Raw genomic sequence first — 72,089 nt, 5'->3', positions numbered from 1 at the left:
CGCCTCTGTTGGCCTGGCGGTGTCTTCGGCCAAAACGAAGGCCCTTCTTGTGCACCCTAAGGCAAGAACGCGCAGCCGCGTGGCGCGCCTCACCATCGATGGCTCCATGATTCCGTGGGAGACTACAGTGACCTACCTTGGGCTCCGTATCGACCACCGGCTGTCCTGGGCTCCCGCCATCAAAGAAGCCATGGGGATGGTGAAAAGAGTTCAGAAGGCGGTGAAGTGCATCTTCCTGAGCGGCCGCGGCTGCGCACCATCCTGGGCTCTTCGTCTTCATGCCGCAGCTGCAACTGCGAGGCTCCTGTACGCCTTGCCTCTGGTGGCACTTCCTGTCCGACAACTGGAGCGCCTCGAGCTGTTGCATAGGGGCTTCATTCGGAGTGTCCTTGGCCTGCCGCGGTCCTCGCAAGTGGCAGCCACCCTGGCAGAGGCGGGCGCCTGGCCCCTCTCTCTGCTCTTTCAGCAGCGTGGTCTCCTCCACATCGATCGGCTCGCCCACGCGCCTGATGGACGCCCTCTCCTTGCCCGGCTGGAAAGCCGACCAACATCTCGGATGGGCGCACTGCTACAGGTCTATCGAGAAGCTGTAGGACCTGTGCCTCCAGCCATGCCCCCTCCTCCGCCGACAGTGAGACCATTGACAGTCACTACCGATCTAGGTCGGCTCTCCAAGCGTCGCTCACCCACCTGCGCTCTCCAGCAGGCAGTCGCCTCCAAGCTAGAGGAAGAGCTGGCTGGTAGGCTTACTGTCTACACGGATGGCTCCGTACTCCCAGCTACAGGCTCCGCCACGGCCGCCTGCGTCATGCCAGCCCTTGGTAGAACGGCCTCCTGTCGTCTCCCCTTTGATGCCTGCTCTACCGCCGCAGAAACGGCCGGTCTCCACCTCGCCGTGGATCTCCTGGCAGCAGACCCCCCCATGTGTCCCGTGGCTGTCGCTTGCGACTCACGAGCCGCACTGCAGGCCGTCGCGAAACCGGAACGGGCGGGCTTCGGAACTCAACTGCTGGTCACCAAGCTGCATGCCCTCCTCGCCAGTGGCGTCGATGTCTCCCTGCATTGGGTCCCATCTCATGTGGGTATTCAGGGAAATGAGCAAGCAGACGCACTGGCGAAGGAGGCACATCACTCTACCGTCGCTGTCTGCCGTGCTGTGGTCGCCTCAGACTATTCGAGGCTAACCTTGAGGCGGCTGTTGCTACGCTGCCACCCCGACGAACGTGTGGCCAGGCTGGAACCTCCGACCCGGCTGCCTGACAGGGGCCTCTCCAGGAGGGAGCGGTCCCTTCTACTGCGTCTACGCATCGGCTGCTCCTGGCCTGCGGCACGACGTCACCGGCTCGGCAGAGCTTCGTCACCTGCGTGCAGTGCGTGTGGGGCAGACGAAACAATTGATCACCTGTTGTGTGTGTGCCCAGCGCTTCAAGCACAACGAGCTGCCTTGCTCGCCGCACTCCGTCGCCAGGGTATTCCCGCGGCTACACAGAGAGACCTCCTCTTCCCTGCAAAGCACCACACCCAGGTTTTCAAGGCGGTTATTCGCTTCCTTGAGGACACTGGACTGGCCAACCGGCTATAGTAGCCTCCCGCCGCGTCCTCGGTCATGGACAGCATTCCTCCTCTCCTTCTCCTCCCTCTTCTCATCTTTATCTCCCTTTCCCCCTTTCCCCTACAGGCGCTGAGCCGTGCTCCCAATTAGGGTTGCAGAAGTTGCGCCTTTTCCTTTCCTCAACCTCTCCTCTCCTCCTCCTCCTCCTCGAGGTGGCAGTTGCAAGCTTGCTCTCTCCCTCTTTTCTCTGTGTCCTTTTGCATCTATGCATGCAAATAAAAATAAATAAATACATTAATAAATACCACTCGCTGGTACAACCACTGTCCGTACGAACACCCTGTAGTCGTTGAGCCGTTGGTGTAAATATATACGGGACCGGCATACCTCTCGTGCAGTAGAGAGAGAGATAGTTGTTTCTGGGCAGGCGATGACAGCGCAGATTTATTCCCGATCCCTGGTACACTGAGGTGCACTGCAGGACAAATCAAACACCATGGTGGAATGGGTGGTTTGGACGCGGGGCTGAAGCCTGACGGAAGGTTGACGGAATAGCTCGAGATAGCTGTGGGGTATGATGCTTGCGGCCTTTATGGAGGTAGTGTTGCAAGGTGGCGGCAAAGACCTCAAGCAAGATGTCTGATGTGAGCTCTCAAGGCTTCCACCGCAACATGTGTTTGCATCGGTTTGTACCTGAACCGATTTGGAGTACACTGTACTCTACCATGGGAGAGTTGTAAGCTGTGTCTATAGTTCGAAAACCCACGGCATTACAAGGATTGCGTGTTTAAGGAAGATAGCGTACTGCCGCGTTTAGAAAAACCTAAACAGTTTCAGAGTACTATGCGCTCCAATATGGCAGAGCCAGGGGCGTAGCCAGGGGGGGGGGGGGGGGGTTCAACCCCCCCCCCCGAAATTTTTCCGTTTTGCTTGCGTATATATACACGCGCACATACAAACGCACGCACGAACATACATAAAGCATGGCTGAACCCCCCCCCCCCCCGAAAAAAATTTCTGGCTACGCCCCTGGGCAGAGCTGCAAGCTGTCCCTAATAAAATGCAAAATCAATCAGACAGCGAATATGTGTTTAGAGAAAAAAAAACTCATCGACTCGGAGTACTACGTACTCTACTGTGGGAAAGGAGTGACGTTTCCCAGTATTTTTGGTTACGTGTCATGAAAGTGTTAAAAATAGAAGTCGATTATTTTAAAAAGTACTGATACTCTACCATGGGAGTGCTGTAAGCTATCCCAGTATGCACTAGTGACAATTAATTTACACAGAGTGTGGTATTCACGAAACATAAATAGTAGGTAGTACTGTATGTACTGTGCGAGGGCGGTAAGCCCTCCTACAGAAGAAAACACTGGGTGTTTGAAAGAAAATGAAGCGATTTAAACCACTGTGCGCTCTTCTACTATGGGAGAGAACTCAATACTCAAAATAGAAAAAGTGAAATGAAAGATTAAACTGCGGCTGCCTTCGTTGAACGGCGATTTCTTGGGCATGCATGTGAATCTATCTTCCTCGTTAACCAGCCGATGTTTAAAACGCTGGCACGTGCAGCGTAAAAGAAAATAGCTAGTTTTTTTAGTTGTCATTGTCTACGCGTGTGCCCTTCTTCATTTAATCATCTTCGGTTAATGGTTATTCCTCGTACTCTCCGTGGTCTTTTGCCGCGCGTATACAAGCGACAGGGCTTACACACGCAACAACTTACCAGCTGAGTAACTTCCAATTACCGTACAGCTAGGACACGCTTTCGTACTCACAGACAAGCGCCCACGTGCTATAATAGTCTTTCTCATTTTGTACTCCCCACGCCGAACATGCTCCTTTGGAGGTCGCCGTGGTGCGTGTCTGTAATGAGTATTAGAAGCGCATCGACGGATGCGTTTGCAACCCGGAACCAGAAAGGGCTCTTAGTTGCAGTGATAAAATTACCGCTTAATGCTGAAGTTCAAAGTTTTGACCAAAGAAAGCCTCTTTGAACTGCATAGCAACTAAAGCAGGGAATGATATTACGAATAATTAAATAACAACATGGATATTCAGGCTCTATAATAAATTAATCAAAGGAAGCGTAATGTCAATGAATTCGGAGCATGTGGCGCAGGACCTGCAAACTGCATACTATACAAGAACCAGTACCCGAGTTCTTTGTTCTTTGTTTGTTTGTTGAATGCATTACCAAAGAGGCCAAACGCCGCATGCACGAACTCCAAGCACTCATGTTACCTTTCCGTAGTTTACCCAATAGCTTGTTTTGTGTCAAGTAAAAAACTAACGTGTTATTTTTTTTGCTTATTGACCATAAGTTGATTGAATGGAACATCGTCTGAATTTCATTAGGGCCCTATTAGAGGTTTTGAATAACTTTGAAACTTTGTTTATGCACTGATATTCTCAAGGTCTCTCCATTTTCACATTAAAGGGCACCACAGATTCCAATATACTGCCTTTTGAAGCGAAACGTAGAAATGTTAAGCGCCAAAAGGCAGAGTGCATTAATTTTTTGTTTAATTTGGTGCTCTCAAACGAAATAACCCCCTCTGCCCTTCCTTGCCTTTCATGCGCGAAGCGGGGTTCATAGCGTACCCACGTAACGCTCGATTTCTCAACTATGAACGAAGAGGCGGCGGTATAACCTGACCTATCGTATTTATTTACTTGCATACTCTTAGCACTGATCACCAATGACCAATTCTGCCTATTTTCGACTACATCTTGGCTACTGTCGGCTAGTTTTCGTTAAAATATGGCAAGACAATTGCCACTGCTGGCCAGCGTTCCCTTACTATGTAGTGGAAAATAATAGAAAGATTCGCCATGGGCTGGTGTAATGATGATATCTATTGGCCAACGATTGTTAATGTCGGCTAATGTGAACAATCCGCTATTACATCAGCAACATATTGTCTCAGTTCAGTGATTCCCCCGAATGTTCTCGATTATCCATAGACAACAACGACACCTTGTTTACTCGCAAATTGCTTGCTAGTTTGAAAACCCGCAAATGTTTGTTTTACATCCGCGCAATACTTAAAAGCAGAGCGCCGTTGCTGCCACGCCCAAGTGCAACCGATACTTGGCATTGTTCATTTTTGTGTTACTGATATTGTCAAGAAAGTTTTGTGATAATCATTGAAAAGAAACACGTCGCCATTCCTTCCACGATGACAGTTTGTTGCCCAACACGAAGACGTCTGTCGTAAGGAATCCTTGCAGCAATCACAAGCCTGCCACCGCACGGAGAACAGTCATTGCTTTAGACATTTACACACGCGGACTCTCTCTCCATCTCTCTTTCTCTCTCTCTCTCTCTCCCACGCACATGCACACACACACGCGTGCACACACACACACATATGTGCATGCTCACTTTTCATTTGTTTTACTGAAAACAACACGCATGGAGACGAAATTCTGCACAGAAACCTTACTCAATAAAAGTAACTTTATGAGTGTATGACAACTGGATATACGCATGAATGTTTTGTGCCGATGAACCACCGATTTGTGATTAACCCTGGATTGATGACCAACGTTGATAAATCCAGGGTTGATCGCGATGACATTGCTATATTAGCGGAGAGGGCGATATTGAGAAATAACAAAGAATAGTAGAACTACACATGGAGTAGCTTGTATTGCGTTCAATCGACGCTGATGCTTCTGCTGTCACATCGCCGCTGAGCTTTCACTCAATACCGCCCAGCAAGCTACTGAGCAAGCTCCGACATCGTGTATACGATACACGATGTCGGATACAGCGACTACAATAACTCTGCTCATTAAGGCACGTGTTGTTATCCACGAGGCACTGAAGCACGGAGCAAAGTCTGCGCAGAAAAGCTGCACCAGCACATCCCCATACCCGGTCTGTTATTCCTCTATCTCCAATAGTTGTGAGGGTTTTAGCCGAAATTTTGCTACTTATTTCATTTTCATATAACCGGAGACAGAATATGTTACGTTGCACTTAAATATGAGCGGGTTTTTCACTTCATAATTTGAAAGGAACATAGTGCGACATAGGTCCCCGTGACTCATGAAGAACGACCTGCTCGACGGTTCGATGACTCCGGTAATGACTTAATGAGCTGCTTTGTTCTTACACGCCCGTCTCTGAGTGCACGTGTCCCGTATTATCCCGCATGACGTCAATGAAGTCAAGCGATATAGAAGCGATTGCGTATATTTTAAAAAGTTGATGTTGCCAATTAACGCAATGAACCTTTATGTATCAGTAACGCTAGAGTAAGTTGATCCGCCATCTTCTGCAGGTTATCGACCGGGCATGGCTAAATCCTTCGACGTATTACTAAGCCTGATTCAGCGCGCTGTCATAAAATTAGGCAGCCGATAATTACACTGAGCGGCTTATCGGAGTGGAAAACCTCATTATCGCTAATGAACGAAAAGAACGAAAAAAAACGCCAGGCCTGCGCGGGAAACGCAGCACGGTCACAGCGAAAGCTGGAAGAGCGGCATTTCTAGAGCCCGTTGTAAGCTCTCGTGGGGCTACAAATACAAGTACGCTTGCTAAGTTCCACCTATGCCATAAATCATAATTTTTGTGAAGTTTGGAAGCACCGACTACGCCACAATTCGTAATTTTGTGGAGAAGCGAGGTACCCGCTACACATCTATAAGGCATTATGTGAACTTTAGTGATGCAGCGGATGATGGCAATGAAGATTTACAGCTGAGTCCTTTGTAATGGTTTGGAAGCTTTAAACGACCCACTAGTTACGTAATTCGCATTGTGTGACGCCCGGTCGTAATTTCACTCTCCTACCACGCTATATAACATATGTTAACGTGAGGAAGAGGAAGAGAGAGGGAAATAACTTTACTGAGGCTCTGAAGAAATGGATCATGGAGGATTTGTCGGTTCCCTTGGCAACTAATACAAATACACTTGCGAGGTACCCACTGCGCTATAAATCATCATAATTTTTGTGAATTTAGGGAAGCAGCCACTATGCCATTTTTCGTAATTCTGCGGAGAACCATGGTAAACGCTACACATCTGTAAGGCATTATGTGAACTGTCATGGTTCTGTGCCTGATGCCAATGAACAATGATGGCAAAGCCTTTTGTAATGGGTTAGAAGCATTAAGCGACCCATTCGTTGCGCGATTCGCATTCTATGATGCCGGGTTACAGAATTCGCGTTGTGTGACCTCTGGTTGCTATTTTGCTCTTCTTGCACGCTATATTACATATGTTATAGTGGTTCCTTCGCGACATGAAGCCTGTATAGGGTTTTTTGCAACAGAGTTTCAAGCTCCGGCTGGATTTTACTGGGACCCGGATAGAAGACCACCAAGACAGTATTTTCAAGAAAGTATGGCCCGGTTGATTAAGGTACAAAAAACAAAACAATGTGTTCCTTCATGGTTGGCTAGGGTAGAACCCCTGCTTACTATGAAGGAAATTTAAATCACAACGTTGGTCATCCAGTGGTTGATAGTAGATGTGTGCCTACATGTTTGTGGTGTCTTATAACATAATTCTGTTGTCCCCGTTTTTGGGATGTACAACCGGAAATAAAGAAAAAAAAGCATGAATCTGCGGTAGAATACTGGGCTCCCGCGCACAGGGCTCAGGTTCGATCCCTGTTCCATCCTGGATATTTTTTTCTTTTTTCAGTTTTTGTTTCTTTTTTTTTTTTTTGCGCGATAGCGCTTAGGGACACCGGCGTCGGCGGCGACGGACAACTATGGCACCAAAAAAATATGGCTGATCCCTCTACGACCTTTAAAGCGCGCCCTTCAATTCTCTGACGTACAGTGCTAGCGTAAGTGGCGTGAACACAAGTGTGAGAAGTGTGTCGTGTTGAGCTTGATCAGAGAGGTGTGACACAGTCATCAAGTGAACAACGCTACTACGGTACATTCGTTTCAGACTGCCTTGTATACTCCCGCATAAACTGAGGTGGAAAAGCTGACGGTCCTCCCCTGCCGAATATAGCCTCTACCGCGGCTGCGGTCATTCAAACAAAAGGCCCTACTGACGACTTTCAAAAAGTTCAACCCCCTAACTACGACTGCACCGGAAGTCGCAGCTCTTCGCGTCGCTTTGCACTCCGATAACAAAGAACCAGTACACAAATGGGCCACATTCACTGGCTCGAAGGTGGCGCTGCTGTGTCCACTGTAACCATTGCACTGTAAGTGTTGAACGATTCAAAGGTCGGTACATCTACGTCATGGAAAGTTCTGGTCTGACGTAACATACCGTATGCCTTTCCTGCGCTCCCGGCACGCACGATTTCGATATCGCCTGAATCAGGGCCTTGCAATTCGATGATGAATATCCCGAAATGGCTGGGCAAATTATTAATTTCTATAAAATGAATAAGCAATATTTTGTGGCGACCTACAACTTTACTGCACAAGCAACTGTCATCCAGCTGGAAATTAAGTGAAAATGACAAGCGTTTTCGTTAAATATTTTTTTCGTTGGCGGGCCGCGCTGCTCAGCTCAGGACTAGACAATCAACTCTGGGCGATCCAGCAGGCCAAGGAAGCTGCTGAGAGACACGGTCTCTCGGCGGACTCCTAGGCGGGAACCCAGCCCGGAAACCTGCAGGAACTTAATAAAGTTATTCACTCACTCACTCACTCAATGTAACTTTAGCGGCGGCAAAGTACTTCCGCCTCGACGTAAAGTTCGTCCGCTGAGGACGACAGCTGCGTGACGGCTATAGCGCTTCTACAAAAAAAATCTGCATTGCTTAAAAAAACATCCTATGGTGCTCAGAACTGTTCAAAAATGTCTTTCTAAGCATGGCTTGTTGTGTAACTACTTCTTTTGCATAATACCTCCGAACATCTTTCATCACTTCATGGGATTGGATGTGGTTGCGGAATAACTTGTTCATCATGCTTCACATTGTGTTTGCTTGTTTGTACAAGTTAGAACAGAGTTCTGCGCAATACAGCATTGTAACGTAACCGGGCACTTAGTTAACAAAACATAATTCCGTCCGACGACGTACCGCCAACCCTGCACCAGGTGTCGCTTTATCTTATGCAGCGCATAGTAGCAGTCAATCGTGCAATGTTTTCATTGTTTTCGAAAAGAGAGCTTCTGAAAAGACAATCAAGCATTTTCAAATTAGTCTATTAGGACGAGACTAAACCAGTTTCCCTCTGCTGCGTCGCAGGTCTGACCGCCGCCTTGGTCAGTTGCTTCGCAGCCGCTGGGGACTGAGGGCCGAGGGTTAATTGGTGTATTCATGTGGGAGGTAGTGGCCAAGTACACATAGTGGCCAAGTACACATAGTTAATGACATCATAGTTGAAATCAAGAAGAAGAAATGGATATGGGCCGGGCACGTAGCACGTCGGCAGGATAACCGGTGGTCATTAAGGGTAACTGACTGGATTCCAAGAGATGGCAAACGCGTGAGGGGGAGACAGAAAATTAGGTGGGTAGATGAGATTAAGAAGTTTGCAGGTATTACGTGGCAGCAGAAAGCACAGGACCGGGTTGATTGGCGGAACATGGGAGAGGCCTTTGCCCTGCAGTGGGCGTAGACAGGCTGATGATGATGATGATGATGAAACCAGTTTCGAAAAAACTTCAAATGCCCCAGCTTTTCCTCCTGGGTTTCAGAAACAAGATGTTCGTTCTGTGTAAGTGCTCTGCAGGCGTGGATGTGCAAACGCGCTCTCTTGTTCAATGTATAACACAACTATCTCCCCACTAGAGCAAAAACGAAAACAAAGTTACTCCAGGTGTTGCCCGAAATCCCGTATTCTGTTTTTGACTGGTCTTTAGAAACTCATTGAACCTGCACGGTTGCATTGCTCGCAATACGAGTAGCTTCAGCCCGCGCACGCTCGCATACAATCGGATAGATTAAGCAGTTTTGTCATTCGCATGTTTCCCTTCACTCTAGCACAAGTGCAGCTGCCGGAACTAACGCCGACTGTTAACCTGTTTCCGCGTAACTTCAATCAGTGATGCGTGGCTTCGGAACCTATGTCGTCATCTTGAATAAGTTGGGAACAATGCTCCGTACTTTCGCGAGCTTTTATTTTACAGCGTGCTTGCGCAAGGAACAGCGCGTGAAAGTTGGACAAGTAGAGAACGATAAATCTCGGCAACAGAACCCAAAGCTACGCGGCGCTGGCGTCAATCAAACCATTTCAGGACACGCTGCGAAGCGTTCGAGTTAAGCTTGCTGACGACTGTACAACGGAATAGCGCTTATGTAATGGCGACTGCACTGGCAAAAAAAAAACAAAAAAACATACGAATCATCAGTCATTCCGTTAAAATGTGCGGTCTTGTATTGCGCCATCTCAGAAAAGAATGTTTCACACTCACCATCATGGCTACCAGCGGCGCTGACTGACACTCCTATGTTTAAACGTACAGATATACCCCTTAAAGTGTACGGAAAGATGACCGTCTCCGTAGCTCAGTGGTAGAGCATCGTTACTCGAAGGTCGCAGGTTCGCTCTCTGCCAGCGGCAAGTTATCTTTTCGTCCACTTTACTTCCTTCAAATTTACATCATAATTACTACAAATAACATCCCCTATACTTTCCTTGGCTTTCTTGTCTGTTAGTTCTAATAATTGTTGTGTCTAGCATAGAAAAAACTAGCCCTTAAAATTCGCCTTCTTTCGCCCATCACAAAGGTTTCTTTAAGTATTATCGAAGCAAACAGTCCTTGTACCCATGAAAGACAGCAGCTACGAGCATTTGAACTCACCAGAGAGTATTCCATGGAAATTTTAAAATTGAATTCGGCTTTCACTTGTTGGCTATCCACTTTCTTCTTACTTTACACGAAATGATGTGAGCAGCTAACGCATGGCCAGTACATGGTGTTTGACATACGGACATCGGAGTGCCTACTGAAAGCGTCTGGCGCATTATGCGGTACGAAAATAAAATAGAGCGTGACGTCTGTAGTTGGGCCTGCATTGTCTTTTGGTCAGCGTGGTGCCTTAAGAACCACATGCCGCATGTGTGGCCACGCAAGCCACACATGCGATACGGGGAAAGAGTACAACAATGCAAGCTCGGTTGTGTGTGGGGTTCGCGTGGCCGTTTTATTACGACGCTTAAACCAACTACGCCAAGCATCAGTCTTAATTCTTCAGTGTTTTCCTCGAAGGGCGTTTGCACAGCGCTCTGACTTTTTCCCGGCCGACGTGATTCCCCTTTCAGTCACTATGTCTATCTCAGTGACACTGCTTAATGTCGCCGTCGATAACAGGCCTGCCTCAGTCTTTCTGAGCGACGAACCTACTCCAGCCACCGGGCAGGCCTGTCAAAAAATGGACCTTATACAGAGGGATTGACTTTAACCCTTTAACGCCTGAATTATGAAAGCGGCGAAGACAAAAAACTGTTTTTCATTTTTCAGCTTTAAATAGCAACCTTTACACAAATCCGCAGTTGTATTATCCAAAATGCAACTTTAATGCATATTTTTAGGTATGTTGCGAATTCGCGACAACCGGCACTTAATCCACTTGTGTAGCTCAATACAGGGATGTGTTCAAGGCAACGCAACTGAGGCATCGCTGCATTAGGGAAGCGGATCCGTTCAGGGCGACGTATCTTGGCGTCGTAATTGTCGTTAAATCGAAGTTTGACTTCATTGCCTCCCAACGATCACGTGACATCGTGTCGACCGCCGTGTAGATCCTAGACTCAGCCGCCTAGTATAGCCGACTTCTTGGGGAGTCGACAGAATGACATGAATGTGACAGCACCGAGAAATTGATCTAGCTCCTCACGAGACAGAGCCAGTCTTTTGTTAGGATTTTTCTGCGTAGTAAACAGATTGCTGTGATACATGAGGGGGTCATAAAAATTCCTTGAAATATTCCATAGGAACTCGGACAGTCTCACACTGAGAAAGAGTGGTTTTCCAGTGTGGTATTTCCCATTGGTCTTAACAGTCTGTTTTCTTCTTCTGTTGCACTGAATGCTTTGGAGATTGGTTGATCTACCTCATCTTCGTCTTCATCCTCACTGCTCGATGAAGACACTTGTGCTTGTGCATGGGGATCGGGATCGATATCGTTGTCTTCGCTGTCAATGAGACTGCTTTCGTCACTTTTATCTTGAGGTGGTAAGCGCGCGCAAAACCTTTTTTTTTTTTCATAAAATGAGCGGACGTCAATCATGAGCTTGTCATACCGGCAGTCCTCACTGACTGACTGCACTCAAATGCCGGATGTCGCGAATTCGCGACATACCACAGAAGCGACGATCGCGCAAGAAAAAATTGGCCGCGTATCTGCGTGCTTTGCTGCAAATGTCGTCTAAAGACGATAGAAGAGGCGCTGCGTGCGATATGGACGCCATCTGGCAATACGTCGGGAAACATGAGTGCTGTGTTGCGGGCTGGTAGTCCCGGCGCAGCAGCAGGCGAAGACCGGCGGTGACCAACGCGACCGGCGGGGACGCCAGCCAGCCCGAACACGCGGTTTGGCGCGAAGCGCTGAAGCAGAAGAAACGTCCGCACTCAACGAGTACTCTCCACACACTCTTTTATGTACACGTCGCCTGTGTAAAACAGGAATGCCAGAGCGGCGTCATGGCATTCGTACAGTGCAATACAGAACCGAAACCGAAACACAACAATGAGCTCGTGCAGAGGGCACGGGGGAAGGCAACTTTTCAGCGCAGCTTAACAAACTAGGGTCTTTAGAATTACGTATGAATGCATTTTCTATTAAAGAAACACACTGCCTAATACTTACCTAGTGATGTTGCGCCTCGGATATGCGTAATATTTACTTTCTGATCGACAACGTTCACAAGTATGAACAGCCGTACCAGTTCAAGCTGGGTGGGCGGTAAGCAAGTGGTTCAACATTGGCCGGGTGGCTGAATCGAGTGACGTGCCGACAAATAGAAAGACAAACAGACCAAAATTTCTCCGTTTAAGTATCCCAAGAAAGACTATCGTCTTTAAAAACGTACTTCAAAACAACGTAACATGTCGTGTGCAATCTGTTGGATGCGCGCACACCGAAAAATTTTTATATGAGATGGAACTTACGTCTTTCAGGCAGAAAACAACGAAGAAGTGAGAGCTGTTGCACGTGCTTCGCGCTCTCCGGGAACTGATACACAACACTGGGTTCCAGCTTGGAATAGCTCACATCACATGGCGCTAGATGTCTCGTGCTGAAAGCCACGTTCGCCGCAAAGACATGACAGCCGGCGTTGAAGGCAGCACGCGTTTCGTATGTTACGTGGTCGGCGTCTTTCGGTATGTCGCGAATTCGCGACAACCGGCAGCAGTAAAGCTTAGCAAGCGACGTCCCACTCTATAGTTTGCCTTCTGCAATTAAAGCGTGGATTTAGACAGCCTCTCATGGGCTACCTACCACGTAAACGGCTTGTGATTACCAGTCCTCGGTTAGATGGGAGTGAACAGCCTAAAAACAATGCTTTTGAGAAGATTACATATGTTCTGAAGTTATTCGCTTCTCGTTCCTGTGGAAAATTGAAACGTTTTTAGTGTTTCTTTGTTCCCGACGGTATAAATTACAACGAGAATGGCAAACACAGAATATATCGTTGTACCAAACAGAACTTTCTTGCTGAGCTTTTCTTCTTTGGGATAAAACATGGTTTTGTGTACTTTAAAAATGTCCGATAGACTGGGACATAAGGTCTCCAAGCTGTAGCGCATCGATGGCTCGCAGTATTTAAGGCGTCTGCGCCATACCCAGAGGAGAAAATGCTGCATGCTCCTCGGTTGGCGCATGAAAAGAGAGCAACCGTGTTTGCTGATAGGTTATTCATTTATATCCTCATCAATTTTTAGACTGCCTGCTGTATCGCACGATGCTACTGCATCAACGTTTCTCGTCACTATCGCGATATTAGCCAAATCAACAAAAACAGGGGAGAGAAAGAGAGCCAAAGGAAAGGCAGGGAGGTTAGCCAGATTGCACCCTGTCTGCTGCCCTACACTGGGGGAGGAAGAGAATAGAGAAAGGAATAAAGAAATAGAGGACAACTAATATGCTCGCATGCATAGCAGCGTTCATCGCGCATACCCAGAAGGTTTCAAACTGCGAACTGTCAATGAGTACGGTTCAACTTGGACTCTCTTAGATGAAATATACTGCAATCCATGATGTTAATGAAGGCTTGCAAGGGCTGGTTCCAAATTATCCAGGACTTGCAGCGCACTCCCGAGCTGATGGGGTTGAACTTAAAGTAACGTGTGGCCTCAGCTTCTCAAGGCTACAGTGAACTGTTGACCTGCTGTTGTAAGCCACGAGCCAAGCAACTGTGGCGAACGCAAAATACTGAAGTATGATGGAGTAAAAGATGTTTGTTTTTTAACCTCAATCTACACTAAAGAGAGGAGGGGTAGGGTGGGGAGTTTTGACTACCGCAGACGTAGCTAGAATTACAAAGGCGGTCGCCAGCTGCTTCGTCCAACCGCCAATATCAATAGGGTCTTTATGTTCTATATCGACTGCTTATCGGAACAGCTCCTCACGAATAAAAGAAGAGTAACATAAAATAGCATCCACGTGACAAATATACACGAGAAATTTCTACTTGAAGTATACGCCTGGGAGCAACTTGGTACTCATTGCCAGTCTCGCTGCTTCTTTTCTGAATTGCATCCCTATATCACGGCACAGAACGCGGTGTTTCTAAAGTACAGACCCTTAAACGTGCGCAGTGAACCATCTTGAGACGAAATAGCTTATGGTTTTTCGAACCTAGTTCGGGAAGTTCCCTAGCTGAACCAGGGTCGATTTTACATCTAAAGAAAAGCCTTGAATACAAAAGTTTGGGTTGCCGTGTGGTTAAATTGGGCAACAATGTCTATGCCATGGGCATATTTTGGCTCTCTGAGCTCTCAAAAGGTATGGTTGCGTTAATGACTGGATGGAGCTTTCTACATCGCGTTGTATGCAGGTGAGGTCGTGGTTGCAAGTTGAATCTAGAGTAGTAATTCTTTGGGGAAATGATAGCCTATTTTAATAGCGAAATGCGCAGAGTTAGCCGTCAATATAAAAACCTTGTACTATATTGCAGCAGCCCCATGTACTGCAATCCACACCTACATTTATGTACATTGCGTAGGCCAGACAGACCTCCAAGGTTTGCACCCTGATTTCAACAGATATACAATCCACTAATCAACCATAAACATATCTACAAGATCTCAACCTCGCAGCCATTGTCGCGGCAAGGTTCTTTTCAAAAAGTCATAAAAAGACGTCTATTTGTAACGAACACATCGTTCGCGCTACACGAAGGACCGGAGCATGCACGCGCTCGGAGATACGGCGTTGTTTGTTGTATGACCACGCCTTATCTTACCCTTCCTAATGTAAGGGTACACGAGGGGTTGTCACAGAGTCCATCTTGCCCACTTTCGGATCATCCCGGCAGTGGCCGGAACAACAAACATATGCCATTGCTCTAGTACGCCGGATCTCATTTATCGGCTCGCTGCGAGCGCCCGGAAACCAATCAATTACTTCGTTCTTTGGCTCCGTGCTATCGAGGTTCCTGCCCCTCGTGCGGAGGGCGTCCTACACTACATCACATTACCTGGGGCTGCCTAAAGCATCCCCCACACCTGAAACACACAGAAATGACACCAACGCACACGTTGGAGCAGTGGGAGGCGCGACTGTCCAGCTCTGACCTGGACGACCAGCAAGCGCTGATCGACCAAGGTAAAACGGGCGGCTAAGGACAGTGGGGCCCTCGACTATAGGACTCCTCCCTTTCAAATAACTTGTGTTCACACAGGGAAGTTTATTGCATACTAGTAACAACTGTTCAGGTGAGTAAAACTGCACCGGGTAACAAAAAATGACTTTAACAGCACGTACATACAGGAAAGCACAAGTACGATGTAACTATAATGCACTCAGACACTATCGCACACGACGGATCTCTGATAGAAAAGAAAAAAAAACAGACTAAGTTTGCACAGACACTCACATATACGTTGGGAAGAAGTGCTACATTGGTACTCAAAACATGCGGTGATCACGCGCGTTGCCGCCTTAGGCTGGCTCATATGATACTTGACTCTTTTTTTTTCCATGCCAGATGCTTTTAAAACGGCAGTATAGAAAATTCAATATTCCGCTTCTGCGCCACGAAAAATTGTGTATGCCACTTTCTGAGGAAGGCTTCTTCACCTTGCGTTTCTATCTGTTCGGTAAGGTACCGAACCATGATCAGTCCTATCTTCTGCGCGCTCGTAGATCCGGTGTTGTTTGTTGTATGACCGCATATTATTCCGACCCTTCCTAGTGTAAGGGTATATGAGATGCGTAGGTGTCGTCACAGGGTCCACCTCGCACATTTTTGGGTCATCCCGACGGCGGCCGGAACAACAAACACACGCCATTGCTTTAGGACGAGGGATCTCAACTAACGGCTTACTCGCATACACGCCCGGAAAACAATCAATTGCTTCCTTCTTTGGCTCCGGAAGCTTGATTACTTCCCTTGCTTTGTCCCGTGAGAGAGTCAATAAGTCCCTTGTTTTTTGTTTCCTTAGCCTGCCTTCTTTAGACCGGACATGTGAGATGCTGCCAATGGCTCGAACGCCGCGCCATATACTTTGTGCGCGGAAGGAAGCCCTTATCCTGTTTGTCTGGCTTCCGTTGACTTTGAGTACAAGTACATTACGTTTTAACAGGAAGCGTGAGCGTTCGTGTCTCTGTGTGACCAACTGCGTGTCTGTAAATCAGTGTTGCTGCATTTCTTACGTCACTAAAAGATAGAAGCAGAACAAGAACAAAACTTTACGTCAGGAGAAGCTGTAAAAAGAACAGGATTCAGGAGCTTGTTGAGAGGGGCCCCAAGTTCAGGGCTCTACTGGCTTCCGCCGCCCTCCCAACGTGACCCAGAATTGCTAACTGCACCTCGGGGTCTAGGCACGAACAACGGAGTAAAAATAAAAAGAACTGAAAATTGCCACAGCGGCGGTTCACTAGGGATGCTCGTTTTCGGTTCCTAAGCTCCCTGTCGTGGTGGCGATCATGTTTGGGGGGGGAGGGGGGGCTTAAAATGGATTGCACAGGACACGAATAGCTCAAATTTAACAGAAAAGCAAACCTACCTTGTCTCTCAATGAGCCCTAAGCTGGGAGGACGAGATCACATGCGCAAATGTCTCTACGTGAGGCACTTATGCAGGTTCAGATCCAGGGCCTACAACTTCACAGATTCATGCGGAGGACTGTCGTAGAATGTCTAATGAAGAATTCGCAGCACTGCGGCACAGGAGTGCGTCACGGATCGGAGAACTATGTCGCTATACGACCTATACAAGCCACGTCTCTGTTGACTCATCTCTCTGAAGGAATCACCGCCACGCAACTCTACGGTACGGATTAGCGGAACGTCCTGTTATTTCTCATTGAAGAAAGCTTAGCGCGTCGATGGCGGGGGCCATTGTCTGCGTTTTGTCGGTTTATTTGATGTGGCCTCTCATCTATACTATCAGGTCGATGTTTTCCCCGGACTTTGGCTCATTAGTCATCGTCACCGACGATCTGCTAATCTTGCGTAAATGAATTCTGTCCTGTTTTTTTCCTGCTATTTTCGCTTTCGCAAAGAGCCTTCATTATTCCTGGTTGCACAGAGCGGCGGCCACAATGCCCTCTCGAGGGCCAAACACAATCACTTACCTACGACCGACGCATAACCTGCCATACAGACGCGCTCGTAGCGTACTAGTAGAAGTTTCTTGTGATGGCAAAAGAGTCGTTATGAAAGCAGGCGTTACGTATAGGTAGATTAGGCACTTCTTTCTCTTCGCATACAATGTCTTACGCACCTACTACAGACATCGGATTGCGTTGACGAGCCCATATGTAGTTAACTATATTTAGCGATCGGTAATAATTGAATTCTTGCTGTCATATCACGAGACCGATTGCAGATCATTTTTCTCATTAACTATAGCTGATGATGCAGTGTCTTTAACACGAGATGTTCGCAAGGAAACTATGAGCATGCATGTAGCAGAAACAATGCTTGGGTTCTAAGCTCTTTTGGTTGGTTGGTTGGTTGGTTGGTTGGTCGGTCGGTCGGTCGGTCCTTAACAACCTGGCGCAACTCAATGCGGGGAATCGGCCATGAAACGGGCGGCACCTTATTTTAGAGATAAAATTGTTGTATTTTCTAATATGTTTAGAAAAGGATAGTTAGAGAAAAACTCAATCGAATAGTCTAGGCTAAAAAGGTGTGTGTGTGTGTGTGTGTGTGTGTGTGTGTGTGTGTGTGTGTGTGTGTGTGTGTGTGTGTGTGTGTGTGTGTGTGTGTGTGTGTGTGTGTGTGTGTGTGTGTGTGTGTGTGTGTGTGTGTGTGCGTGTGTGTGTGCGTGTGTGTGTGCGTGTGTGTGTGCGTGTGCGTGTGCGTGTGCGTGTGTGTGTGTGTGTGTGTGTGTGTGTGTGTGTGTCCAATATTAATGAAAAATAAAGTGAAAGGAAATAAACTTAACATTCAATTCGTTTTGTCTTTCGTAGGAATTCGCACACGGCTTCGAAATGCTCCTGTGGCTGTGGCCTAATTCGGTTGCACCAAGGAAAAGAACCACCGGAAGGGATAAATTTAAGCCCATCCTTCGGAGAGGTTCCTTTAGAAGTCTTTTCCTTAGACTTTTTAACAATCTGCACGTTATAAAGAAACGATGCAGAAATTCACTCTCGTTGCAGTAGAGGCATAAATGTGACTGTGACAGACCAGACTTGTGCAGGTAAAAGTTCATTTGGGGAACTCGGCATCGTAGTCTGGTGATAGAGATTTCTGTCCTTCTGGTGGAGCACCATTGATTTTTCCATGAAAAGTCAAGGTGAAGGAATTCGGATGTTGACAAAGGAGATTTACCAATGTCAACCGACGTGGCAAACTTTTCAAATCGCGCCGTTGAGACAAAGGCCAACGTCGGTAAAATAGAAATTACGGGACCATCACGTGATGCAACTGCAAGTGCGTCCGCACATTAATTGAGCGTTAAACCTTTGTGACCTGGTACCCACACCGAGCGAATAATACGTAAATGTCTTGGGATAAGAGACTAAAATACTTCTAAAGTACTTGACATGATAGGTGCCGTTAATGAAGAACATACAGACAGACAGTCTGTTAAAATGACTACTTCTGTTATAGATAAGGGTAATTTAAGTAAAGTTTGGATGATTGCAAGTAATTCTGATTGATAAGTAGGTGTAAAGTCAGGCAAACGAATTGAGAGAGACCTCCAAAGATAATGATGCAATTCCCACTCCTGCCTTTCTTCGCAAACTGAAGCATCAGTAGCTATTACGATGTTTGTATCTAAGTTTGACAAATGGTATTCCAAAATGGCATTTAAGTATACTCTACCTAAGCAGAACTGCGCATACCTCTTCTTTTTCAACCCCACAATTTTGTCTGAACTCTTGGTTGAACAGAGCAACAACAACAATAAAAACACACGAGGGAAGTGCGTAAACAACATGTGCAAAGCGTAAAACTTCCCTGTGGGTTCCTTGTGAGACGACTTATAATGCATTGTCATTTTTTCAGGACCATGCGCCTCTTTTCAAAATTGATATAGTCGTTAGTCTAGAATTCTTTCGTTATGTCGCTTCAAGATTAAGTAGTCAAGGAAAAATTAAGCGATATTTCATTAGTATCCTATGATATAGGCTTCACAAAGCTCTTATATTCGCAATTCTTTTTTATTTCTTGTGCTTTTGCGCTCATTGACATATAGGTTATTCTTATCACTCGTTTTCTCATATTGTGGTAAGCATCTTTGGTGTAAGTTACGCCTTTTTACGTGATAGTTCATGCCATGCCACCAGCACAAAATAGGTTTAGGTCCTTTGAGGATGTAACGTTCATTTTCTTACGTTTGTAAACTTGCGGCTGAAGAAACAAATCGAACAAGATCAGCATGGCCTTTGCCTAAATTTTACTGTCCAAACACAGTTAATTAGTAAAAGAAACGCGGTCTTGCTGCAACAGGCCGTGTGGAAAGCCGAGATAAGAAAGTAATCATAAGTGGCCATAAATTCTCTAATTATCTCTTATATTGCGGGCGCTGTTCAGAACTATTGGTTTTGGGGAGAGAGGCTTCTGTTGAGAAAGATTATCGTAAATAAAAGGCACAATGTCGAATCAGACAAAACTTTCAAGAATGATTCGGTTATGATCACCACGATAGATGATTTTCTTTTTTTTTTTTATGACAAACTGTATTCCTAAGAATCAAGAAGTTCTGCTAGCCTTATACATTTTTCTTTGTTGCGATAGGATGTGATAAACTTTCACATATTACGCTTGACACAAAGTGATGAAAAATTATTGAACACGGGTTGTCGCTGGAACCGACGTTTCGACAAGCAGCCTTGTCTTCTTCAAGGCTACAATTGAGTGGCAGCCTTGAAGAAAACAAGACTGCTTGCCGAAACGTTGGCTGCAGCTACAACCCGTGCTCATGATTTTTCCACCTCTACAAGCTTCCACCTTACTTCGAGCTCCTGCTTTATTTGGACTTGACAGAAAGTGCAACGCTGCAAGTTTGTGAAACGTCTCTTGTCAACATATGTAAGTGCCATCAATGCGATGTTTAGTACGCAGGAGTATGAATTGCAGCTGAAAGTGAAGTCCGCATTTATTAAGAGATTAACTCGGCATCACGTGCGGAGTCATTCTTTATGTTTGACCTGGAAAAGCGCAGCAATTGCTAAGCCATGCGGTCGAACTTTAATGCCAGGGCTATGAAGCCCTACAGCGATGTTCGGTCAGGTGATCCATACTGCACGTATGCACTTCAGTTCGGATAAGATACCTCTGTGGTGGACTTTATGACTGGACAGTTCAGTAAATCAGATCGAGAATGGTGCGGCGAAAGCTCTTGCTGTTGACTGGAACAAACAGTGGCTTTGCCGAAACAAACAAACCCTGAGGATAAAAACAATCCAGTGATCGAAACAACTGCCGCATTCACCAGATCAAAACAAACTACCCGCGCTTAAATCTAAAGGCCATGGAATTTAAATGATTTTTGCTCGTATTCGATATAATCAAATACATTTTTTTATTGTCGCATGCGCAATACCTACCTTAAAATACCGAGCAAGAGCCTTCTTCCCCTTTTCGGGAGATTTGAAATATGCGCCGATGACTGAGCAAGCGCCCCCACCTCTCCCTCCCCGCCATTTTTTTTTTCAACCCGTTCTGCGCTACAGAAACCTGCAGCAGTGGTTTCTAGGAACTCAAGTTCTAAGAGTCTTCAGACATGTGCATGATTTCTTAGTACGTTTAAAGTGTGGTGCCTCGGGGTTGCATCCTGAGTTGTCACAAATGGCGGGAACATTTGAAGAACGTCTTGCCCCCCTTGTCATAACACATGAAATTACACACAAGGGCACCCACCGGTTAAGTAAAAACAGTGAATGCATGCACATTCGATAAATCATTTCATTAGAAGCCAGCGGCGCAGCCAGAAATTTTTTCCGGGGGGTGGGGGGGGGAGCTTCTGCCATACTATATGTATGTTCGTGCGTGCGTTTGTATGTGTGCGTGTATATATACGCAAGCAAAATTGAAAAATTTCGTAGGGGGGGTAAATTGAACCCCCCACCCCCCTTTGTTAAGCCCCTGTTAGAAGCAGAGGTGTGCATTCTTAGAGGCGCTTCCGCCGGCATCTTGAATGTTGACCCCCCCCCCCCTTATCATGTCCGATTATCTTTTACCGTAAGGGGGCGCTTGCTTGGGATTTTACGGTAAAGTTGAATGACGAATACGCCAGTGACCATCGCAATATATTACGCTCTAGTGGACGTAATCCAATTTGCCCGTATTTTGACCAGCGTTCTCCAGTAAGAAGCGTGTTGTGAAATTCGTTTCAACAATAAGGGGTCCAAAAACTCCCGGGGGGCATGAACACAAAGATTAAGCCACACGGCTATGGTATAAACTCACGTTTTATAAAGCGAATTCGTTGTTAGTGGACATATTTGAAATGAATAAAATATGGCTAATTTACACGACTGAGGCCCTTTCGCACTATGCCAATGCCTCAGGATGGTGTAGCGTAGCAATAATAATAATAATAATAATAATAATAATAATAATAATAATAATAATAATAATAATAATAATAATAATAATAATAATAATAATAATAATAATAATAATAATAATTGCTGAAGTTTTATGTACCAAAATCACGATATGATTACGAGGCACGCTGCAGTGGAAGGCTCCGGCAATTTCGACCATCTGGTGTTCTTTAACGTGCACTGACATCGCACAGCACACGGGCCTCTAGCATTTCACCTCCATCGAAATGCGACCGCCGTCGCCGGGATCGAACCCGCAATCTTCGGGTCAGCAGCCGAGCACATTAACGTGGACAACGTAGCAATATGTACAAGGTATACAGGTGCATCATAACGCCGTTAGAACTGTCTGCACTCAGTGTAAAGGTATTGCCATATCTGCCCGAAACCTAGGGCGATCTGTTCATCCACTGCATCTATATATATAGCCAATCTGATGCTTCCAGTCACAGCGAAAGCTTTCGAAAAGCATGTACTATCACGAAATGAATTAAAAACATCTGGAGGAAAGAATTGGTCTTTCACAACATCCTAATAGGCTTTACCATTGAAGGGTCCTTGTCTTCCATGTAGCGTCCCAGAATAAGACGCAAATCACAAGTGCCAGAGACTCAGTACAGCTGACACTCTATGGCAGCCAAAAGCCACAGTGTTCGCGGCGTAAACACATGCCCTCTCTGAAGCATCAAGAAGGGCCCGCTTGACATATATGTCCAGTCTCCATCGCCGTGCATAGCTCTGCGTGTGAGCAACCTTGGGCCGCATACAACGACTAGCAGCAAGCTCGGGACGATATGCTTCGAGCGCAGATAATTATGATAGTCATAAGCTGACCAGACTCTTTCGTGAGCTTTGGACCCCAAGCGAAGCGAGTGCCCCTTGTATAAAGCGATAGCAGGCGAAACTGATGGCTGTATAGGTGGAATCCTAGAGAAGTGGTTGACGTCCGTAACGGCTATATTGGCGCCAGGATCATCTATAAAAACTTGCGTCACAAGCTTGTGTCGGGCTTTTTTCCATGCATTGTCCGGAAAGTGCGCATGTGGCGGACCTGTCATGTTTTCAAAAGGCGTTAGCTCAGCGAGCGTGCAGGGACGCATTGCTGTCATGTAAGCCTGAGCAACATTGTCGATCACAGAAAAAAATCTAGGGCACTTCGGTAGAACGAACGAGCTAAAAAAAACGGCAGCTTTTTCTTGAACTAAAAGCTGGTCCCAAATCAACGGATAGCCTTACGACTTAATATATTGTCCACTATTGTTGTGGAATGCTCGCTTTGTTTATCTTGTTCATGTTTCGCTTCCAGCTATTTCGCATGAGTGCTGCGTAGGCGTATGTATATGTACGCGGCGTTTACGCCCCACCCACTCACATGCATGATTTCAGTGCGGTTCAGGTGATCCTTTGGAAAGTGCATGTATAGAAACTTCCGGCCACCTTTGATACGCGTCTTCAGTGAAGTCCTGCCACTTTGTTAAGAAACCGCACGTGTGCTCAGGGTGAACGAAATTCCAAAACTACCCTTGTTTATTTTACGCAAGCGTGTCATTGGATGTTTCAGGTATGGCTTCCTGTAAAGCAGCGTAATTAGGTGCAAGATAAGTCGCTTTATTTCTCCAATATATTTAGCGTTCTAGGAAACTTAACACGTGCAGAAATGTTTGCACGGAGTTCATCCAGCGTAATATTCACTGCCGCTAAGGTTCCGTCACGTGTCTTAAATATTTATTCAAGTACAGATGATATCGCGTTTCTATGGAGTCCCACGCACCATCGTACTGTATACGTATCGCTTGGCTGCTTCAAGGCTGAGTGGGAAGCTTAATCTAATATTCAGCTTTTTTTTATAAGTTCCTTTTCTCCCTAAGTTTAGTTACAAGGTTTCTCACAGTTGCTTTTAACATCGCTTGTTCCTTGTAACTTCTCCCTCTTCATCAAGTTTATTTAATCTTCAAGCAATCTTTACCCTAGTTAAGGCCGCACATGATCTCTTCTTTTCATTCAAGGAACTGAGCCCTTCGCTTCAGTTATGCTAACTAGTTCAAATAACTTGCTGTTAAACTAACTAGTTCATCCAGGTCTGCATTTCGGCTGCATTTCGGTGGATGCGGAATGCTAGAGACATTTAGGTGCACGTTAAAGAACCCCAGGTGGTCGAAATTTCCGGAGGCCTCCACTACGACATCTCCCATAACCATATTGTAGTATTGGAACCTAAAACCTCACAAATTATTACATTATTTCGACAAGCCATATTGTGCCTTCTTAGGAGATGATCGCAGTCTGGGTTGCGAGCATCGGAACGCAATGGGAAATGGTGAAAGTGCGAATTTATGCACTTGTACTGTTAGCTTCCTCTTGTGAATAATTATATATCATAGATGGCTGTGGGGCGGAACTATATACAGTAAAAACTGACGGTATTGGACGCACAGATAAGCTGTGTGCGTGCAACGTCCTAAATGCACAAACCGTTCAAGGAAAATAATTTTATGTGAAGCCAAAATTACAACCCTCCTGTTACAAGAGAGATACGCATTATAATCCTACTAAACTCGGGACACTGAGGAACACCCTAGAAACTTGCATACTCTGAGGATTTCATATAACTGCAAAGAGATAGAGAGATAAATGTAATGCGGAAGGGCAGAGAGGTTAATAAGAATATATATATATATATATATATATCCTGTTTACTACACTGTACTGCGGAAAGGGGTATGGGAAGATGGAAAAGGTTGAACGGATATGTCACTCCTGTGTGTGTGTGTGTGTGTGTGTGTTTCTACTTACCTCCGTCGCTATCTATCTATATATATATATATATACAGGTTGTCCCACATAACTTGAGCCAGGACTTTGAAAATGAAAGGCACTTCAGAGGCAAATTGGACCAAACGTATACTACTCGCACTAGCCTATAGATACTCAGGGTATTTGTAATTTTCCACTAAACTAATTAGTTCATTATTTTTAATTAATTAACTTTTTAATTATTGGCTGAATACCCAAGATATGGACACTGAGCTGTAGAGCACTTTTAGAAACCACAGACTCAATTGTTTCCGGTACGACGTCTCACGGCGTTACTTTTTCCGCGTTGTAAAGAAAGCCCGCGAAATTTGTAAAGAGGCCACGTGACGGACCGCGAGCGCACTGCTATAGTGCTGCTCTCAAGCGTGCAACCGGTGAACGAGGTCGCCTGCGGCTGTCACGGGGAAGCGACAACTTATAAAACATTGCTCTTTGTTGAGTTGATGGCAATAATATAGGGCGTTTATTTCTCAAAAGACAGTGTTCTAGCCAATTTATTTTCGCATGGTAATAAATTCAGTTGAGGAATTCCGTAGTAGCTTTTCTAGCTTTCATTACAGCATGTATCCCTTACTGCCTATGCACACATAAAAGAGTAAGCGCTTCGCATAAGAAGGTACAAGCCCTTTCTAAATGCCTGTACAAAAATTTGAAGAAGGACTTAGAACGGCTAAGAGCTCTTAGCGAAAACAATAAGGAGAGAGAAAGTGAGCCAGATAAACTTCCGTGTTCGGTGTGTAAACTGGTTGATCTGTTCAGATGGGTATATATATATTTGAATTAATCTCAATGAAATCGCTCCGGTATGGGCCAACTGCAAAACGGAACCAGGGGCGAGACACGCGTGCTTATACGACATCGGATAGCATGCATTTATACGACGACAATCAGAAATAAACGCCGGCCGCATCAGTGAGCAGAGAAAACGGTAGCCGATCGTTTACCTTGCCGGCGCGACATACGGTAGTACACTTGGCTCTCTTTCGTTATGTATCCGAGCAAAAGCAAGTACTTCCGCTGAGCGATTATTGTAACACTTGCACGACCTTCGCGCCCTCCCCCACCCCTCCTTCGTATAATGTCCCTGACATGTCTAGCCATGTCTAGCCAAGTCTAGGCATATTTAGTACTATTAGCAAAAATTTAGCCTCTTGGGAAAAGCTTGGCAATACTAGCAAAACTTAGCTAGGTCGAACACTAGTGCCGCCGATGGTTCCAGCCTTGCGCCACTTGTGCAAGGTGCGCACTTTTTCTTCGAATTTTAGATGCGAAGCAGCTTTTGCTCGGGGCTCTGTCTGGCGGGGGAGAGTATTTCTGCAGAAAGTTGCATAAGTCACGTGGTACACGGCGCTGTGCGGCTGTGCTGCCCTCTGCCTGCGCGCGCGGAGTTGGCGGGGATGCAGGCCGTTGCCCAGGGGAGCGAGACCGGCGAGACGCGTAGACGCAGAGGCTCCGGCCATCGTATCGATAGTATGCGCTTCCCTTCTGCAGTGGTGTTATGTTATTTCGGCAGAGTAAAAAGCTGTGCTTGGTGTTCCCTGACTACTAACACATTCAGTGCGATGGAGTTAGGAGTGGCTAGGATAGGCGCACATCTTCATTAACTTTGTTTATTGCTGGCGTGCATGCTTGTTGTTGACATTCGACCGTCAGTTCGTGTTGCATATCGTGCTTTAATTATAATGCGGCCGGACTGCTCGCACTGAGCTTACAAGAGTGCCCCCTACCCTTAGGCCGCACACCTTGATTTAGCAGACTTGTACCTTCATTCATGGCTGCGATAAAAACACGGACAACAGAAGAGACGTGCACACTACGGGTGCCTATTCTGTTGTCCATGTTTTTTTGCGCAGCCATGAATGAAGTTACAAGTTTGCACCAACTGGCCCAAGTGAAAGCGTTACTGCATTCATTTAGCAACCCTAACGCACGCTTCATTTCGTTGTTACTGCAAGAATACATTCTGCGTGAACAAAGCAGTACAAAAGCGCGCACTGTCGGCGCAGACCATTACGACGTTCGGCGACGAGTATGGCGAGTACGAACAATGTTCTGTCTTCGGGAGAAGAAGCGGCGCGACGGGAAAGATGACGGGAATTTGCTAGAGCATGAGACCAACGACGACGGGCAGACCCCGAGTTTCGAGTGAGGGAGGCGGTGTCCCGGCAGCTGTACGACAAAGCTCATCGGGAAGAGAGACGTTCGGCCGCTCAGAAACGAAGGGAATCTGATCCTGGCTTGCGAGTGGCCAAGACACCGACCGTTTAGTGGCGTCATATTCATCGCTGTATCAGCAGCTAAAATAGTGCTTAGTAAAAAAGAAGCTAAGGAAAAGCCACCAGCTCCACTGTTTCATCAGTCTTCGCGACGCCAAGTCGGTGAAGCTGTGCTAAATTTTACTCTTGAATGTTGCATTTGTGCGCTGTGACGTGCAACTCATGCAGTCGATCCTGCAGCTCATGCAGTTACTGCGTCATCGCAATTCCCACTGAATACGAATACACTGTTGTAATAACAAAAGGAAACATGGCACTGCCGCAGAGACAAAGCTGCACCCGCACAACCCAAAGACGGTCGGAGTGCCGCTGCGCCCGCGTCTTCGTCGCCTAGGCAACCGCGACCGCCACCCGCGGAGCACCTCTGTGTACCACGTGACTTATGCAACGCGCTGCCGAACTACTCTCCCGTCCGGCGGCGGGGGTGGCGTCCGCGCTCCATTGCGCATGCGCTTACTCTCTCTCCCACTGTCCTCCTTTACGCAGGTGTTCAGTCGCCTTCTCCTCTCTCCTCCCCCGCGCTGCAGCCGCGGCGCAGCCTCTCCTCCCACGTGATGCAGCCGCGCCGCAGCCAAATACAGCCTGTAACCCACTCTCTCCTCTCCCTCCCCCATTTCATGTGCATATAAGCGTGTGCGCTCGGTCGGCTTCCGTCATTCTCGCTTCGCTCCCGTTCAGAAGAGTTGTAACGTCAACGTCGGCGCCACTCGTTCACCCGGCGCTAACGGAAAGCAACGCACAAACACACCGTAATAATAACACAAACACTAAATACAAACCTCACACACTCACGGAAACGCCGAGTGAACGTAACGGAAACTTGGTGTGCGCCCCCAATGCTGCTTCGCATCCCCTCAAGGTTTCCCTTGAGTGGGATATGGTGTAATTTTTTTTAGCGCGTGATCGTGTTCATTTTCCTGACCTCATTTCCGTGACGCAAATACGTCATTGAAGTCTTGGTGAACCACGGCATGAAACACTTACTTGTTAAAGCAAGAAAGAAAATCAGGTACAGGAACAATATGTCGCATGCTGGCGTGCTGGCATGCCGACGCACAGACGACGACAAAGTCTGCGGAGGTGCGAGCGGGGCGAGTGCTTGAGCGTCGGAATAAATCAGTCGGTGTTTGTTGTTGTTGATCAATTATTCTAGCACCATTCGTCTCTGCTGCACCCCTCTACAGTGGTGACCCAGATAGATATTTGAGGGAGTATATTTTGACTTGGTGGCGGCATTCTAGATCCTCAAACGACACCAGCCAGTTTTTCGATGAACCCGACGTGTTCGGTCCCCTCCTCAGGGGTCGACATTATCGGTTGGTGAAGCGGCGTCGTCTCTTCTCACCTGGGTTCCTCATTTCCGTGGCTTCGCGAAAGCCGTGCACAGTGTAGCACATTGGGCGGCGTAACCAACAAGCAGTTCGTGTTGCTGGTGGTGTTTTGAATAGACGTGTGCGCCGGACCCAAAATTACCGGCGGCGGCGCGTGAACGGCGCGGGGTTCATCGGACCGGCGGCGGCGCGGCGCGGTAGGGGGGGAGGGGAGGGCGAAGCAGTGGATGCGATTAGTACACAGCGTAATGTTACTTGAACGAGGGCTAGCAGCTAACTCTTTTTGCTCCGATCTCACTTAACTCTACAAAACGCTGGTGTATGGCAATACGGCCGCTCCCGGGAGAGAAGTGGTTTTCGGTTAGTTTGTCGTATCAGTGGTCCGAGCGCGAAGCAGTGAGATCACAGCGCTCACAGCGCGTAGAAGGTAACGAGCCGTTCGCTTGGGGATGTCTGCCGAAATAGCGTGCGTGCCAGCGCTCTCGACAGCGTCTTTATTGGCCGCGAGGAGTTACGGAGTCGCCCTCTATCGGACGCGCCTCGATTGCGTGCTAGGTAGGATACCGCCGGCGCGATCCCCATAGGTTTTGCTGTCGGCGCTCTACAAAAACAACTTGCGGAAGCCCTCCTGGGCATTTCTGTAAGTACTTTCGAAAGGAACATTGTCTTTACTGTCAAAATAATCATTTTCGACGAACTGAAAGCACAAAACAGTCTACAGTCGCTGTCTCTTTGCGGAAAACCGAGCACCCGCTTCACGCGGTCACCGCGTTGGAGACCCCTGAACCGGCTTCTTGCGTGAAAGTAGTCACTCGCTGAGTGCAAACTATGTGAAATATCTCGTTGAGTAGACTGCCTGTATAACCAAACGGAGCATAACAGAAAGAAGCCTCAAAGCAGCGATCGCACGGGTTCGCGACGACTGACGGTGCCTCTGCATGTATGAGCGTCTGCATGTATGTTGGTACTGATGATTTCGCTTTTGCTACGAGCGCGTTTTGGCACCGCGCTGTGAACTTTAGGCCGCAAAATATGAGAATTTGTGAGTACACAAACAACTACTGTTGCGCGGACACTATCAGAGCAGTTCAAAACCAATTTCGTTAGAAATGCGGCTTCGGTGCGCATGGCTACTTTGTGATGTGCCGTCCCGACGATTCAGTGTTTTTTTTTTTCGGTCTAAATTCGGGTACGTTTCAATGTCATTTGACAAGTTGTCTCGCACTGCGTATTGATCGGTCTTCTCAGCGAGCAAATGCCGCTGCTTCTGTTTCTTGATTCAGTGCATTCGTTTCGTTTGGTGCTCACACAACACGTGAGCAAATGCGACGACATTTTTTAATGCTCCTTAATTATTGTTCCCTTTGCATTCCAGTGAACTTGCCGCTCTCTGTCATCAACAAATTCATAGACCAAAGCTTCACGACTTCGAGATTGCTGGTGGAAGGAGAACCAGTCTACGAGACCGAGCATGTTGTAGCATGCAACGCCAAGGAAAAGAAAGGAAATACAGTGGCGTTTGCCGGACTTGTTCTGCAAACGTCGGCTGTGAACTAGGACCCACATGAACTTAAAATAGCGGTGAATAAAATATAAGTTATTGCAGCAACCAGCAGCCGCAAAACAGGATAGTAATTATTCGGCGAGTGCCCCAGCAATTTTGGCAGCAGTGTCGTGTCTAACGCCAACAGGGTGGCATCTTTCTCACGTAAATAAATGAGGCTCCCAGAAAATACATTATGTGACGTCACATAACGTGACGTCACATGATGACGTATTCAACGTCATGGTCGCTTTGCATTGCCTCCGTGATCGGTCACGGAAGCCGTGCAAAACCGCATTAGGTGCAGAACGCTTTTGGAGGGGGCGCGGGAGAATCAATACATCGACTGACAAGGAGAAGATGGCTTTCGCCTTCTAGTCATCTTTGGCGAATGCATAAGGGACCCTGTGCGTTTTTTAATTCAACGTATCTAAACAATGACTTGCGCATCTGCAGCCGATTTTGTGGACGCTGAGCACGGGGCCGACGATCACGAGGTCGCACGGGAGGGTTCTGAGATGGCATCGCACGTGGTAAAAGGTAGCGCTTTTACCATCCTGTGGCAGATAAGCATCATTTGCCGGCGGGAAGCGCGCGAGCCATTGTCTCAGTGCGCGCTGTCTGCTACTCACCGAACATCTCAGGCCCGACGCAGTAACGAAAGTCTTCGTCGCGGAAGTGCTTGTTGCACACAAGACTCGTAACCGATGGCTACTAGCCGGTTCTTAGCTTTACAACCCATGCTTCACGCAGTTTCTTGTCCCGCGGTTACCGGTGCAGGCTGACACTGGGCTCCGTTGCGTAAGCGCAGCACTGCGGCACCGAGCGGTAGAGCCCCATGTTCGTCGCCTTCGGAGGCAGCCACTCTACACAATGGTTTCAATTGAGTAGAAAATGGGAGAAAACTTCCGAATTTGAACAAACCGCACCGCATGTGGGACTTGAAACTCGTTTTCAAAGCACGCGGCAGTGCTCCACAAGCAGCCGACGCGGCCGCTGAGACCACGTGATCCTGCCAAGAACGTCACGCCGACGGTGGCGCCGGCGTTTCCAGTGGTGGGCCTCGAGGCCAATAGTCAAAGTTCACAGATGCTATTCGAGTTACGCAGTCCCTCTCCCAAGACATCCCTTCCTGCTCCTTCGCCCAGCAAATGACGGGTGGGGCGTTTCCTTCTGCTTGAGGAGCAATCGACGGCAGGCCTCGCACGCTGGTAGATGTTATTCCGTGTGACGGAGATGGCCAGCTGGTTTCATCTCTGCTTTAGCTATGTTCCTTGCCAACGCTCGCGAGCTTTTAATCGCGCGTAGAACATACAATGTGCGGAGTGATGTTTTCGATTTAGAGTTTATACGGAACATGACGGCGACGGTGAAAACATGTCCTGAGTGTCCATAAAATTGCTAACGCAATAAAAAATATACAGAAAACCATCGAAGCGGACTTGGCTGTTTCCTAGAAAGCTGCATCGTCTCCGCTGTAAAGAGTGCGCCCGTTGAAAGAATCATATAATCCGGCGCCTTTTCCATTGGTTTCGTTCTCGCCTTCAATACCCTTCTTCCAGGGGACATCTCCTCGCCATTTAATTCTTCATAAAGCACGCGTACAATGTCAGCACCAAGCGTTGAACCTATCATGATTTCGCGCTTGTCGACTACAGTCTGTTATCTCTGCATGCGCGGTCGCAAACGCACAAAATGGAGCGAAATCAGTTAATCGTGCACGATAGTCTTGCGAGAGGAACATGAGCGGGTGGGTGGCTGCATAGCAAAGCGGTATGGGAGACAATTCACAACTGTTACTTCTCGTATATGGACCATTCGAGAGTATGTACCTTGATGATGTCACGTTAATCACTGTTCTGGCACCATGAAGTGCACCAAAAGACAAGAAACGCCAAGAGAGAATAACGCGCTCGTTGTTATTGTTTTTTGTTGTATTTTCAGAGGCTGTTAGGGGCCCTTTATAAAAACAGGGCGTGCAAACACGGACACAGGAGAGTAGTCAAGACACCAGAAACGCCGCTAACAACTCAAAAATCACACAGCGGCGGAACCGAAGTAGACACAAATATTTATCTGCGCATTCCCACGTAGGAGGCCATACCTATCAATCAAGTGCGAGTAGTGGTCTACGTGAGAGATAGCTGTTCACTCTCTCGACTTTTCTCTTGTGTCCGTGTTTCCACGTCATGTCTTCTTAACATGAATACCTACCAACTAGCTCAGCTATATTCTAAGTTTGCCATTCTCTTTACTTCTGTATTTATTGATCGATTTACTCGAGTAAGAATGAAAGAAAAAAGTGTACTAACGCACCGAGATATATCTATTACTTTCTATTTTATTTATGCACAGTGTACTAGGTCCAAGACTCCAAGAATATGCTAACCAGCCAGTTGGGTCGTCGCCCTTTAAGGCTGGAGGACGCGGCAGCGTTAAGGTCAGGCAACACTCGTGATATTTCTGGAGAAGAAAAAGATACTACAACTTCTGGGGAGCTATTCTCGATGCGTTCATCCAAAGGAGATGTCCACAGTCCATTTTCGGCAGAGAGAATTCAGTGATTCGAAAAAGCGGTGAGCCGTGATGTCACCTCGCTTGACCACGTCGCCGCACCGAACCCACCAGCACATTACTAGCGTAAGAAGAGAGTGGACGAAATGCACAGAAACAGGAACTTTTCAAGTCTGAATTCGCATATGAATGTGTCCCAGATGTTTGAGAACGATGCAGGGAATGCGTACCGACCTTACATCTGCGTTAGACGAGCGGCCGCATTAAACCTAAATCGATGGCTAACACGATCAAAAGACACGTGCACCGAGAATCGGATCTCTGAGGGCTGCGTTCGTTACATTGAAGCGCATTCCGTCCCTATCATTTGTGTTGAGAGCGTCTGGAAGCTTCGTGATGTCATGATGGGGCTGCACAACACGAACCGGAAACAGGGGGCGCGCTTCTCGCCGAGCTCCCGGTATTCAGCGGCAGCTGAAATGGACAGTTCATTACACATCGAGAAGCGCTGCTCCGGCGAAGTGCTCTATTTTATTTCCAGATTCCCCATTCGAATTAAAAGAAAAGACTAACGGCGGCGCGCCGCAATTATTGCGCGGCGGCGGCGGCGGCGTGAACTCTCTTGGGACTTCAGCGGCGGCGCGAGCGGCGTGACCAAAAACAGGCGGCGGCGGCGGCGCACACCTCTAGTTTTAAATGTACCAATACTCGCTCTCAATGGTCCTTCACAAGTTTGTTTCGGTGTCTACGGTTTTGCTCGTCTACTACATTATTCGCGCCTGTTTTTCAACGAGTTATCCTGGGGAACCACCACAGCCAAGAAATACCGCGACACGTATACCTGTTTCAACATCTTGGCCGTAATTGTCAAATAGCAGTGCGTTGTTTTTAAATCATTTGCCGAAACATATTACGAGATACAGAACAGAAAAAAGCCAGCAGATCCCACGCATTGTGGGAATCGATTTAATGCGAAGCAGCCAGCAAAGAGCTGCATACATCGTCTTGTATGTGATTGAGGAAAATGCGCGTCATGGTTTTCATGTTAACTCCTATTATTTATGTTCGTCACACAGTAACGTCGCACAATACCAACTTCGAGGTAGATCAAGCTAGCGAAACGGCCGCCAGCGCACCATGAGCGTGGTACGTAAGTCATGCTGTACATGACATGTGTGTCATGACTTTCATGTTAACTCGTGTCATTTATGTTCGTCACACAGTCACGTCGCAAGATACCAATTTTGGTGTATATCAAGCTAGCGAAACGGCCTCCAGCGCACCATGAGCGTGGCACGTAAGTCATGCTGTACATGATATGCGTGTCAAGATTTTAATGTTAACTCGCGTCATTTATGTTCGTCACACAGTCACGTCGCAAGATGCCAATTTTGGTGTATATCAAGCTAGCGAAACGGCCGCCAGCTCACCATGAGCGTGGCACGTAAGTCATGCTGTACATGATATGCGTGTCAAGATTTTCATGTTAACTCGTGTCATTTATGTTCGTCACACAGTCACGTCGCAAGATGCCAATTTTGGTATATATCAAGCTAGCGAAACGGCCGCCAGCGCACCATGAGCGTGGCACGTAAGTCATGCTGTACATGATATGCGTGTCAAGATTTTCATGTTATGACTTGTCATTGATGTTCGTCATACAGTCATGTTACGCCATACCAATTTTGGTGTACATTCGATTAACCAAGCGACCAGGAGAGCACAAAGCCGTAGACGGCTAGATTAGATAGATAGATAGATAGATAGATAGATAGATAGATAGATAGATAGATAGATAGATAGATAGATAGATAGATAGATAGATAGATAGATAGATAGATAGATAGATAGATAGATAGATAGATAGATAGATAGATAGATAGATAGATAGATAGATAGATAGATAGATAGATAGATAGATAGATAGATAGATAGATAGATACGCTCAAAGTCGCAGAAGTTCGCTAAGAAATGCTTCGCATTTAAAACAAGAGATTAAATATATGTTATAGTGAGCGACCACCTTGATGTCTAATCTGTGTTTGTACCACTCGCCCGACACATCTCTTGTTGCGCGCTATTCATACTCCACATAGACGTGGCACAGAAGAGTAATTCTCGCTCTGACGAAGCAATTACTTTCTCTCGAACAATGGCCTGTTTTTTGTGTGTTGTTTTTTTCGCTTAGAGTTTTCTTTTACGTCTGGCTAATTCAAATATTATGCGCACGTCAAGCGTAAATGCGGCGCTCGTTTGTTTCTTTCTCTCAGGCCAACATCCGTTTATAGTTCTAGTGTTAAAGTGGCCAGCCTTCTTTTCTTAAGCACGGCAGTACTGCTAATGGCTACAAACCATTTCTCTTTACTATCGCGCATTTTTCACTCTCTGCCTCTCTACCCTCATCCTTCCTTGTGGCCAATCATAAGCCATACCAAGAACTGCAGCACCATTAGCCGCTAGAACAAACTGCGGGTAATGGCTAGACCATCTCGGCGGAGATCTTCATTTACCCAGGCCGGTGCAGCAATTAGCGGTGTAGACGACCTGCTACCCTGTACGTTCTCTTTGACGCACGTGCACAAGGCAACAAGCACGGCAAGTCCTTCTCTGGACTATTGCGTAAAGAAGTTTAAGGCGTGAAGAAAAAGCAACTCCTAAGAGCCTTCTTCAGCTCGGGCACAGCCAGGCGTGCGCCGCACAAGACTACATGGTCGTTGTCTTAGAATGTTGCTTGGAATGGTTCTTGGAAAGTCAAAAAAGAGTCAAATAGCTATTTTTTTTTTCTTAGAGTGTATTACTAGGAGTTGCTGAATAAACGTGGGTGGTGGTAAAACTTTATTTGACCAAGGGTTTGGGCACGTACGTCGGAGGGTCCCCGCACGACCCCACTGCGCTATGCGTTCATGAGTTCATGCAGTGGGATTTTCAAAGGAAGATTGATAGAGTTTATTGACTGCGCTTCATTACGCATACGTCCTGATCAAGATAGAATGCAGAATGTTAGCTTGCCATACCCAATTTCTTTAACAGTCGTACGTTCAACTTTTGTACCGTAAAAGTTGTCTTTCTGTATATCGCAATCTGCAATGTTTTCCAAAAATCTTAGGGAGCGAAACCATAACGCACGAAAATGTTTCCAATCATGACCTACAAATTGGACGAGGGAGCACCCTCCGTCGTAGCTCAATTGGTATCGCATCGGACGCGTAATTCGAAGGCTGGGGGTTCAGGTCCCACCAAATGAAAAGATGATTTTTCATCCATTTCAAATCCTTTAAAATCATTGCACTACAGTTTAAAAAAATAATGTCCCCTATGCTTCCCTTGGCTTAATTGACTGCTGGTTTCATTAGTTAGTACGTGAACAAAAAAAATGCCCTCCCCGTATGTGTTGTAATCGATTTTGTCAAAACTCAGCTAAATTGTGATTACAGCGCAAGGGAAGACACGAGACAGAGACCAACGAAGACGAGCGCTGCCTCTGGTCTCTGTCGCGTGTCTTCCCTTGCGCTGTAATCACAATTTGAAATGGAATACCAGCTAGCCCGTACTCCGACCTTGCCTCAGCTAAAAGCTCGAATGACGTCATACACCAAATGTACAGAGCATTACGGATCAGTGTTCGACAAAACTAAGAACAGTCCCCTCTGCGGTATTGCTTTCTCTTACGTGCGTCACATTCGAACCATTGCATCGCATACGCCCTGGAATGTGTAGCTATTCTCGTAAATCTTTTTCCGCTTCTGAAATGTCACAAAAGCTTCCATTCGTATTGCAATATTGCTCCTGCCCTTGAGCCCCTGTCTAGGGCACATTCCTGAAGTTGCAGCTGACGCTGACAGCTTGCTGACAAAGCTCGAAAATTGCACGCCACTCCACCTCTACAGCCCTCAAAAAGGGTGTTGAAATTTTCTGGGTAGTCTATTTTTCATTGTGCTTCTTTTGTCCGCCACTGCTCATGTATGTATTTCGCGACCCCGGTCTTCAGAATATGCGGCAGATGTAAATATTTAAAACAGTAGGTGTTTAGGATCCAGTTGCAAATATCATTGGATGTGTTTGACTTTTGTTGGCTTCGAATCTACGTAGATTTTATACACGTTAATTACAGTATAAAAAATAAATTTGTGCCCGAACTTTCAGTAAAAGCACCCGATTCTACTTCGATATAAATTATTTTAGCACCCCTGTCGTGGGTAAATCTGAGTCAGTTATGAACATTGAAAAAAAAGAAAGATGTAGATAATTTAGGCATGTTGCGGTGACCAATGGAAACATGTCACAGAAAATCTCAGTTGAGTCATCGGCAGCTGCCTTTGAAAAACACGGCTGTTCGCACTTGCGCAGGTACCTATAACCTCACAACATATACGCATTCAGGATAGCCGTGCCTGAGCAGTCAAGAACTTTCGTCATCGTGGTTTGGAGCATTTCGTTCCGTGTTGTATGCGGTGGTAGTGGCGCTTGCGTTCTTCGCTTATTTCTCAGCTTGCAACAGCTGCGCGTGTCATAAAGAAGCACTTCTGATAAAAAACAAAAAAAAAATTCCGACATCGCCCTCAGGATTTAGTTCAACGGTTGTAAGTGAGCTTTACGTAAAGTGAGGCGAAATTCAGATGCGCGTATCAATACGTGCGACTGCGAAAGCTTTCAGACTTCGGAAAAACAGTGCTATAGACGTGGGAACAACGCCACAGGACTACACAAGGTTTATATTTGAATAAACAGCGCAAAATTTTATTTTCTTATTCGGAGCTGCCACTATACGTTTGTTTAAGTCTTTTCTTGCTTTAGTCATTCTAGAATTTTTAGCCACGTCTCTGCCGCTATGTGTGTATTTTCTGCTTGCTCTATGAATTCAAGAGCAATTTACCACTGCGGAAATACAGATATCACTTATAATGCAATGTTACCGCCTGTCAAAAGTAGGTACGAGATCCTCTTAGAAATTCCTGTACAATTAACACCGATACTCTACATGAAACGCTGGTTTGCTTCGAATATAACAGAGCTATCGCATGCATGCGACATGTATGGACGCTGCATCACGTTATTGGAAAGTACGCATCACGCTATACTCGTTTCTAAAGTACGTATAATCATCGTATGCAGTTTACGAGCTTAAACGTAATTATGAAAGCATTATAGAATTCCGCGATGTATAACCTCAGTAAAACCATTATGAATGCGGAGCCTGCTGTTACCCTGACAATGTGATCGGCGCGTAGTGTTACCATGAAGCGGTTATTAGGAAGGGCCGTGAGTCGTGCAACTACCCACAAAAACGGATCGCTGCAAAAGTAAAATTAGCGCTATTATTCACTGAGGTAGAGTAAAGAAAAAGGCTGGCTCCTTAGTTTTTATGCTTAATTCTTAGTGCATCAGGCCTTTCATATCCAGCAGTTCAGATATAAGCGCCAATTTATTTTCTCTTTGCAAGGCATCTGCTCAGGCTGCAACCAGTGACAAATTCCACGGTGGTCTCCCAGAAATGTGAGCTGAGCATAAATGTAGAATGGCCTTCGCAGAAAAATTCCCCGAAATTCTACGTACGTAAAGAAAGAAAAGGAAATGGGAGTCGCCGAGGTCCTTTTCAGCCGCGAGACAAGTGAGGTGAAAATGAATGAAGATGGACAACGTGCACCATGAGATACCGGCCGAATATTTTTCTCATCAGGGTTTCACACAGAAGATGAGAAGTGGCTGCCCATTCATTCATGGAGGAAGTTACGAAAGCGCCATAAAACTAGCCTTTGATAAAGTAAATCGTGCGCCTTCAGAGATAAAGCTGCGGCATCAGTGTAGAGGGTGTGAATAGTTGAGGCCCGTTTGTCGGCTAGGAAAGACGGGGGATGGAGGTAAAGAGGAAACAAAGGACAGAATGAGGGTGAGAGGAGCACTTCACGAAGAGTTGCGAGATTTGTCTGTCTCCATAGTTACCTCGTCTTTATAAAATCAAGTAAGCCTGTCTGTGTTTTATTCGGTTCACTTTTCTTATATCTTAAAGCAAATAGGCGCACTATGGGAACAAGGACAAAAGGGAGGAACCGACAGCACTCCCTTTTGTCCTTGTTCCCATAGTGCGCCTATTTGCTTTAAGATATGAACCGTTACCAACTAGCCCAAATGGCTGTTTTGCTACACTTTTCTTACGTGGGCCCTGGTATATAGCACATATTGCACTGTTGAATTCGACAGTGGGAACTGTTGGCTCCTATTTTTCACAAGTAACCTCAGCTGCCTTTGGTTTCCTAAAGCACTAGAAAAGCGGAAATAAACGAATTCTGCGGCAATTTTTTCCGGAGCTGTTTCAAGCTATAGCGTGGTTCTGTGGTAGAATACCTGCTTGCCACGCAGATGGCCTGGGGTCGACTCTCACTCGAACATAGGATTTTTATTAATTATTTTATTTGTATATCTTTTTTGATTTCTCGGTCACGGACAAGATGATGATTTCTCGCTCATAACCAACGACACCGACGCCGACACCAGAATTTCTGCAAAACGAGCTCTTTAACGCTATCGCGTCAAAAAAACAGCGCCATCTATGAAGTTCGAGTGAGCTCCCTAACTATACTGTATGCGATTACACTAACTTTCGTGCGCTCACCAACTTTTTATGAGTGCAGGAACCGACGGCGCAATTGAAGGCATATTACTTTACTAACCCTCCCGGATTTATGGATGGAAAAATTTTTATTTCAACAGTGCTATGCGGGTCCAAGCAACCCCATTTTAGATGCTGAATTCACAATAGCAGATGTGAGGGTGGCTTTATACGACCTCAACGGAAGATCTGCCCCCGGTCCCGACAGGATAACAAACAAGATGCTCCGCAATTTGGATGACGACTCCATAGAGTACTTAACACAACTAATTAATGAGATGTGGAAGAACGGTGAAGTTCCTCGCGAATGGAAGGCCGCTAACACCATTTTAATCCCAAAACCGGGAAAGCCCCCGGGCCTTGAGAATCTACGACCGATTTCCCTCACATCATGCGTGGGAAAGGCTGCTGAACATGTTATACTAAATCGATTATCTCGGTACCTGGAAGAGCACGAGGTTTACCCTCACAGGATGATAGGCTTCCGACATGGTCTATCTACGCAAGATGCCATGCTCCTACTCAAGAACCAAATAATCAGCCACAGGACAAGGGACACGAGAGCAATACTGGGACTAGACATGGAGAAAGCCTTCGATAATATCCATCATACCTTTATACTCAATACCATTTCAAACCTCGGTTTGGGTAGTCACTTTTATCAATATGTTCAGGCTTTTCTCAGTGGAAGGACGGCAACGCTCAAGGCTGGGGATCTAACATCAGATACAGTGAAGCTTGGCAACCGAGGTACACCCCAAGGAGCGGTCATCTCGCCTACCCTTTTCAATATCTGTATGATAGGTCTCGCCAAAAGACTCGAAGATATCGAAGGCATAGAGTACACGATTTACGCGGACGACGTCACGATATGGTGTACTGGAGGCAGCGACGGAGAAATAGAAGAAAAATTACAAGAAGCCGTTAACGTCACTGAAGAGTACCTCATTCCAACGGGACTGCGATGCTCACCCAAGAAATCGGAACTCCTGTTATACAGACCTAAGAGAAGAGGCCGCAAACCCAGGGGCTGGATTCCTCCAGAGGAGGACGAGATCACGGTCTATACCAAGAGCGGAAGCGTCATCCCAAGAGTTAATTCTATCCGGGTCCTGGGCTTGGTGATAGAATCCAACGGCTCCAATAATCAAACAATACAACGTATCGCTAAGAAAGTGGACAACGCAATCAGGCTCATTAAAAGAGTGACTAACCGCCGACAAGGGCTTGGAGAAGACAACGTCGTAAGACTAGTTCACGCCTTTGTGCTATGTCACTTCGCCTACGTAGCAGCCATGCACGAGTGGCAGAGATCCGAAAGAGACAAACTAAATGTATTGTTAAGGAAGGTAATCAAGGTAGCTCTTGGGCTACCTGTCTACACCGAAACTGACAGGCTCATGCAGCTCGGGATGCACAATACAGTGGAAGAAATAGCAGAGGCACAAGAAAGAGCCCAGTTCATTAGACTCTCCACCACGCGATCAGGACGGCACATCCTCACACGGATTGGTATACCAATAACAGCAATAGATAACAACCATAAAGAAATTCCCAACGATTTGAGGGAGAATATAACAGTTCTGCCTGTTCCAAGGAATGTTCACCCCATTCATAATGTGAGCAGAAGGCAAGCCAGAGCCAAAGCCCTGCTAGAAAAAGCTAAAAATCAGGCTAAAGAATGCTCGTTTGTCGACGCGGCTTTCATGTCCAATAAACGAGCCTGCACAGTAGTACTTGTGAACGGCGAAGGTGAACTCGTCAACTCGGCTTCCACCTACACCACAGAATCAGAAATTGCTGAGCAAGTAGCCATCGCACTGGCGCTTTTAGACCCAAATAGATCGAGGATCCACAGCGATTCTAGGGCAGCCGTCCGAGCATTTGCCAAAGGAGTTATTTCCAGACAGGCTCTGGCAATTCTCAAGGGAAAGGTAATCAAACCACACACGATCATCTGGTTTCCTGCTCACATGGGAGAAATCAACGGTGCTCCCGCGAACCTCAACGAATCTGCCCACAATGCTGCACGAGGACTTGCCAACCGTGCAGCCACAAGGCAAGAAGATGCTGAGGTTTCAGAATGCAGGGATCACCTCCTCTCTTACAACGAGCTAACAAAGCACTTTTACCTAGGACGCAGGGTCTTCCCCCCTCCGCACAGTAAACTAAATCGAGCACAGGCCATTACACTAAGGCTCTTACAAACAAGAACCTATCCGAACCCGCTCTTAATTACCAAGATTTATCCGGAGTTCTCTACTCCTACAACATGCCAAACATGCCACGAAACAATAGATCTCACTCATATGCTCTGGCGTTGCTCCGCGTTACGCAGCGACAAGGAAAACACTGAAGAGCGGTGGGACGCAGCTCTGCGCAGTCCGACATTAGAGGGACAATTATGGGCAGTCCAACGGGCCCGCGAAGCGGCCGAAAGGCTAGGTCTTTCGGTCCCAACGTGGGAGCGGCCCGCTTCGGGCTAGGAAACTAGCACGACCTATTGAACCTCAATAAAGTTCTTTCATCCATCCATCATCCATCAGAAAGCAGGATAGTTCCATGTAAGAGCGCCTCGCAAATATACCTGACGCACGCAGGGCAGCATCGATGGTAACTCCATCTTAACCATAGCTTTACGGGTGTGGTGGTTGCTGACCTTGTTGTCCAGAGAACTGCATCAAATGACACGCGGTACCTTAATATCCCTACATACAGCGACAAATATACCGGACGAAGAGTCTAATTAATTGAACAAAGCAAATCCTGTGCCTCCTTTGCCGGTGTTTTTGGTGTGGTGCGTCTGCTTGACTGTATCTCGTCAATAAAGTGATGCTTAGTGTATCATTGCAAACTAAAGCAATCTACTTATTGGCTCAACTCCGCCTGTACTACAATTTCAAGTAGCATGCTCCTGCCTTAACTTTAAAATAAAACATTGATTACAGAAAATTACTATCCTCAGATGTTACCTTTTCAAGCTATTTGGCATTGATTTCGTATTCTTCTATTAAAATTCTTGGCTGACGTACTTAAAACGCCCTCATTTCCATAGTTCATTGTTACTCTGGCAGTGAATTGAACTAGTCATCAAAAGCAAAGGGAATGCAATACACCACCTCTTTATGTAATATCAGAAAAGGGCGTTCCAGGAAGACTTGCGCGTCACGTGCACAACAGTGGGCCTCCCAAAACACGCACCGATCTTAAGAACTTCAATCAAAATATCATAAACACGCAGCACTCCCAAACTGCATTCGATGCTCAATTCCGAGCGCATGCTTTTGAGTTTAATCGTCACCGCACGTGCTGCTTATTTGCGCAGAAGAAATTACCTCTCTCAACGACACCGAGGGCTCGCGTAATACAGACAGCATTTTGCTTCAGCATTTGCTACCGGAAATAGATTGTCCCAGCTGCATTCTCACCACGTTTTTGCAGACGGCCATCGTTCGAGCGCCTACTGCTCTTGGTAGGTTACGGGAGGAAAACGATATTCCAAGCGTGTCCCTTTGGTCACAGCTTTTTCGTTAGGCTGTCAGAGAGAGAACGGAATAAATCGTGCGACTGCTCTGCGGCTTAGAGTAGCATAATTTGCCGCAAAAAAAAAGAACAGGAACGCCTAAAAATTAAATCTAAAAGCCACTAGCTATATAACCTTCCCCCATTTTTATTCGTGGTTTCTAGAGGGAATTCTGATATCCCCAAACGGCATTTTTTTAACACCGTATTGGTCGCTGTGATCAGAAACTGCTGCTCCCACAAAATAGCTTCGACGTGATCCGCGGGTGGTAGACCACTATGATTGTGGAATTCAATCTGAATATGAAAAATCGCCCTGTTTAAAATTCTGGTGAGGTTATATAGGGGCCACTTGCCAATAAAGCCAGCCGGTCGTGTGATCTTCAAGACTTATTGGTAAGGACCGTTTGTTTGTGACTGTTATGCAGTGGTCAGATAAAATGCCCATCGTTTAAAGTTTTCTCTTCAATAGCACTTTCAAGAATCGTTAGAATGCACAGATTCGAGTATGCCTAGGCGGGAAGTGTATGCATTACATATGCCTGCCGCAACGATTTTTTTTTCACGAGATGCGTACGAAGCATGGAGTTCTACCCGCGCGCGCTTCAGGCCCAAGCTCCGAGTTCTGAAGTAACTGCAGGCAGTTACTTCTTATAACCCTGCGGTACCAGCTCAAAACCTACTTTTACACATGTGTAGGTTGGAATGGTGCCAGAATGCCAGAACATTTACCATTCTGTTCACTTCAGTTGCCTGAAGAAGACAAACTAATCGACATAGTGATTCAGTCACTGTTAGACACACTTCGCTTGTTCTTCGGCAAGCTTCAATCACCATACACTCAGTTCGTACAACAGGTACTGTATGTTCTATATCCAGTACTTGCAAGCCTTCAGTAGGCACCATGACTCGACTGTCTACACTACAGCGTGATGCGGCCGAGATCCTGCGTCTAGTGCTATGGAACGCTCACGCAAAAAGTTTGTATATTCCCTGCTTTCCATCTCCCTATCTTTTGATCCCTTATTCTCCTTCCCCCGGCGTAGGATAGCAAACCGAACGCGCGTCTGGTTAACCTTCCTGCCTTTCCTTACTCTTCCTCCTCCTCATATATTGAAAACCAAGCACTTTCCATCTAATTTTCATCATTTAGGACTGCGCTTCTTAATGTTTGGTTTCCCATGCAGAATGTTATTTTGATTGTAAGTATTTCTCTTCCACATGTGCTTAAAATTCAGTTAATTTTCGTCTTTCCCGGTAATGTTCTTGCCCATTTGCTGTAATCAGCAATCACAGATGCTTGTTGTAATTGCAAACACCTGTGATATCGCGAACATATGGGCGTATAGGTGGAAACAAGCTAAAGCACCGCAATAATGGAAATGAAGCTTTGGGATACCGGTCAAAGAAAAAAAAAACTCATGACGCAGAAAAAACAAAGATTTAACGGTTGTGAGGTTTGTATATGTTAAGTACCCTATTTTTATATTCGACAAGAAAGTAGTTATTCAGTGTCTCCAGTATGGGCGACATTTTTCTGAGCCGATTTCATCAAGTTTCCAGAACTTTTCCAAATGGTGTAGCCTTTGTGGCACTAGCAGTTGCGTATGGACGATAGATTTTTCACAACCTCATCTGGATATTAAATTTTTCTGTATACCTTTTTCAGAAATTGTATTTCCGTTAAGGAATACATATGCTCAAATTTGCTATTGCAATTTTTCGTGCTATTTGTTTTCTCTAGTTAAACATCATAAAATCATGAAACGTGTTATTCTTGTCACTCAAGCGCCGCATAAAGCTAGCATTGAAAGTGAAATTTGGCACCTCTATCTAGTGTACATCGAGTGCCGTGGGGTATAGGCAGAGAGGCTTTGTCCGAATAAGCACTCAAGAAAGTTTAGTGAGTGCCATTATACCTAATTGCTTACTTCTATATTAGGTGAGTGCTGGATGCATATGCGTTTGTTTTTATCTTTCGCATGTCGGAACAGCATCACTCGTCATAAACTGAACTCGTGACGTAACATAGTTAAAAACAACTAAGCTTCCAAGCTTCCTAATATATGTCCATTATTATTGAGCGCATGCATGTGACTGAATAAAAGCAAACGCAATCGCGGCTGTGTATCAGCTGTTGTGAATTAGTGGATCAGTTCGCAGAAAAATACCTACCAACAAATTAAACAGCTAATTTACAATCACGTGGTTTCACTTCAGTGTAAAATATACAGGACCCGCGAGAATGTGTAAACAAAGCGAACAATTATAAAGATGCATTATCCTGCTGTTTGTACCAGTAATGAATTCGCAGTATACAGTAGCTGCGTTTTTTCAAACAGCTTTCCCCATTCCTCCGGTAATTGAATTCCATCGTCGTCAGAAAACTCAACTAACACTCACTCTGACGAAAGTTTTCAAAGGCTCGAACCACGCTCTTCAGGCTTCAGTTCTTGCATCTTTTCCCCGCCTTTAACTGGAGCCCGTTCTTCCTCTCTTCGCGTGACCGAGACGTAACTTATTGTGCTAGGCATTTCCGGCAGCTGCATCACTGCCACCGAAGGCGCTCAGTATACACACCATGCACGCATTCACTGCGAAAACTCAAATACGCATTCCCCACACGCACGTGCACAGCAAACACCGCCACGTATGCACGGATTGCGGGAAGACGTATGTTTGCCGACCCGTTTTTGTGGCTGTGATTTTGCGAATTTCGCACGACGATTGACAGTGCTCCCTTAACGAAGGCGGAATGGCGAGAGTGAACAGAACATTGCGCAGATAGAATCCCCGGCTTTCGTTCTTTTGTTACCGGACACAGAACTTGCCGGTGACGCAGTGCAAAGACTTGAAAGTGGTTTCTCCCATATACGTAATAATACAGAGCAAAAAAAAAGGAAAAGAAAGAGAAATGGCGAAGCTTGCACTAAGCCGCGAAAGCCTTAAAACAGCTAACTCGACCATTCTGAAGACTAATCTGGTTGCCTCCAAGTTGTTTGTAGGCCGTAGCTGGCTAATGAGGGTTGTTTCTAGGTTGCTTCTAGGTCGTTGCTAAGCTTTAGCTAAGTGATGCTGGGCTGTTTCAACGTTGATTCTCAGCGCACAGAGGTTTGAGTTAAACCACAGACAATCACAGACACCACACGGATGTCCAAACTCCAGAGACAGAAAATCGCGCTGAAACCAAGCGTTCGCATTTCTCATAGATCTACGGGCAGGTCGTCGTTGGCGTAGGCCTTACATCGCTACAGGGTCTTCTCGCAGCCGCCGTTGCCTTTCCCGTTCCCTAGTGTTGGGCTAACTGTTTGCCTTCTTCCTTTTTAGTGGACCAGTGGTGAGTAGTGGGATTTGCCCAATTTCTGTGGCACGTACCCGTTTATGATGATAGTTTTCTGATAGGCTGCACACATTTCTGTGGCATGTACCCGTTTGTTGCGCTAAGTGTTGTCGTTCTCTAGTGTTGGGCTAACTGTTTGCCTCATTGGACCAGTGGTAAGTAATGGGAGTTACCCAATTTTTGTGGCACATATCTGATAGGCCACGCAGGGCAGATCACACGGGATAGGCCGCACAAACTACGGCTGCCTCAAACAGCTTCGCTGTTAAAGAAATTTAGAGGTGACCCCAATCCTTGACTTAGGTGTCCGGTAGTGGCTCTCGCACGTCGGCATTCGTGCACTCTCGTGTATTCCCTGGGTTAGGAAGCAAGGAAGAAACAAGCGGAAAGACAGGGAGGTTAGCCAGTTCTTAGACCGGCTGGCTACCCTGTGCTGGGGGAAGGGGTAAGGGGGATAAAAGATGATAGAAGAGGGATGGTACAAAAAGGAGAGTAAGAAAATGGAAAAAAAGGAAGGAGAATACGACACTGCTTAGGGTCTGTCTCTAAGACCAGTTGTCCGCAAGAAGCGCAACAATGCTTTCAAAGCCTTCTGTGCTGACGACGGACTCGGCCATGGTCCCAGAACCCTTTGTTCCGACAAAGGGCGGCTATCAAGTTTATCTAACGCATAGGAAAGTTCTTGTCTTGGAGCACTGAAACGGGGACACCCACACAGAAGATGGGAGATCGTTTCTTCGCAGTTGCAGTTATTGCATGTAGAGTTGTTGGTCATTCCAATCAGACAGGAGTAGGCATTCGTGAAGGCCACGCCAAGCCACAGGCGGCACAGAAGCTTCTCCTCAGCTCGCGATATTCCTGACTGAAGACGGAGCTGGATATTAGGATCCAAGCTGTGTAGACGAGCGTTGGTGAATTTTGCCGAGTTCCACTGTGCAAGTGTGAGTTCACGTGCCAGCGAACGAAGCCTTGTAGCTGCGTCAGTTCTGGAGAACGGCATATCTGCGGAGTGGACACTGTCACGTGCAAATCCGGCGGCCTCATCCACACGGTCGTTACCGCATATACCACAATGACCCGATATCCGCTGATACGCTATGCATTGTTGTTTCTCGATTCCATGGTGGTGAAGGAGCCTTAGAGCAGCAACTAACCACTCATTAGGTCCATAACGAAATGGCGACATAAGACATTGAAAAGCTGCCTTGGAGTCAGAGAAGATATACCAAGCTCGCGCAGGTTCTTAACTACAAACTCTAGTGTTGCATGGATGGCGGCGAGTTCTGCAGTCGTCGATGATGTCCAATGCGATTTTTGACTTTTATGATGACGGACTTCGCGGGAATAAACACTGCCCCTGCTGAGCTTGCAGAAGAGACAGAACCGACCGTGTAAAAGTGAAGGCGTCCGCTGTGTTTCTCAGGCAGGTAGAGTAGTGTGGCCTGGTGTAGCGCTAAATATGACGACTGTTTCTTTCTTTTGGATTCCACGAATGGTAATAGGGCTTCGAGTGGGTGTAGGCACAACAATGGTAACGGCGGTCTTGCTGCTTACGTGAAGTTCGAGTGAATCGCTGCGCGATGTGATGCTACAGTACCGCTGAACGCAGAGTGCGGCCTAGATATAGAAAGTGAGGCGAGGTGGTGCGATGGAATCCGATCGAAATGCCTGATGTGCATTCTCAAAGCATCGACGCGTATGTATGTAGTGATTGGATGGTCACGCGCGATGACGACAGTCACTGCTGTAGATGCGCATCTCGGAAGGCCAAGGCATATTCTCTCTGGGTTAACTTTACGTTTCCTCGCAACGCCGACGCCGATCTCAGAGGCGACGTAGAAAGAATCGCGTGGTCGAGATCTGCCCCGCCAGGTGCTGCAACAGTCCCAGCTGCTCGCAGGAAAAGCGTCTGCTCTTGCAGTTAACTCATTCAATTATTTTCATTTTAACACGAAAATGTTTTATGCCGGGATCCACCACGGCTCCACTGACGTATTTCCGTCACGGATATGACGTTGTAAAATATAAAGACTAACAGATGGCAAAGAAAAAACTAGAAGAAATAGTTCCGTCACCAGGAGTCGAACTTACGACCCCTCGCTCCGCAGCGAGCGGCTCGTACCGACTCGGCCACAGACGGCACGTTCTTTAGCATACTGACGGCGAGCTATTTATATACACCATTTACCGTTGGCAGTACTCAGAGATCGGTGGCACTTCAGCGTGTTTTCGTTATCACTAGCGAGATGACACGAAGGGCGCACTTTAAAGGTCATTGCTCCACGTGTTGCGATGCGCGCCCCTCCACAGGGCGTGGTCGCCCGTCTGTGCGCGCTTATCCCGTGATGGGGGGTGGTTTGTACGTCTTGTGCTCCCACCGCAAGTTTGCGTTGAAGTTACAGAGAGCACGAAGGTCACTTCGCTCACTGCAGCAGCCGCTTTTGCGAAAGGAGCGCGTTGCTCACACACAAATAAACTACAACTTTGACAGTTAGTTCGCGCTCATCCTGTGTATGATTGTGCTTTCGTTTCGTGCATCCTCCTTCGTGTTTTCGCAGCGCGCTTTAACTGTCGATCTGTGACAGTTGTTAATTCGCGCTCATCATGTGTATGTTCTTTCCGTGCGTCCTTTCTGCTCGAGCAGCGCGTTGCGAGTTTCGAGCTGCTTGCCACTCTTCACGTGACATTACAATTAGTTGCTCTAGCATTCATTCCTTAGTCCTTGTGCCGAAACAATTCACAACAAACGCTCAACTACGTCTCTGAAGACATGTTTCACTTTCGTGTTATACCGATTTCTATGTCAGAGGGATCAGCCATGTTTTTTATTATGACACTTAATCGGTCCTTACATTAAGTATTATGCTCCCATGTCATATGTATTCAATACAACGCTCAACTTGAACCAGAACTATAGATTTTGTACCATATTTAATATTACAAGACTTTTCCTGAATGTTCGGAAACTGGCAAAAAACCAACAAAACCTCTAAGCTTGAGCATCGCTTCGATAACTCCCAAAAAAGATTTTGCGTGGGTTTTCATTTCATTGCTTCAAATTAATCAATAAATTAGTTTATACTTCATAAGTTAGTTAGAAATTAATTAATTAATACCTGCTCCGTCTATCAGTGCTTATTTTTATTGAATGTGTCCCTTGCTTGTTGGGGAATTGGTAGCAGACATTTTAACGGTGCTGTTATAAGTAATTTCTTGATATTGTAGTCGTTTGCTTGAAGGTTAAAATGAAAAGCAGTTTTCTTTTTTGCATTAGTTTTTCCTGTGTACGTTACAAGTAGCGCGATCTGGACAGGTTGCCGAACTCGGCAGTGTAACCGGACCGAGCACGGAGGCTTTTTCAGGATGACTTAAACTAAGAGTGCTGTTACCTATTTGGCTTCATCGACAGTGCTCTGCGCCAACCGTTAGGCCCATTACCTCGATGTAGCGCCGTCTTACGAACCTCCCACTCTAGCATGCATGTATATGTGATAACCTTCAATACGTGGACAATTTGATCCAGTTTTTTTTCTTTCTTTAATTCGTGTGTATTCGGATATACTGAGATAAATCAGTGTTTTTAGTGTTCTGTGAAATGTATACACTGTTTTTTACTTATTTGTTTTGTTTGTTAATTTACAAGTTACATCTGAAATAAAGCTTCCATCTTTGCCCATGTACACACCCCTACACTAGGAAGTCGGGAAAGAGCAAAACATAGACGAGGGACAGCTTACTATATACTCCCTTTCACACAACAGGTGCAACGCTGTGGAGGTCAGCGAGGCTTCTTGCAGTAGATGCATTCGCATAAAAAATAGTTCGATGTTCTTACCACCCAGAATGAATTTTTTCTTTTCGTTTTTAGGCTGAGAAATAAATGAAGATGTTTAGTGTCTTACAAATAAACACTTATATACGGCTGTCATTGTACGGCTGGATCGCTTAGAGTCTTGGTTTCGTTTTTCTGGTATTTCTATATAATAATAAGGTGGGCGAGCTGGTGTTGGTTCATAACGAACCAACACTAATTTCACTTGCACCCCGTCGCGATGCGTCACGCGGAGGCTTGTGCGAGCGTTTACAACGGAGAAAGCGGAACACGAGACGCACGGACTTACACATTTTGCTCACTGAACTTCTTGCAAAGCTTCTACTGCGCTGCACCTGACGTGTGAAACGGAGTGTTGGTCAAAGGGATACTTTGTGTGTGGAAAGCTCTAGCGGAATGTTAGGTTTGCATCTGGTTTTCCGGGCACAAGTTCGCCCATAATGAACAAGTTTTAGAGCGCCGCTCTTAGGCGCCCGTTGAGCGGCGTCAGCGGCGTCGTAATCGGCAGAGCGAACGAGGACGAAAGGGAGCGAACGCGGAGCGCAGCGAAGGATGAAAGACAGTGATAGCGTGTATAGCGCGAGGAGGAAGGAACGATAGTGATGAGACGACAGGTTCCGGGGCGGCCACCTGCAGCGCCACAGTAGTGCGCGCCATCGTGCGGTCGCCGATGACGTCAGTACTAAGGTATGCGGCGAGGGCGTACACCGATACCATGTATGGAAATAAAACGCTGCATGAACGGAGGCCTGTCTGCAGCGGCTGTTGTGGAACGCGCCCACGCGCTGCCTCCGCGGTCTCCCAGTCAGCGAGGCAGTCGCGCCTCACCTTAAGCAAAATCAAAACATCTAGACAGCTGCGCTCAGATTTCGCATTAGGCAGTATCGTAATCGTCGGTGAGTTTTTTTTTTCAGCAGACACACCTTGCATTTCACATAAGTTACGCGCACAAGTTATCCTTCTGCAATAGCAAACAAAGTTTATTTAACAATGTAAGTGGGCTGAGATAACAGGGAGGTCCAATCTTTCTACCTGCAGCGGGTTTTGTATCGTAATTAACCTTAGTGTCGTAAAACAACGGACGTTCGATATGTAAGATTTATGCACACGTTTTAGAGCGTAGCTCTTAGGCGCCCGTTACTGCGTTGAGTGGCGTCGCCTTCGCCGTCGGTGGCGTAACCGATAGGCATGAGAAAGTAACCGATGAAAATCAACAAATAAAAATAGAAAAAAATACCCAGCATCACATGGAATTCGAACCCGGGCCCACTGCGTGGCAGTCGAGTATTCTACCACAGAGCCACGCTGGGTTTCTTTTTCTTTATTTTCAGAGCTACACTGGCGCTTAAAACTCATTTGCGAAAAGACCCTATACAGGCGTCATGTCGGGCAAGGAATCGCGTTAACCTATGCACTATAGCGTGGCAGAACAGTAAAATAACAACAAATCATCGCACAATGCTAATTGCGCCACGAGTGCGTGGGTTAATGCTTCCCACCCACTGCAACGTGCTCAGCCAATTCTTTATCGTCATCAGCCACATCCAGCATCAACAAAGTACCTTACAGATGTGTATCGGATACCTCTCTTTTCCGCAGAAAGACGAATAATGGCGTAGTAGGTGCTGTCCTACTTCCCAAATTTATGATTTATGGCGTAGGCGATACCTTGCAGAAAGCCAAAACTTCAAACACAGTTGGTCTTGCCCAACGCAAAGCTACGCTCGGAATTAGCATTAGACAGTATTGTAATAGTCGGTGAATTTTTGTAATTTAAACTTAAAAGCAACAAGGTTTTGTTTACTATGCAGCAACTTGTAGTATAACTTTTTATGGTACCTTTTATGGTACTCTAACTAACCTGCTCACGAAAACAAGAAGTGCGTTGGAAAAACAAAGCACACAAAGAAAAACAGGAAAGTGAAGAAGCGACAACATTTTGCAAATATAAGTGAGGACAGAGAACTTTCATTATGCGTTGGGCTTTTTCTGAAGGTACAACTACCGTATTACTGATATTAGAACAAGGTGAAACAAAAAGTATTCTTAAGTGTTTTGACATCTGTCAGATTATCCTTCCTGCTATCGCTCGTTAACAGGCTCCTGTGCAGCTTAATGCTTCCACGCATAGGGACGAAACAGGTGGAACGTTTGAAGATAACCAAAATATTTTATTTCAATGATAAGCTTCGTATGCAACTCGACGGTAAGTTGATGATGAACTGGAACGAAAGTCGCTCTGGCAGTTAAGCTTTTCTTTCTGAAAAAATTTTTTGGATTTCCTTGTAGCTTTATGCCAAAAACGGGTCGCTGTCAGTTCTTCCTTTCTTAACCAACCATTATAAATAGCCTTCATAAATTTCGGGAAAGCATTTGATTCGGTCAAAACCAAGCGCGAACTAACAACTGTTTATTTTTACAGAATCACGACCAAATATGTACACACAAGAAAGGGGTGCAAACAACCCGAACAAAAAACATGCGCAAAAACTCAAGTTTACACCATGTACAACCAACTGGCCCCTACCCTGGCTCTTCTCACAGGGCCGGGTTAATTGAAGAAAGATGCAAAAAGCCTTAGCCCTGCAGTGAGCGTAGTCATGTTGTTGCTGATGATGATGATTCTGATTACAGCGCACATTACAATGAGACAACTGACAGTCCCTTGAAGGTTGTACAATAAAACTTCACTCGAACGAACTTCAAGGAACGCCAGGAAAAAATTTGTTAAAGTGCAAGTTCGCTGATCTGAAATAGCTACGTTGCCACTTGTTATCATGAGCTAAAGAAAACATCAGTTGTTGAAATGAAAGTTTAACTATTTTTTTTGCAATCATACTTATTTGAATGTAAATTTCTGCTTATTTAGCATGTCTTGAAAAATGCAGAAATCTTTTGCTACACTTGTGCATTTAAGACTGCAGTGGTCATGAACTGAGTCACTGTGTCCAAGCTCCCATAAACCTTCTTGAGCACAGCACTGTGCTGCGCAGCGAAGGACTCTACTTTTTCCAAGTACATCAGCGCTTCTTTAGCTGAAATTCTTGATGCTTCCTGTACAAGAGTTACTTCTTCCTCCTCCTCTTCTTCTTCCTGCAATGGGATGCTCACTACAATCTCTTCTGTAGAAAGAGTGGCGCATGTGAACGCAAGAGTCACAGGAGACATAATCCTCAAAACGCAAAGCACTATCTGTATCCAGTACTTCAGACAATTTCTGATCAACATGACGTGAGAGGCATAGGATGGCGTCACAAAATTTGTTCGTAGAAGTGAAATGCGCTCTGTACTAATTTCGTTGAACTGAAAAGCGTTAGCATTGTGCCCGATAGTGCTTCGGTGGGGGATTTACAAAAAATCGTACAACTGAACACTTCACTTAACTGACGTTCATTCAAGTGGTGTTTTAGTGTATCGCATTTGTGCTGTTATCATTCCTTACTCTCCGCGAAAGTGCGAATTAGCTTTCTCATAATGTTCAAATAAAACAGCAGCACATATTTTTCCTTAATATGTGTCACACGGGCGAACAGAAAACTCTAAAAAACTGACTCTTCCTGATGTTTCTTCCAAGCTTCTTCCTAGAGCTTCTAAACCATACAAAGTGTTATTAGCCGGCACAGCTTCTCTGAATCGCGATATTTCGATCGAACTTTCAAAGTAGATGCGATGTTTTGATTTGGCAACGTATGTCATTTAATTCGCGCTACATGTCGACCGAAGATAAGTCAACAGTCGTTATGTGAGAGAGAGTTATGATACAGAGATAGAGAGAGAGGAAAAAGTGAGTGAGAGGCAAAACACACCATCTTCCTCACTGGCGCGGTTTCTTTTGCTCACGCGCACGCTATGACGAAAACATAACGACACGACGCAAATGAAAGCCGATCCGAGCTCGAAGCATAAATAACAGCATGTGCGGTCTCATGATCGCGTTTCGATTTCTGGACTACCCTGGTCGGTATGTCCCTACATTCTTTGTTATTCTCTCTAGGTCGTCTTTTACCCGACAGACCCCTGCCACAGACTATCTGCCAGGTCGGGTAAATATTTACCGTCCAGTCATTCGAGTGCGGGTTCGCGCGCCACCAGGATGAGAGGCGGCCGACACACATTGACTTCACAGCCTTAGGGAAGTAAGCACATTCGGCGAAGTATATTTGCAACGACCGAAGTCCCGCCCTATTGGCCGTTCGGCCGTTCATCGACTCGGTTGACGAGCGATGTTGTTCTACGCTATAGCATCCAACAAATACGATCCTTTCAAGAATATGGAGGTGATCGGTTACAGATGCCTAGCGGCAGACCGGATCGTTCGGATGTCCCGGGGCCAACGTAATACCGATTCCGCACGCCTTTATCTGTTAACGCGAATTGTTTAATGTATTCAGGCTATAATGCTCACATACTGCAAGTCTCCTCCTGTTCTTGTTGAGTAAACGGAACATTGCCCTGGCAGGTACCAGGTGCCTCACAACACTGGCGTGATAGGGAAAGTTTGCGCTAGACGAAATGTGCACAGCTTCACGCAATAGCACTGTCAGTGACGTATTATAATGACAATGTTTAACCACACCTAACGTGTTTAAGCAAGTGTAACTGTTGTTGATTGTTATGGAAAGTGTGCGCAAAACGGGATTTATATATATATTGCCACGCCCACTTCTTGTCTTGTTCTGATGTATTCGGGTTTGACCGGCAGAGACGGTTATCAACGCTCGACGCTGTCCGCGAAGTAGTGTTCTAGAAGCGTCGCGATTGTAGTAGATCGGTTTGTTAAGATTGCGCCCCGCACGCGAATGTTCCAGCTTTGTCTAGAGATTACGCCGCCACCAGCGATATTGCTGGAAAGTTCGATAGCGCCTGTATAAAAGCCGACGCGCGTGACCGCTTGTCAGTTGATCGACGGACGACGCCCTGTTCGCCGCTATCATTGTACAGCGTGCATTGCTGTAGTTCTAGTTCTCATTTTCCGGCCACAAGTTCGGCCAAATAAACAGTTTCATCCTACAAACGCCGACTGCTGTCTTCGTCGACGTCACGACCACGTGACATCTGGTGGAGGTGCTGCTTCATGATCCGGACGCCACCGCGGAGCGCTGACCCAAGCCCAAGCCGCGAAGAAGACGACTCTAAGGACAACCCGGATCCTCGAACCAGCCGCCGGCAGAAAGGACTACCCCCCCAATACGGACTCCTACCGGATAAGCCAAAAGGCACGGCGACAAGAACAACAGGCACGATGACGGTCGCAGCGAACCCTGCCGCGATAGTGATGCAGCCGCCCAGGGAGCCGCCGACATTTCGTGGTTCGCCATGTGAAGACCCCGAAACCTGGCTGGAGACGTTCGAAAGGGTCGCGACATTTAACAACTGGAACGCCGACGACAAGCTGCGCCACGTGTACTTCTACCTGGAAGAAGCAGCAAGGACATGGCTCGAGAACCGGGAGTCCACGCTTCGAACCTGGGATCTCTTTCGTAGTGCTTTTTTGGAGACGTTCACGAGCGTCGTTCGAAAGGAAAGGGCCGCATCCTTGCTGGAGACACGGGTTCAGCTCCCGAACGAAAACGTGAGCATCTTCGCGGAAGAAATGACCCGGCTGTTCCGCCACGCTGACCCCAACATGCCTGAAGAAAAGAAGGTTCGTTTCCTCATGCGAGGAGTAAAGGAACAGCTCTTCGCTGGCCTTATGAGGAATCCGCCTAATACCGTCCAAGAATTTGTCTCCGAAGCAACAACAATCGAGAAAACGCTTGAGATGCGAACACGGCAATACAACCGCAGCCTCTCTACCACAAGCTACGCCGACGTTCAAGCGCTAGGATCCGCCGACCTGCGTGAGACGATTCGAGCGATCGTGCAAGAGGAGCTGCGAAAACTTCTACCTTCGTCGCAACCTCAAGTAGATTCCATCGCCGACCTCGTGCGCCAGGAGATCCAGCATTCACTCGGTGCGCCTCAGCTAGTAGAGCCGCAGCCGCAAGCTATGAGCTATGCTGCTGCAGCCCGCCGTCATGCTCCTCCTCCACGCCCACGCCAAGACGATACACCGCCGCAGTACCGTCGCCAGACGCCGCCGCCGCCACCGATGCCCTACCGTCCACCTGTCGGCCATACGCCGCCGCCGCCACCGACGCCCTACCGCCCACCTGTCGGCCAGCGCTACACCCCGAGGAAGACCGATGTCTGGCGCGCCCCTGACAACCGCCCGCTCTGCTACCATTGCGGGGAGGCCGGCCACACGTACCGCCGCTGCCAGTACCGACAGATGGGACTACGAGGATTCGCCATCAACGCGCCGCGACCGCAGCCAGGCGAACGGCCTCGCGACATCGACGACTACCTAACCGGAACGCAGTGGCAAGAACGACGTCCTTCACGCTCGCCGTCGCCCGGCCGCTACATGTCACCGCACCGCCGGCCGTACGCTGGCCCAAACCGAGGCCGGTCGCCTAGCCCGTATCCGGAAAACTAAGGGCAGCAACCGATGGAGGTGCGGTTGCTGTACGACGAACTACCGAAGATCCTCCGCCGACGACGACGACGTCGCGACGAAACCTTCAGAACACGACGCGAACCAGACAGACCCCTGACGACGACATCTTGCGGACCAAAGAAGACCCGACGACGCAACATGGAAGCAGCGGAACAAACCGACGCAGCCGTGACCCGACGCCGAGACCCAACCGCAACGCAAGACGACGAACTAGCGACCTCGACGTTCTCATCGACGGCCACAACGTCACCGCTCTCGTCGATACTGGAGCCGACTATTGCGTCATCAGTGGGCCCTTCGCCACGAAGTTGAAGAAAGTTAAGACCGCTTGGGAAGGCCCCGAAATCCGCACCGCTGGAGGCCATCTGATAACGCCGATTGGTGTCTGCACGGCGAGAGTCACCATCAATAACCGGACTTATCCTGCGAGCTTTGTAATCCTACAAAACTGCTCCAGGGATGCAATACTTGGAATGGACTTCCTAAGTGAACACGGCGCCGTCATCGACCTGAGGTCCGAGTCGATAACACTAACCTCAGATAAAGCGCTCCCGCCCCGCGCGACGCCAGGGAACCATGCATTGAATGTGATAGAAGAGCAGGTGACCATTCCGCCGCGTTCCAGCGTCATTATTTCCGTCCGCACCGAAAAAGCTGAAGACATCGAAGGTGTCATCGAGAGCGATCAGCGTTTGCTGCTAGACCGTGACATTTGCGTCGCAAGGGGCATTGCTCGGTTGCATGAAGGAAAAGGAAGCGTGATGCTAACGAACTTCAGCCAGGAATACAGACACCTGAGCAGGGGCACGACGATTGCATACATCGAAGAAATCTTGGCCGTCAGCGATGCGTTTGCCTTTTCAGATTCTGACGAAGCTACGACGACGATCCCTGAGCCACCCTTCGACGTAAACCCAAGTCTTCCCGCTCGCCAACAGCAACAGCTGCGACGCCTTCTGCAGGAATACAGGGACTGTTTCTCGTCGTCATCGCGGGTCCGACAAACGCCCCTTGCTAAGCACCGCATCATAACAGAAGAAAATGCTCGACCACTCCGTCAGAGTCCCTACCGGGTTTCGACGCGGGAACGGGAGGCCGTTAAGAAACAAGTCGATGAAATGCTACGCGACGACATCATCCGGCCGTCCAACAGCCCGTGGGCGTCTCCCGTGGTGTTAGTGAAGAAGAAGGATGGGACCCTACGTTTCTGCGTCGATTATCGTCGCCTGAACAAAATCACAAGGAAGGACGTGTACCCTCTCCCACGGATAGACGACACGCTGGATCGACTCCACAACGCGAATTACTTTTCGTCGATGGACCTCAAGACCGGCTACTGGCAAATTGAAGTCGACGAGAGAGACCGAGAAAAGACCGCCTTTATAACACCGGACGGCCTGTTCGAGTTCAAGGTCATGCCTTTCGGTCTTTGCTCGGCGCCTGCGACTTTCCAACGAGTCATGGATACTGTGTTAGCTGGCTTGAAGTGGCAGACTTGCCTTGTTTACTTGGACGACGTCGTTGTGTATTCCTCGAACTTCGACGAACACCTCCAGCGACTTCAATCCGTACTTCAAGCAATCAAGAACTCCGGGCTCACCCTGAAGCCAGAAAAGTGCCGCTTCGCGTACGAGGAGCTCTTGTTTTTAGGTCACGTGATCAGCAAGACTGGAGTGCTCCCAGACCCGCAGAAAACAGCTGCCATCGCCGCTTTCCCGCCACCCACCGACAAGAAGGCCGTGCGCCGATTTCTCGGCTTGTGCGCCTATTACAGACGCTTTGTCAAAGACTTTTCACGGATCGCCGAGCCACTAACGCAGCTCACGAAGACCGACGTCGAATTCAGGTGGCAAACAGCGCAAGTCGAAGCATTTCATGAACTGAAACGACGCCTGCAGACACCTCCGATACTTGCGCATTTCGACGAATACGCCGATACGGAGATTCACACCGATGCAAGCAGCATAGGACTCGGCGCCGTCCTTGTGCAGCGGACGGGCGGACTGGAAAGGGTTATCAGTTATGCTAGCCGGTCGCTGTCTAAAGCAGAGGTCAACTATTCCACAACAGAAAAGGAGTGCCTCGCCATCATCTGGGCTACGTCAAAGTTTCGCCCCTACCTCTACGGCAGGCCCTTCAAAGTTGTGAGCGACCATCACGCCTTGTGTTGGCTAGCTAACTTGAAGGACCCTTCAGGTCGCCTCGCACGGTGGAGCCTAAGACTTCAAGAATTTGACATTACTGTCGTCTACAAGTCCGGAAGGAAACACTCCGACGCCGACTGCTTGTCTCGTGCCCCCGTCGACCCACCAACGCCCGACGACCAGGATGATGACAGCTTCTTGGGAGCCATAAGTACCGAAGACTTCGCCGAACGACAGCGAGCCGACCCGGAACTGAAGGGTCTAGTGGAATACCTGGAGGGCAGGACCGTCGTTGTCCCAAAAGTATTCAGGCGAGGATTGGAATCATTTTCCTTGAAAAACAACGTCCTCGTAAAGAAGAACTTCACTCCGGCGCGAGCCAGCTACCTTATCATTGTACCTTCGGGACTGCGACCAGAAATTTTGCATGCCCTGCACGACGACCCAACGGCTGGACACCTCGGACTTTCCCGAACGCTCGCACGAGTACAAGAAAAATACTACTGGCCGCGCCTTGCCGCCGACGTCACTCGCTACGTAAGGACGTGCCGAGACTGTCAGCGACGGAAGACACCGCCCACAAGACCAGCAGGCTTCCTTCAGCCGATCGAGCCTCCTCGGCGACCATTCCAGCAGATCGGGATGGACCTCCTGGGGCCGTTCCCAACGTCGACTTGCGGAAATAAATGGATCGTCGTGGCTACCGACTACCTCACCCGCTACGCCGAAACAAAAGCCCTGCCCAAAGGCAGTGCCGCTGAGGTAGCCAAGTTCTTCGTTGAGAACATCGTCCTTCGACACGGCGCCCCAGAGGTTCTCATCACCGACAGAGGTACGGCGTTCACGGCTGACCTGACTCAGGCGATCTTGGAATACAGCCACACAAGCCACCGCCGCACCACCGCGTACCACCCACAGACCAACGGCCTCACCGAGCGTCTAAATAAGACCATCGCCGACATGCTGGCCATGTACGTCGACGTCGAACACAAGACGTGGGACGCCATCCTTCCGTACGTGACCTTCGCGTACAACACGGCCGTACAGGAAACGACGCAGATGACGCCATACAAGTTGGTCTACGGACGGAGCCCGGCAACGACGCTCGACGCCATGCTACCAAACGTGACCGACGAGGAAAACATCGACGTGACCACCTACTACAGCGCGCCGAAGAAGCACGACAGCTCGCCCGCCTACGGATCAAGAACCAGCAGACGACTGACAGCCGCCGCTACAACCTTCGACGACGCCACATGGAATACCAACCCGGTGACCGTGTATGGGTATGGACGCCAATACGCCGACGAGGACTTAGTGAGAAGCTTCTTCGACGATACTTCGGACCGTACAGGGTACTTCGACGCCTGGGCACACTCGACTATGAGGTTGTTCCAGACGGCATTACGAACTCTCAGCGGCGCCGTGCGCGACCTGAAGTCGTCCATGTCGTGCGACTTAAGCCGTTTTTCGCGCGTTAGCGAGCCTGGGGACTCTATTTTTTTTTCCTTTGTTATTGTAATTTATTTGTGTATACACTTGTTTTTTTTTTCTCTTCTATGTTCTTTCACAAGCATCGGGACGATGCTTTTCAGAGGGGGGCATTGCCACGCCCACTTCTTGTCTTGTTCTGATGTATTCGGGTTTGACCGGCAGAGACGGTTATCAACGCTCGACGCTGTCCGCGAAGTAGTGTTCTAGAAGCGTCGCGATTGTAGTAGATCGGTTTGTTAAGATTGCGCCCCGCACGCGAATGTTCCAGCTTTGTCTAGAGATTACGCCGCCACCAGCGATATTGCTGGAAAGTTCGATAGCGCCTGTATAAAAGCCGACGCGCGTGACCGCTTGTCAGTTGATCGACGGACGACGCCCTGTTCGCCGCTATCATTGTACAGCGTGCATTGCTGTAGTTCTAGTTCTCATTTTCCGGCCACAAGTTCGGCCAAATAAACAGTTTCATCCTACAAACGCCGACTGCTGTCTTCGTCGACGTCACGACCACGTGACAATATATATATATATATATACATATATATATATATATATATATATATATATATATATATATATATATATATATATGCCAAAACAACAAAGAGTTTCTAGGTCCGATGAAATATTCACAGAAGCATCAAACAGACGCGCGTGCGAAGCAACTTTATTAACGTTCGCTCGGGGTCCGAGCTTCATCATATATATATATATATATATATATATATATATATATATATATATATATATATATATATATATATATATATATATATATATATATATATATATATAGTGCTATTTTACGCAATTGACCCAATAATAATTGTTCGGGTTTTACGTCCCAAAACCACGATCTGATTGTGAGAGACGCCGTAGTGCAGGCCTCCAGAAATTTTTACCACCTGGAGATATTTAACGTGCACCTAAATCTAAGCACATGGGCCTCTAGCATTCCGCCTCCATTCAAATACGGAAACCGCGGTCGGGATTCCATCCCGCGAGCTTAGGTCGAGCACCATAACCACTAGACCACCGTGGCATGCTTACGCAATTTGCCTGTCAATGACACTAGTAGTGAGGCAATATTTAAGCACACGTAACGCGTTCAGGCAAGTGAAACTGTGTTTGTTGGAAAGTCGGCGCGAGACGGGTCATTTACAGTGCTATTTTACGCAGTTGACCTGTCAGTGACACACATATACGGCCAGTGTGTAACCACTCGCAAAGCGTTCAGGCAAGTGGAACTAATACTGTTGTTGTTGGAAAGCCTGCGCAAAACGAGACACACATTGCTATCTTACGCGATCGAACTGTCGGCGACACCTGCACAAATACAATCTTTAGACACACGTAACGTGTTCAGTTAACAGCGTTGTTGATGTTGGTGGCCGCCGCTGCGGTGGTACAGTGATTACGGTGCTCGGCTGCTGACACGACATTCGCGGATTGGAACCCGCCCTCGGCGGTCGCATTTCGATGGAGCTGAAATACTAGAGGCCCGTCGGATTAGATTTAGGTGCACGTTAGAGAGCCCCAGGTGGACGAAATTTCTAGAGCCCACCACTACGGCGCGCCTCGTAATCATGTCATTCTGGCACGCAAAACCCCAGATAATACTTCTATATGTTGTTAGAAAGCCTGCGCAAGACGAGACATACAGTGCTATGTTGCGCAATACAACAGTCAATGACACTTGCACAATCGCAATCTTTAGCCAAACTTAACGCGTTCATGTAACTGTATTTTTGATGTGTGGGCAAGACGGGACATATAGTGTCATATTACGCAATTTATCTGTCACTTAGGCTACACGCGTACAAAGGCAATACGCAACCACACGTAACGCGTTCATACAAGTGTAACTGCTGTTCTTGCCGTTGGAAAGTCGGCGCAAGACGAGGCATAAGACAGATTTAGTTGGGCGTCCGCTGAGCTGCTGTATTCGCCGAACTAAAACTTTCTGTATATCACCACTCTACGCAATTTAACTGTCACTGACAGCAGCACAAAAAGCAATGTTTAGCCAAGAGTGAAGCGTTCAGGTAGCTGTGTTGTTGATGTTGTTGTTGGAAAGTCTGCGCAAAGAAGAACATATGGCGCTATTTTACGGAATTCCATTGTCAATGACACTAGTACAAGGACCCCTTTGAATCACTCGTAACGCATTCAGGTAACTGTTTTGTTAACGTTGTTGGAAGGTCTGTCCAGGACGGGACATGCAGTGCTATTTTTCGCGATTGAACTGCCAATGACATTTGTACCAAAGCAATGTTTAACCCCATACAACGCTATCGGGCAAGTGTAAGCGCTGTTGTTAGGCAAGTGTGACATTATTCCAAAACTCTTTCGATGTAGTTCAAAAGTGTTTCGAGCGCTGTAGTACGATAGCGCGTGAGTGCTGTCACGTGGTTTTATTTAATATTTCGCGGACTTTCCTTAAACGGCTGAAAAAACCTCCACGCCGAATGTACGTTGCCACAAAAAAATTGGAGTGGTCGTTCTGTAATGCCCTCTACAACGTAACGAAACGCACTTGGCCCTAAAGTGAATAATAAATATTTTGCATAAATCATCTAGGTAATCAACTAATTACGCGCAATATAAAAGATACCCTAACGAGCGCCACATGACGAAAGACCCTATGCCGTTTTTTTTGTTCACTGAGTCGCGGTTAATCACGTTCCTTTTGAAATATTTGGTTCTAGTTACGTGAAACAGCCTGTAAACAGAGACGGGCAGGAGGTATTGTTTATTCGAGTGTCATGAGGTGTGCGAATGGTAACTTTTAATCAACAGCTCTTGATAAAACTGTTTCGATGCGTATTTGACTTCTGTGCCTGTTTCGTTGCCCGCTCTTTGATAGACATAGGATACTGCGACCACCCCGCCACATAGCGTCGGCCATTACCATTGCCGCACGAATACAATCGCGAGCGTTTCATTATAACCGCTTAATTTTAACGTGCCTGCTCGGTATATGCATGATGTTGCATTCGTGGAAAGGTTCTCGTGGAACCAGTAGGAAGAGGCAAGAGGAGATGCTTTACAATCGTGGTTTAGAGGCACGATTGGTGATCACATCTGTCCAAGGGCAAAGTTCGCATAAAATCAGTTTTAAGAATTCGCCCTCTGATCTTAAGGCTTCGTTTTTAGGGGCGAAGCTCCTCTTAGTCTAACCTTGTCACGTCTCCGTTGTCCGGCGTAACCACCTTTACAAACTGCCCACTACTTCGTCTTTGTAAACATCCCACTACGACCCATCACCGATCCTTTGCAAACTGCCCACTACTTCGTCTTTGCAAACATCCCACTACGATCCATCACCGATCCATTACTTCACCGACCATAAACCGTTATAATGAAGGGTGAACGAAAGCCACCTTTGCAAACTGTCCACTACTTCGTCTTTGCAAACATCCCACTACGACCCAAAACCGATCCATCACTTCACCGACCATAAAACCGTCATAATGAAGGGGGAACAGAAGCCACGTCTAACTACCACTTACAATTGATAAAATTTCTTGTATGAATATATACAGTGTTTGTCACGTCTTTGATGATGTACTGGACTATCGCTTTGATTACTGCTGGGCGAAACCACTGAAGATTTCACGGTGTAACCATGATTGCTTCAGGAGCTTCGCCCATGCTCTTCATCATTCACCCGTGGATATGCTGTGAATTTTTTCGAGCTAACTTATATTCATTTACAGGGGACGGATATTCGGTCTATATAGTATATAGCGGATTTTATTCATTCAAGAAATAAATATTAGGAACAACGGTTGTTATTCTTTCTCAGAACTTACAAACTCCTCGTTGGTCACCCTTGCAATATTCCGGGGACCTTTTCCCGCATTTGTTCACAATAGTTTTCCCTTTGGCCACTTTTATGTACAGCGTAAGCCTTTCGCTAAGTCGTCATCAATTAAAACGCCTCACAGTTTTCCGGCTGCGTTTGGGTGATACCAGCTTTCTTTCTCTTTAGTATTTCACCTTCCTCAGACCGACCACACCTACACAGGGAAGCGTTCAAAGTTACGACCGTGCCACGCATACTCAAGAGCATGTTTCAGTAGAGTCGCGTCGATGCCAGCTGATGCGGAAATTTCTCAAACACCTCACGGTTTGCTCTCAAAACGGCATTTGTGGCCACAACGTCCAATTTGTATTCTGCACAAGTCCAACGCATAACCAAGATGGAAGCTTTCCCCAGGCACGTGCAGAAAAGACATTGATGAGCCCTTCCCTTATTGGGAAAATGGGGGCAGGCGAAGCTTTGCGTGTGCAATCCTGATTTCTTTCTTTCTTCCTTTCTTTCTTTCCTTCTTTCTTTCTTTCCTTCTTTCTTTCTTTCTTTCTTTCTTTCTTTCTTTCTTTCCTTCTTTCCTTCCTTCTTTCCTTCCTTCTTTCTTTCTTTCCTTCTTTCCTTCTTTCTTTCTTTCTTTTCTTCTTTCTTCCTTTCTATCTTTCTTTCTTTCTTGCTATCGCATTGCGCCATGTTCCCTCCTAACTTTTTCCTTTCTCCATGCCGGGAATTGGACCTTCGTCCGTGTGCTTGGTAGCGCAACACTTCAGTTGTTACAGGCAACAACGACGCGTTCATATCCAGCCAACGATAAAATGCGGCGACGTGGATGACAAGTGACCTCGATAAAAGCACAGAGTGTCATATCTGAAACGGCGGGTCGCCGACCAGCCCACGATGTAGAGAACATAAGTTATTGAAAAAACGTCACATACAAATACGCATGCGACCAGCGCACCTTCAGGGGCCGCATTTCTGTACGCTCGCCGGCGCCCGGTGTTTCGCGTACGACGCCGCCACCGAAATCTGTGAGTCGTAACAATCTTCGCTTGAAAAACAGCCTAAGCGGATCCGCGACCACTCGTATCAGTAAAAGGACACATCAACGCCACACGCCACGTGGCGTGTGGCGTTTGTTTGCGTTTGTTTAACGGCGAATCCCTGCGCGCGGCCAGTTTGCTTCAGAAAGACAACACCACGAATGGACCTAATGTCCTTGAGACGTTCGTAAAGCTTCGGCACGTGCGAAGCAGACTGTTTGGGAAAGACGAATCAGGAGAGCCGAGAATACCACGAAAGAAAAACATGTTTTCATGTGCATCCGATAGTCTCTTCCGCGTCTATAGGCTTTGACTTATTTGGGCTGAAGTGCAACAAGAAGATAAAAATTACTTAACATGCGAGTGTTCCTTCAAACCGAAATACCGAGTGACTCCACTGTGGGCTCGGACATCTCGCGAAAGCAACATCTAAATGCACTTGGGAAAGAAAGCACTCTGTCTTCTGTTTTAGTATCGCTTCGATTGTTACTACTGGGGATTTCTACATGTGTTTTCCTTTTTCGTGCCAGTGCCTGCCCTCGTTCGAGAGCTCTGTAGACGGCATGAACGATCCCGATCCCTAATTTTATGGAAGTGTACCGAATAGAATGTACCATAAAAGAAAGTTTTACTAATAGATTTTTGAATGCCGCCTTCGTTTATGCTTCACGATGTACTTGTTTTCACAGTCTCTTCAGTAATATCGACGATGAATTTGAAGGGAATTGTAAGCCTCATAATAAACTTCATGGCATAACGCCAACAACGCAGCTAATGTTTTAACTGCAGTGTGTCGGCTAATGTGCGCGGATGGCTCGCAAGGAAGTGTCGGCTATTCTTTAAGTTGTCCTAGATAGGCTAGCCTAAGTGACACTCGGTAAACAAAATGCTGGAAAGAGATGCCAAGGCAGAGCAATTACCGGCCAGGTCTGCCAGGCTAAAACCGCCTGTAGCGACATCACCACCACCACCAGGTCTTCATACTTCAATATCTAAATACACCACATCTGCATGTTTAAATGGGTGTGAAACATGTACCCTCCACGAAGCTTTCATAATTTCGCAGGTGCATCAAACGCAGTATTTACTTTTTATTTAGATAGAACAGGATTACGCATGGATCGCAAAAGATATGTTAGCAAAGGTCCTGGAGTAACGTTAATACACAATTTGTACAAATATTCTAACGAACAAGAGCGAAGGCGCTATGCGTTCACTATACAAAGTATTCTCCAGTGTCTTATAAGGCATTACGAGTTATCAGCAATCAACACTTGGAAAATGTGGGGTCTCTATAAGTTTTGCAGATAACTGCTTAACATTTGAGTTTACCTTACAATCAGGAATTACGAAAACTGCGCAGAAACGTCGCCCAGTGCACCCTGCGAATTTACTTTGCACGTAGTTTATACATCATGGGAATAAAATTTAAATCATATATGGCTGCTGCTCAGGCAAAGCTTGGACTGTATGGCTGTTGTGGCTGTTACAATAAAGGACTCTTTCGAGCGCTTTGTGACGTCATTTGTGCCCTTGACAGTCAACGTAAAACGCTTCCCAGTTGTCTAAAGTCGAGTATAACTGAAACAAAGTTGAAGTTTGGCGAACGTTGCGGGTTTATGAGAGCTGTTGCACGTCCAATTATTGGGTATTGTAGGTGGTTTACGGGACTTGTTTATAATTAGGTGTACGCAACAGCTCCAAGGTGGTATACACACGTTACTTGCAATGTATCTCAGTTTACTGCAAAAAATATTGTCGCTTTCAAGAGTAAAACGCGATAGCGTAATCTGGCCCCGTGCGCATAGCCTTCAGTTGCTAGCCTGATTTCGGTTCTCCGTGTACGCCTCAACGATGCCGCAAGGAAACGAACTGACTGTGCTCGTAACATTGGCCATTACAAAGTATCCCAGAATGCCTACTGCAAGTAGGGTTAAGTGCCCATTACGTCATAATGATTCATTTTGCGAATCAGCGAAGGGCCCACTACGCGTCCGTAAGGCAACACGCGAACCTACGCAGCAATTCACTTTGTTGATCCTTTTGGTGCTGATGATGACTAAATATGTATGAGCGCTTTGTAACCAGTGGGCCTATAAAACACCCACTCTTTGCGCAATCACATTATTTAACGCCTGGCGCGATTCTACGCTTCTGGTACGCAGTATTACATGCGTTAAGGAGACTCCTTCCTCTATATGACATTCATATAGGGTTTATAGCGTAGCTCTGTGGTAGAACACCTGTTTGCCAGGCAGACGGCCTGGGTTCGAGTCTCAATTAAACCAAAAAATTTTTATTTACTTTATTTGCGCCTTTCTCGATTTTTCGGTCATGGACAAGATGATGATTTTTCACTCACAATCAACGACGCCGTCACCGACGCCGACACCGGAATTTCTGCGAAACGAGCTCTTTAACGCTATCACGTTAACAAGGTGCGACATTACAGAAAACTGATTTTTGCGTGGTCCTTAAATGGTACAGACAAAACGTTAAGGAACACGAATTTTAGTTAGAGTGAGGAAACAGAAAGATGTTTATACTGCCCCATAAAATCATTATCAAGCCGGGCCGGAGTCTGGTTGGTTTTAGTTTGAGTATTTTAAATCTGGTGGAGATTATAGACTGGTACTTTTTTTTTTACATTATCATTGTGCCATAACTAGGGCTCCGTGTTTTCGGAGTTTATTTTTCTGTCGCGAATTCGGCGCTTATCGGAGTTTATTTTATGTAAATCCCCAATTCTCCGCAATTCGGAGTTTAGTTATGCATTATTCTGATTACCCAAACATCCTAGGCGTACTGATGTCCGAACACGAAAACATCAGAACACACGAATGGTGTTTTAGTTGTCGGGAAGGTTTGAACGCAAAACGCACATACACACAATCACGAATGCTTGAATACAGAACACATATGTTTGAGCGTACTACAAACATAAAGCTTGTTGTAATAGACGCAAGCATACCTTACGAGGTCCATATATTCGATGTCGTCTGGCGCACCTCAGTGCCGCCAGGGGACCATATACCAAGATTTCGTCTCGCACTCCCGGGGGCCCTACATACGTTGACGTATCTGGCTCCGTGCGCGACAAGCCCTCTGTTAAATATGCGATGGCTGCGGTCTACGAGATAATCTTTACGTGAGGTAAAGTTTGTATCTGCCAAACTTGATAAACTACCGCTAAGAACATGTCTTTTCAATAAAGAAACGGAACAGGGTCATATTGGCCGTTAAAATCGGAGACTATAGGATCGATCAGAATTGTCAAAAATCTTACCGGCGAGTGTTTATCGGATTTTTTTTTTATTTCTCCAGAAACAGGGAGCCCTAACTATAAGGAACATACATTCGCACCATTGCACCCCATAGATTCCAAAACGGCTCATAGCTGCACATGCAAGCATAGATAAAAACGTATGGCAGCCTCGCTACTGTGAAGCCAGAGGAAGTGCGTAGCACGGACACCCAGCTATTCCCGTTCGTAGAGATGCCACTGTTCCGTTTACCAAAGCGTCGATGACGCAAAATGTTTGAGGTAAGCACGTAGGGTTTCCGCGGCACGAGTACAATCTTGTTAAGCAGATTCGCAAGCTCGGTATGCGACGTGCGCGCTACTTTTTGCTGTGCGTTATTGACCTCTCGTGTTTGTTACGGCAGTTGAGATACGTGTTGTCTGCAGCAAGTTCTGTCAGGCTATTTGCGCGACAGTGCGCCGGAGAACGCCAGTGGAAAGAGCAATCGTGCTTTTGGCGAGGCGGTGGCGCCATCTCTTGCGCGGCACGGGAGTCAGGCGCAGGTTTCCGAAGCGTTTTTAGCAATTTTAAGTTAAATATTTGATTACCTCTTGGTTATTTCTATTATTTCTATTATTTTACACCATGCTCTTTCATTTTAACCTGGTTTTAAGCATTGCTAGCCTTGTTGTGCCTGTATTGGGCGCTTTACTGCGAGCGTGATGACTCCACATGAGATGCATGATGGACGACAAGCCGGGCCCCTTAAGTGTTCCGCACTTAAAATAAGCTCAGATACGATAGGACCATCCTGTACAAGCTAGCTGTTTCTATGGGGCTTCTCATAACGCCTGTTTTCAACTTAAAAAGTCTTGTTATTGCGCATGTGACCAGCTTTTTCTGACTTATTTAAAGCGAGCTATAACATACTTCAAAGCTGCAGAAAAAAAAAGAGAGAATATTGGCAGAAAACGACATTTTCGCTGCCGTTCACATTGGCGAAAAAATGTTTTTTTCCAGCCGCCGAACATTATCATTCATGGATATCCTCCTAAAAACGAATCAAGCTGCAGTTTTCCGATTTGTAGTTATTTGATGCTTACCGATTTGTAGTTTCTATGGCGATCGAAGTGACGCTAGCGTAGCTCCTATTGGTCCTTCTACTACCATTTGCGCTGCGAATGAAAGCGGAACGCTGCGCACTGTCGCAAGACGGTTTCACTTTCCATCAACTTCCAACAATATTTCGCGGCCAATTTTCGGTTTCTGTTTTTTTTTTTTCGGAGGCACTGCGGAACCCTATTGAATCTCGCTTTTTTCCGAATTGCATCTTAGGCTCCCTTGCCTTGTTGTGGATTGTTTTTAAAGCGTTTACGACAGCAACGTGTTCGGGCTAAGGTCCTCACTTTGTAGTCACGCCAAGTAGGTAGCTACGCATACGTGTGTTCACTTCGCAGGAACACAGCACAATCGGGAACATCCTTGAGTGAGGTTTTTGCATTAGCTATAATATTACGACGTTCACACTTGTTCTTACCTGTTTTCCTGCATTCGATAAATCCATAGCAAAAACTGACTCTCCTAAACTATTGCCACGAAATTCTGAAGGCAGCACTACATTTGCAAGGCGGCTTGAACTTGGAGCTGCGGTATCTTCTCGGCCCGTGGCAAAGCAGCGTCTGTGTCATGCGCTATACAAAAGTGTTGTTGGTGTTTTCGAGGACTGCACACCTTAACGAAACATTATGAAGAACTGTTTTCTGTATATAATATATATATATATATATATATATATATATATATATATATATATATATATATATATATATATGTGTGTGTGTGTGTGTGTGTGCCTGATTGTAATGTTATTTGTGTGCATATTATTTGTTCTTAATTTATATATGAAAAAAAAACATGAGAAGGTAGGCAACATTAAAGCCGACTATCCCATCAACGTGAGAGTAGTACTGAAGAAACACACAAAAACAAGAAAAACTACGACAAATAAATGTATACGAAAAGACAAAAAAGATCAGAAGCACTATGTACATATACAAGATGGGGCGTATAAAGAATTAGCAGAACCTAAGGGCCGATTCCAATACATACAGGGTGGTCACATCGATTACCGTGGATAGAATCCGTAAAAATAGCTTTCTGTGCACTTATATATGATATGACTACGAGGTATGTTCATTAAAAACACAATACTATGAAAGGGCGCAATGTTGACAATTATGTGATCATTGCATACCCCATAGTAACACCTGGAGAAGCAAGCCAGGTGAAGATCCAAGGTAACGTCTCGGGTATAATCATTAAAAAAATTATTTATCTATGTTTTTCTATCTTTTCGGGCATCGGCCCTGAGTGGTATCGTACAGCAACGAAATAAACGTGACACAGTGATGTTTGTTGCATTCTATAAATTCTTTTCTGCAAGTTCAATATTTGTTTCCATAAGCAAACACATTCTCTCATCATAAATATGAATACAATTTTCAGTGCCATGCCCAAATAACCCACACTGCGAAATGCGAAACGAGCACGACGCGCACTCAATCTATCATATTGTTACAAGAGGAAGGCTCCAAAGCAACATCGCCTTCGATAATGCTTTTATCGAAAATCGATCAACCAATGGCAGCCATATATGCTTGCTGTCAGCTGTCTCGCTGAGTGCAAAAAAAAACGTGATTATGTTTAATTAGCTAACCGTAATTCTGAGGTAGTTATGTCGACGAAACTGCAACGATGCACAAATATAAGGACGCAGCAGTATTGGCAGAAAAAAAGGCGGAATTAAGCAGACCTAGTAAACTTCCATTAATTACTGTCCTTTACGAACGAGTGAGGATTAATTGTGCCGTACGTAATGCATTAGAAACTCGATATTACTCCAGTGAATCTTGATTTAGTTATACCTTACAGCGCGACTTCGTTCACCATTGCGGGTATCCGCGATTTGCCTAATCCGATCAGCATCAACACTAATCAGAGCTGACTCATACACATAGTGCTTAAGAGTAATCGCATTAATCCAAAAGGCGCTGCACTTTCCAGGCAATAAAGGGGGGGGGGGGCTTTTCTTTATGGTTATATAGAGTGGCGTTAAAGTATTGGCAGTGATAGTAATAAATTAAAGCTAACGAGGAGGAACTTGCGCCCACAAACAAAAACAAATAAGGTTTGAGAGCTAACGAAGCTAACACTAAATATGCAACCGCAAGAAATACAGAATGCAATAAAAAGTATGCTGGTTCAAAAGGTAATTGCGTATGGCATTGTACATGTGGAGCAGCTGAAAAGACAGACTGCTGCTTACTGGCGTTACCAAACTAAGTTGTTTAAGACGTTTACTCGAGTGGAAAGACGGCTTAACTTTATCACGTTATAACTTTCCCTACAGGTCTAGCATTTTTGCGATGGTAACGAAATTCAACATCCAAACTATCCGAGTCGTTATGGCAGAAATAAAAACACTGAACGCCGACCAAACAGGTATTGTCGAAAATATAATGACGCATCGCCTTCCACACGGAAGCCTTGTTCACTAAGCTGGGAGGCCGAAGATTTCAGCTTAAATCCGCGTCAATAATCGCTTCAGGCATCTTGCGTACGTAAGCGGTAGATTGCCGTCGTTGCGATTAAGTGCGTTTCCTGTTGTTTGGATAGTCAAGGATTCCAGATATTGCCCCTTCATACAGTTCTTTTCGCGGGCGATAACTGAAGCTTGGTCCCAGTTGAAATCATGATGCATTTTTTCTGCATTTTCAGTGAGTTGCATGTCTTCGTTAGGTTGAGAACTACGATATGCGAAAAACAAGTCACAGTTTCGCCTCAAGGGCGAAGCAATGTATGCGATAGCAGCAAATTGAAATGTCACAGGAATGCTAGTACCTTACTCCTTTAGCAAAAACGGCCGCTGAAGCAAGCGAAGGGTCGTTCGCGTAGTCTGTGACTTCAACACAAACGTCGCGACGAAAGAGATAAGCGCGAGCACAGGCGACCACAACCTGTAGGGCAAAGTATACGCAAAGTCTTCAGCGCCGAATTTGCCGAATACGCCGATTATCTACAGCGCCGACTAAGTCTCCGATAATCTACAGTGCCGACAGTAGCACGGCTAATTGGGCTTGCTGGTACTTGTTCATTTTGGAAGGATAAGGCGCGCACACAAACACGGACACTGGGAGAAAGACGCAAACAACACAGGCGCTCGTAGTTGCGAGTCAGCGTCTGTGTTGTTTGCGTCTTTCTTCTAGTGTCCGCCTTTGTGTGCGCGCTTTATTCTGTCAAACTGTACAGTGCCGAATCTGCAATGAACTTTCTTAAATATTTTTTTTTCTCCTACTAAAGAAAGTTCCGGCGTTCCATACTTCAACATTCGCATATTTAGGTCAACTTTCGCGATTC

The sequence above is a fragment of the Rhipicephalus sanguineus genome, chromosome 3, assembly GCF_013339695.2.
Source record: "Rhipicephalus sanguineus isolate Rsan-2018 chromosome 3, BIME_Rsan_1.4, whole genome shotgun sequence".
Lineage (NCBI taxonomy): Eukaryota > Metazoa > Arthropoda > Arachnida > Ixodida > Ixodidae > Rhipicephalus > Rhipicephalus sanguineus.
The sequence above is the reverse complement of the archived record's forward strand: the minus strand, read 5'-3'. Positions refer to the sequence as shown.